Source organism: Vigna unguiculata, chromosome 3, assembly GCF_037176805.1.
Source record: "Vigna unguiculata cultivar grain cowpea cultivar isolate G323 ecotype 2 chromosome 3, ASM3717680v1, whole genome shotgun sequence".
Lineage (NCBI taxonomy): Eukaryota > Viridiplantae > Streptophyta > Magnoliopsida > Fabales > Fabaceae > Vigna > Vigna unguiculata.
In genome coordinates, this window is record NC_140794.1 from 60732610 (window position 1) to 60797867 (window position 65258).

General features: G+C 30.0%; 8 protein-coding genes across 14 annotated transcripts; 5 read left to right on the top strand and 3 right to left on the bottom strand.

The window, feature by feature from the left end:
• Positions 1-2575: 2575 nt before the first annotated feature.
• On the top strand, positions 2576-3488 carry LOC114177133 (early nodulin-93-like). The gene is made up of 4 exons (XM_028062384.2): positions 2576-2760; positions 2849-2910; positions 3016-3091; positions 3188-3488. The coding sequence occupies exons 1-4, from the start codon at positions 2664-2666 to the stop codon at positions 3274-3276; spliced, it is 324 nt and encodes a 107-aa protein (XP_027918185.2). The 5' UTR covers positions 2576-2663; the 3' UTR covers positions 3277-3488.
• Positions 3489-7966: 4478 nt separating this feature from the next.
• Positions 7967-8845, top strand: LOC114177132 (early nodulin-93-like). Its single transcript, XM_028062383.2, has 4 exons — positions 7967-8167; positions 8256-8317; positions 8420-8495; positions 8592-8845. Exons 1-4 carry the CDS (start codon positions 8071-8073, stop codon positions 8678-8680), a joined length of 324 nt encoding a protein of 107 aa, XP_027918184.2. The 5' UTR covers positions 7967-8070; the 3' UTR covers positions 8681-8845.
• Positions 8846-21857: 13012 nt separating this feature from the next.
• Positions 21858-24721, bottom strand: OTP82 (Tetratricopeptide repeat (TPR)-like superfamily protein). Its single transcript, XM_028061860.2, has 2 exons — positions 22411-24721; positions 21858-22294 (listed from the first exon to the last, which is right to left on the bottom strand). The coding sequence occupies exon 1, from the start codon at positions 24636-24638 to the stop codon at positions 22431-22433; it is 2208 nt and encodes a 735-aa protein (XP_027917661.2). The 5' UTR covers positions 24639-24721; the 3' UTR covers positions 21858-22294; positions 22411-22430.
• A 6651-nt stretch (positions 24722-31372) lies between these two features.
• On the bottom strand, positions 31373-34289 carry LOC114175187 (RNA-binding protein csdA-like). 4 transcript variants are annotated; one of them, XM_028059949.2, is made up of 3 exons: positions 32304-33070; positions 31862-31932; positions 31373-31743 (listed from the first exon to the last, which is right to left on the bottom strand). In XM_028059949.2, the coding sequence occupies exons 1-3, from the start codon at positions 32675-32677 to the stop codon at positions 31739-31741; spliced, it is 450 nt and encodes a 149-aa protein (XP_027915750.1). In that variant the 5' UTR covers positions 32678-33070; the 3' UTR covers positions 31373-31738. The 4 variants fall into 4 exon arrangements, with proteins under 4 accessions (XP_027915750.1, XP_085526501.1, XP_085526500.1 ...); XM_085670375.1 differs by lacking the exon at positions 31373-31743 and adding an exon at positions 34215-34289 and having other exon boundaries at positions 31848-31932; positions 32304-32635; XM_085670374.1 differs by lacking the exon at positions 31373-31743 and having other exon boundaries at positions 31848-31932; positions 32304-32649; positions 32982-33105.
• Positions 34290-45346: 11057 nt separating this feature from the next.
• LOC114177539 (RNA-binding protein csdA-like) lies at positions 45347-47184 on the top strand. Of its 3 annotated transcripts, none has more exons than XM_085670825.1 (3): positions 45347-45577; positions 45982-46302; positions 46738-47184. In XM_085670825.1, exons 2-3 carry the CDS (start codon positions 45986-45988, stop codon positions 46829-46831), a joined length of 411 nt encoding a protein of 136 aa, XP_085526951.1. In that variant the 5' UTR covers positions 45347-45577; positions 45982-45985; the 3' UTR covers positions 46832-47184. The 3 variants fall into 3 exon arrangements, with proteins under 3 accessions (XP_085526951.1, XP_085526949.1, XP_085526950.1); XM_085670824.1 differs by lacking the exon at positions 45347-45577 and having other exon boundaries at positions 45605-46302; positions 46738-46808; positions 46928-47184; XM_085670823.1 differs by lacking the exon at positions 45347-45577 and having other exon boundaries at positions 45601-46302.
• A 4893-nt stretch (positions 47185-52077) lies between these two features.
• On the top strand, positions 52078-54890 carry LOC114176642 (Zinc finger (CCCH-type) family protein). Its single transcript, XM_028061752.2, has 2 exons — positions 52078-53247; positions 54216-54890. The coding sequence occupies exons 1-2, from the start codon at positions 52485-52487 to the stop codon at positions 54491-54493; spliced, it is 1041 nt and encodes a 346-aa protein (XP_027917553.1). The 5' UTR covers positions 52078-52484; the 3' UTR covers positions 54494-54890.
• A 1918-nt stretch (positions 54891-56808) lies between these two features.
• On the top strand, positions 56809-62710 carry NUDX19 (nudix hydrolase homolog 19). Of its 2 annotated transcripts, none has more exons than XM_028060675.2 (6): positions 56809-57451; positions 57855-57995; positions 58086-58190; positions 58588-58687; positions 61723-61832; positions 62170-62710. In XM_028060675.2, exons 1-6 carry the CDS (start codon positions 56966-56968, stop codon positions 62197-62199), a joined length of 972 nt encoding a protein of 323 aa, XP_027916476.1. In that variant the 5' UTR covers positions 56809-56965; the 3' UTR covers positions 62200-62710. The 2 variants fall into 2 exon arrangements, with proteins under 2 accessions (XP_027916476.1, XP_027916475.1); XM_028060674.2 differs by having other exon boundaries at positions 56811-57451; positions 61723-61815.
• A 164-nt stretch (positions 62711-62874) lies between these two features.
• Positions 62875-64427, bottom strand: LOC114175846 (uncharacterized). The gene is made up of 2 exons (XM_028060676.2): positions 63568-64427; positions 62875-63428 (listed from the first exon to the last, which is right to left on the bottom strand). Exons 1-2 carry the CDS (start codon positions 64324-64326, stop codon positions 63138-63140), a joined length of 1050 nt encoding a protein of 349 aa, XP_027916477.1. The 5' UTR covers positions 64327-64427; the 3' UTR covers positions 62875-63137.
• Between the last annotated feature and the right edge of the window lie 831 nt (positions 64428-65258).

The following is a 65258-nucleotide window of genomic DNA, read 5'->3' on the forward strand; positions in this document are numbered from 1 at the left end:
AGATTGTGCAAGTTAGAAGAAAAAAAATATTATGGCAATGATTAATAATTTAAAAATAAATTTAATTTTTGCAAATAATTTATGTAAACAATGACCTTTAGTTTAATTTTCAAGATTTATACAACATGTGTAGATTAGATTCTTGTATTCTAAGCAAAGAAAATTACCATTGAACCCTCGCAAACAAACTGATTAAAACAATATCAAAATCAGAAAAAATAAAGAGAATACAAGATTAATTAATAAAATAAATAAATATTTGTTGAAGTTTTCATTTTTGAAGTACATGTAAAATATTATCTGCAGATAAAATATGTGATGGATAGTTGGTACTCGCAAGTATTTGTTACCTGCGGGTAGCGCGGGTAATGGGTATTTTAATACCTGCTTATAAACGGGTTAGGTGTGGATATTATACTATCTATACCCGTAGATACCCGTTATCCATAAAAAATTAAAATTAAAATTATATTTTATTAAGTTAAATTTAATAAAAATTAAATTTTAGTTTATATTTTATTAGATAAAATTAAATTTATATTTAATATAATTTACATTTTATTTTACATTTTTTCTAATTTTATTTAAATTCTATTTTATATATTTATGAAATATATTTGTTTAATATTTGCAGGTATCCACAGGTTTTAAAATATCCGCAGATATTTTTTAAACAGATACTCGTACGGGTAGCAGGACGGGTAGCAGATGAATTTTTTTGTCGTGGGTCGGGTTGTGGTTAGACACTATCCGTGTCCGACCCGACCCGTTGTCATCCATAATTATAATATTTAATTTTTAAATTATTATTCTTTTAATCATTAACATACTGTCTTTAATTGTTAAATTGATATTTTTTTAATTACTAAAGCAATTATAATCAGATAATAAAAAATATTAATAAATAACTTATTTAAGTTAAATCATTTATAACTTTTGAAATATAAATAATGAAATGTATCGGTTAAAAGAAAAATAAATAATACTGAAACACTTATTTAAAAAATAGAATTGTTTCTACAATAGATTATGAAAATGGATAAAATATCATTAGTTTTTGTTGTTAAATTCCTAAGAAAAGATTACTGTTTCATTGTATCGTTATATATGAAATAGATTACTCTTCTATCACTGTATACGAAATAGTGATTACTGTTTTATTTTATTTTTTTCCTGTATCGAGAAGATGGTGTGATTATTGTAAATCTGAATTGAATGACTGAGTTTATGTACTTTGAGTTATATAATAGAAAAAAAAAAAGATTGGAAAGTGAGGATGTGACAGAGAATCAAAGTTAGATGCAGAAATGGCAGAAAAGAATTACTTAAATGTTGACACTCAACTTTACAATTAGCCACCCACTTCATTCAAAACCATGACCTCCTTTCTTTGCAACAAAAACACGCCAAACACGTCCTATATTCCCCCTCTCTGCTGTGAGTGCGATTCTCTGCATTCAATTCAACACGTGTTGCAATCTAAAGCAACATAGCAGAACCACTCCCACTGATCCAACGGAGATAAGTGCTGACCCACCAACTTCAATCCATTGTTTTACAACAATACATGTCCTCATGCTATAACCAAATGCAAGACATTAATTAAATTAAAATATTTTTTGAAAACTATTATTAGATAAAATAAAATAATTAAGAAAAAAAAAATTTCTACCAGTGACAAGAGAAATTAATTCATCTGCTATTACATGTAGTGTTTGGTTTTTAAATATTTAGTTATTTATTTGGATCCATCAATAATGTATCGGAGATCAATGCCCATTGTTTTTGGGCCCATCTCTGATCTAAATTCTAAACCAGCAGTTTGTACCCTTGCAGTTGAAAAAACACAAAGTAAGATATAGTAATTTTACTTTTATCTTTTTCTTAAACGAAGCAAGTAAACAAAGACATGCAGATCACTAGTAAAAAGACGAAATATTTGTTTTATCAATTTATACGTCAGGCGTGAGGATAATGTAAGCACGTTGTTTCTTGCCTGCTTTAATAACAGGATAAGGAAACGTGTGCAGAACATATAATCAGATTCAAGAATATAGATGAGCAAAAGTTTCAACTTAAAATATGGTTTTAAAGTTTAATTTCACAGTCAAATGATCTACCATTAGACTGTTATTTTACCAGATTAATTGTAGATATTTGCAAATTTTGCATTCAATTTGTACTGTGAGGCACGGACCAGTAATATATGACTAAATTGAAATATAAATAAGAATAGACTTTATTTTTAAATTTAATTTTATATGCATGAAGTACTTCTAATCACAATCTCAGAGGATGGACCACAATCCACTATAAAAATTTGGATAAAACTAATTTAATTTGCAACCTTATGAAAATACAAAGCAGTAATGTAGGAGTATTTTGGGAACAGCAAAAACATGAAGTATCAACCGACCCAAACCGAAAACAAGTGTCCGAGACTCTGGTTTCATTTGAAACCATCAAACTGCACCTGCCAAAGTCCTCTCTTTCTCTTTTTTCGAAAATAGTTTTTTTAAGTAAATGATTTATTTCTTCACCAAAACTCAGTATAAATATGTCACCAACATCAGCAGCTACTCAACCAAACACACTTCACTTATTCATCTGTTTTTATCAACACTTGTTCCATTCTTAGCTTTTGTCCAACCAAATTTTGGAAGATGGCCAATAGAAACGTTGCTGCTAATTCTTCTTTTGAAAGAACTAGCTTGGCTTCCCTGGATCAAAAGTTGGCCTTGGCCAAGCGCTGTTCTCACGGTAATAATACATGCACAACTTTCTGCAAATTTCACCATTTCTGAATATTGTTTGGTTACATTTACACTTTTGTTTTGTGCGTAAACAGAGGGTGTGATGGCAGGAGCCAAGGCAGCTGTTGTTGCTACTATTGCCACTGCAATCCCAACTGTAACTATTACTTCCACCTTTTCAATTTCCTTTGTTTCATTCCATTATTTTTTAGACATAACGTTGTCATGAATCCTAATCTGTTTACATTTGTTTGATCTGCAGCTGGCTAGTGTGAAGATGCTACCTTGGGCAAAAGCGAATCTCAATCACACTGCTCAAGCTCTCATAATTTCCACAGGTAACCATTATCATCCTAGGATGCTCCAATTATCTCCTCGTAACAATTACTGTGGTTGTTGGAATTAGTGATCTAAGTAGCACATTGTGTAAACAGTGGCTGGAGCAGCATATTTCATAGTAGCAGACAAGACCGTTTTGGCAACTGCAAGAAAGAACTCCTTCAACCCACCCTCCAATCCATGAATTCCAAATCGACAACTTGGTTGTTGGATTCAGCTGCACTACTTTAATCGGGATATCGTAGCATTAACCCGATCATCCAAATCATCACATATGTATATGTATTTAGAAGTTACAATAAAAAAGGATTTGCATTACTTACAGTGAGAGAGCACTTATGTACCAAACATCACTTAATTATAAGACTGCAAATCAATGGCCTTTCTTCTATGCAAGTGCAATTATCTTGGTATTTAAAATCTTGGATATGGATTCACTTATAAATTGAACTTTCTTAAAATATATATGTATTCTCAATCGAGTTTATCACCTCATCCTTTAAAAATTATTTAGGAAGTAATATCCTAAAGGCTCTTTCAATAATTTTGTTCTTCTGCTATATTATTAATTAAGAGAGAATATTATTATTTAAAAAAAAATGTATTTTTTTTACACGATAAAATTAAGTTCCTTATTTCTTTAATTCATGTCAATATTGCATGCATTGATTAATCAACGTAAAATTGATAATAAATAATTAAGTAAAATGCTGAAAATAAATAATGATAAAATGTTTCAAAAACAAATAAGTGGTAAAGTTTATAAAATTAAAATGCTTAAATAATAAAATATGTAGTAAATTTTTTTATTCATTTATGTCAGATTAAAAAGTGATAAAGATAGATGAAAGATGGAGACAATAAGACAACATATATGAGGTCATAAGCATTGCTGATAAAATATGGCTTCTTCTGTTCTAACTGTCATCAGCACTGCAGATAAAGCCTGGATAAAGCATGGATTATAAGGAAGCATTAATCACGTGAAAGCATGATCATCTAAGAAAGTAAATGGAAACCAAACAACGGAATTAATCACGCAAAATTTAGGAGAAAGGAGGAACAGAATATAAAACTCAAAAACAAAATATTAACGTTATATAAGTCTCTTTTCTCTGGTTTATTTTAAATTTATAACTTAAAAGTTAAAGTTAAAAATAAAAAAGTAAAATTAAGCTCAAAATATTAATAAAAGGCTTGCAACCCAATTGTTGATTGAAACAAACGTATTTTTATCAAATACATTTCTCCGTGTATTTTAAATTCGTTTCCAGACCAACCTATTTATTATAAGTTGCTGTAATTTATAAAAATAAGTTATTTTTAACTTATTTATTAATAATTTATTTTTTCCTTACGTTAAAAGTTTGAATAAACATCTTGATAATATAACTTTTTATTAGAAAATTATTATTTCTTCTTAAAACAACTCATACAAACTCACATGAAGATTTGAATATGGATTATTGATTAATACATACACCCAAGAATGGTAATCACACTCCAATGGAATACTTACGGTGAACATTCTTACCATTTTAATTATTTTAACAACTAAGCAAGTGAATGGGACTCTCTAGCGGGTCTTTAGGCCTAAAAAATAAAAACGTATAATTTTATTTATTTATTTTAGTAATAATATTTTCTATTAAATTAATTATAAAATTATATTTTAAAAAAATATTTTAATTTTTTAGTATTAATATATTTTTATTAAATTAATTATACATTTTTTTAAGTTAAAATGACTTAAAAAATTTATGACTAATATATCTTTATTAAAATTACAATAAATATATTTTCTTTCGTAAAGTATTACATAAAATCGTAAAATTGAAAATGATATCTGATCAAAATTTTAATGTTATTTAATCCATGCTCTCTCAAAAATATTAATTTTAATACCTATTTTTTCAACAATATTAAAGTTTATTCAACTTCATAAACGAACTGCTGACATATAAGATGACATGTCTCTCTCATGTGATGTGTATAATCTTTATTTATTTAATAAAAAATTAATTTAAAAGAAATAAACCTAATTACAGTTGCACGGTGGACTCAACTTCTTCTCCTCCAACACAAAACACGTCCACCCATTTCCTTCCACTTCAATCACCTTCATCGATGTTTATAGTATTTTCTTTAATTTATTTATAATTTTTTTAATCTTTTATTTTTTATTTAAAAAATAAATAAAGAAAAATTATCAGGTGTCATGATGATTTATAATGTGACCGTGACAATGTGATATGACAATAACAATGATAATGTTAACAATGATAATGTTATGTGTAACTATCACACCATATATCATTATCTTAGTTTTAAGTTCATCACTATATTTTTATTTATTTTGATTTCGTTCCAAATTTTTTTAAATAAAATAATTACGTCTCTTTTCAAATTAAAATAAAACTTAATTTTAATATAAATGTTATATGATGTTTTTATTAAAATTAATATTTTTATTAAATATTTTTAATAAAATTAAGTTTATTTAAATATATATTTTATGTTAAATTTTATTTTAAATTATTTTAAAGTGGTTAATAGAAATGAATATTATTAAAAAAATAAAAATTAATTTCAACTATGTTAAACTTAATTATCAATTTCATTTTATAAAATAAAAGAAAATTATCAATTTTTTTACTCTGTAAATTTTAAAATGTGTAAATTTTAATAATTTTTATATAAATGTTTGAATTATTTAAAAATAGAAATTTTATTAAATTTATTTAAATTTATATTTATATTAAATTTTATTTTAATCTCTTTTAAAGTGGTTAATAAAAAGTAATGTTATTAAAACAATAAAAAATAATTTTAACTAACAAATGTTAAATTTGTTTATCAATTTCATTTCATAAAATAAAATGAATTTATCTATTTTTTTTAATCTTTTAAACAATTGTAAAAGAAATGAAAGAAAATATATTGAGAATAAATTAATACTTTATAAAAAATACCCACAAACAAACCCTTATTTTCTTCTCATTTCACATACTATTTTCTCAAACAACCCCGTGTAAATTATCTTTAATCAGCTATATATTTGATAGTGTAAGGTAAGATCTAAGACCAGAGAACAGAGAAATAAATGCTTAATAAATTAAAGTCATCAACACTGAACACTTCAGAAGAGAAAGGGTAATAGTTTAAGATTTAATTTGCTGTGTATTACGATTATATTTGAGGCTATGCATTTTCAGGCCACTATATTAAAATATAGGAAACTAGAAAGTAACTATGTCATGTGGTGTATTAATCAACATAGAATAGAATCACTTCAAATACGGAAAAGTTGAAATGATAGAACTCAGGTTGTTGGCTGTTTCAACTTTTACAATATTATATTTTAAGCAACTATTATACCTTTGGGTATATGTAAAATACGTTTCATTAATATTTTAATTTCATAAATAATTTTTAAATTAAGATAATAAAAAAAGTTCTAGAAAATAATTTCCTAAGTTTTTCTCTTTAAAATAAAAAACTTATCCCACTGTTTTCGAGAGTCCGACATCCAGAATTGTAGCACATGCGGGTCAACATGTGTGCAATCTAACTAAAGATGCCGATGTTTTCTTATTGCAACTTTAACAGAGATGAGTCCTAAGTTGAACCAACAAATTTTGCAGACGGTAATGTAAATAAAAGTATTCATGCGCCTTTTTAAAGAGAGGATTATAAAAAAGATAAAACATCAATCGAAATAAAAAAACCAAGTATAAGAGACTAATATTATTTCAAACTCAATTATGGATTTACGGATCTTCGTCACGGTGTTCAGTTTTTTTAATTTTTAATTAATGTAAGATTTAAATTTATATTTGAAATTATTTAACATCTAAAACAATTAGAATCCGTCACTAAAAATAATTCATATACAAATTAAAAAATAGATAAATTATATAAAAACAATACATTAATTTATGAATAAATTAAATTTAGTGTATAAAAATAAATAGATTAAACATGTTTTTAATCATTAAATTTTGACGTGAATTTAAAATTTGTTCTCCTAAAATTTGATACAATTTGACATTCAAATTTTAAAAACAAATAAATATAATTTTTTAACTCAATTGTATTAATTCTTTTTAACACATGTCAAACATAGTTTAACAAATTTAAATGTCAATTTTAAACTTTATTTAACAAACTAAAAAGAGCTAACACTATAACTTTAAAGATTCCACCTTTCATTTTAAAATTTGAAATATAAAATATGTCAAAATTAAAAAAAAAATCAAATTTAAAAAATAAAAATATATTTAACCTAAAATAATTTGAATTTATAAAGAAACTTTATCCCATCTTTTATCTGTTTACTTTGTTTAAGGAAAAGGACTCCAGATGCAACTACAATACTTTATTAGCCTACCCTGAACATGTATCATGATATTGATTCCAATATCTGAGTGTTTGTAAAATATTTAGTTATTGGGATTGATGTACGAGAAATGCCCATGGTTTTTGTCCATCTTCAATTTAAACCACCACCCTTAAAAAGGGGCGGAGTAACAAAGAGAAAGGATGTAGGTAAAAACTAAAAGGAGAGTGTAATTGTTTTTGGACTTTTCTGGCACCTGTGGATAAGAACACTACTTCACTCCTACTGCGCTGTATTAGAATAAGACACATGGTCATTCCCACAAAAACCCTCACATGCCCAAATTTGGATAAAGCATGAAAATAATTTAGGGACCAACAAAACATCAACAAACCGAAACCGAAGCTGTAGTGAAAAACCACTGTCTGAGACGATGGATTTCAATTGAAACCATCAAACTGCACACTACCCAATTCCTCTCCTTCACTTTTTTCGGAAATAGTTTTAAGTTTTCTTCACCAAAACTCAGTATAAATATGCTACCAACTTCAGCAGCTATTCAACCAAACATACTTCACTTATTCATCTGTTTTTACCAACACTTTCATTCTTAGCTTTTGTCCAACCAAATTTTGGAAGATGGCCAATAGAAATGTTGCTGCAAATTCTTCTTTTGAAAGGACAAGCTTGGCTTCCCTGGATCAAAAGTTGGCCTTGGCCAAGCGCTGTTCTCACGGTAATAATACATGCACAACTTTCTGCAAATTTCACCATTTCTGAATATTGTTTGGTTTTCATTTAATTTTTGTTTTGTGTGTAAACAGAGGGTGTGATGGCAGGAGCCAAGGCAGCTGTTGTTGCTACTATTGCCACTGGAATCCCAACTGTAACCATTACTTCCACCTTTTCAATTTCCTTTGTTTCATTCAATTTTTTAGACATAAAGTTGTGATTTATCATAATCTGTTTACATTTGTTTGATCTGCAGTTGGCTAGTGTGAAGATGCTACCCTGGGCAAAAGCAAATCTCAATCACTCTGCTCAAGCTCTCATAATTTCCACAGGTAACTATTATCATCCTAGGATGCTCCAATTGTCTCCTCGTAACAATTACTGTGGTTGTTGGAATTAGTGATCTAAGTAGCACATTGTGTAAACAGTGGCTGGAGCAGCATATTTCATCGTAGCTGACAAGACTGTTTTGGCAACTGCAAGAAAGAACTCCTTCAACCCACCCTCCAACCAATGAATCCTAAATCTGACAACTTGGATATGGAATTCAGCTGCATTATATTGAACTATCTGAGCTTCAACCTAATCACATGTATATGCATTTCAAATAAAGAAAGATTTGCATTTCAGATCAAATATGTATCGATTATGAATGCAAATAGTTGGTCTTTCTTCTACCCAAGTACGTGTGTTATCTACCATTCATCAGGTAGACAAAGTTTCTCACCATTCATTGCGTGAACAAAACCCGTCTGTGAAAAATGGTGAAGATAATTTTATTTTGCTAAAAAATTAGATTTAAAGTGGCACATTGAATTAAGATAACAAATTTAACAATACACAAACCAAACCAAGAAGAGGAGCCCCTAAAGGCAATAACATACAAGAGATAATCCGTTTAAAACAGGACCCAGCATACGATTAAGAGTAATTAATAAACATCAAATAATTAATTATATATTAAATAAATTTTTATTTTAATAATTATTAATATAATTTTATTTTATTTAGAGTAAAAAAAATGTTCATAAATATTACACACAGTTATAATTTATAATTTATTTGATGCACAACAAAAATAAAATAATAAAATAATTTTAATATTGTTATAATGTTTCTCTTTTTCTCTTTTAAATCGTTTGTCTATCATTCTAACGTTTTTAAAAATTAAAATATAACTAAACATAAAAGACAGAAAAAATAATTTTATCTTTAAATAACCTATTATATGATTTTATATTATTTTAATTGTTAGAATTCATTATTTCATATCTCAAACAAAATATAATGAGATAAATTATCATCATTAATTATATAGTAAATAGTGTCATTAGATTAACATTATCTTATCAGCAAAGTGGTTAAAATCGAAATGAGATTAAGATAAAAAAATATTCGTATAATTGTGATATCATAGATTTTATTTTTAATACAAACACATGTCTATAAAAATAAAATTAATTCATTATCAATACTTATTCAAATTTAATGGTGATGCATCACTGTTTTGATAAATAAATGTTTCAAGAAATTTTTTTTGATAGTAATTATATTAATTTTTAATTGAAAAATCAATTTTAATAATAATTATATTAATTTTTAATTGAGAGAATTGTGACGTAACAATGAAAGTTTCTAATTACATTAACTTTGATTTTGTAAGCTCATATTCTTGTCTCCAAATCTCCTATGGTACAATTATGCTTGAAATGTAAATCGTAAATACGATGTAAAATTGTGAATCTCTTATGATATAATTATGCTTGGAATGTAAATCGTAAATACGATGTAAAATTGTAAAATTTTATTATTTAAATCTCAATTTTAACTATTTTACTTAAAAAATTATTTACTTTATAAAAAAATTTAAAACCAACAGAATAAATAGTTTAAATGCAAAATTTAAAAGAATTAAAATTTAAGAATTTAGAAAAATAATTAAATTATTAAAAATAAATAAATTTTATCTAAAAATAATAACTTTAAATCTTTCATATTTTCATATTCATTTGTTTTTGTATTACTATTTTCTCCTTACCTTTATTTCTATTGGTATTTGGTGATAATTAGGAATGAGAAATTACTTTTTATTATTGATTTGTGATAAAAGTTAGTTTTATTTAAATTTTTAGGATTATTTTTCTTTTCAAATCCTATTTTTATTATTCTTGTTAGTAAAAATACATGTGTTACATTTTTATTAAACTTTTTTCTATGATAAAAAAATAATAAAAATATTATTATTATAATTATAAAAGTAAATATAAATAATTTTATAATTTTATTATGAATAACTATTTTAATTTTAAAAAAGTGTTTAAATTTTTTTTACTAAGTACAAGATATTTTTTTACATTTCTTTTATTGACGAATGATAAGAGTTTTTTTTAATAATATTATGATTATTTTTTGTAATTGTAGATCATATTATTGTTTCTTTTATTCTTTAAGTACTGTTTGGATTCATGAGTGGATTTGAGAGAAAGAAAGAGTGAATAAATTAATTTAATGAGGGTGGAGAGAAGATTGTGATGTGTTTTGGATTAAGGAATTTTAAATGATAGATGAAGGGATTTGAAGAAAAAGATTTTGAGAGTTTGTGAACGATGTAATAGGTATAATAAATTAAAAAAATGTTTTAATTGATAAAAGTAGGTAATTATCAAATTATCTTGTGAAAAAATGTGATATAAATTTAAATATATGTAGTGAAAATTATATTACAATAAAATCAAATTTGTTATCATTTTATTACATTCTTTTAAGTGTACAATTTTAAGTAGGTTAAATCTTAAAGTAAAATAATGGAGGTGTGTGTATGAAAATGAGAGGTGCATGATGTAAAGATGGGTGCTGAGAGTAAGGCTGGCATACATAGCCCAAACCCCATTTCATGCTTGCTTCGTCTCCAACAGTAATTCCCTTCGTATGTATGAATCCTTCCCTCCTTCAAACTCTCGCCTGCAAATCGTCACAGATCGCTTGAAACAAATGTGAGAGACACTTCAGCTTGAACAGTCCATACTCTGAAACAAACACACCTTGACCAAAATATCCTTTTTTATAATTGCATAGTGAAAAAAAATCTATTTCTTATATATATATATATATATATATATATATATATATATATATAAAATCAAAGTTTATTTTATTTTGTTTATATAAATAATATAATAAAATAAATAATAAATAATAAATATTAATATTAACAATAATAAATTATACTAATTATAAATAACAAATTCAATATTCCATTTTAATATAATTTCTACCATTTATATTTATATTTATATCACATTTATCTTTAAAAGTAAAATAGTAATCATATAATTTTATTCATTAAAATATTATTTTAATTTATCATATACATCACATCATAGACAAACTTTTATAGACTTTTCTTCATTCATTCTTTCAAATCCCTTAATCCAAATAATGTAATAATTTCCTTTTCATTATCTCAAATTCATTCACTCTCTCCCCCTCAAATTATTTCCGCAATCCAAAGACACCCTTAAGATTTTCTTTTTTATTAATGCCACAAAGCAATATATGGTGAACTATTTTTCTTATTGCTGTCTTTAATAATTATTTGTTGATGTTTGTACTCATTATTTTCTTATCATAAATATCAATATTTTTTTTGTCAAAAATTTGTTAGAAAATTTTTTCTAATATTGTTTGTTAAGTGATAAAATTTGTTAGGCAACATTGATCTAAAACTTGAGAAAAAAACAAAAACTAGTAATATGAAAAAATTATTTTGGTTAATGTTAATTTAAATATTTGTGCTTGATATCAATAAAAAAAATAATCTTAATCGATGATAATTGAAAAAAGGAACTTCATCGATACAGATAAGAAAATCTTGATAAACCTTCACCGAAAAATAACATCGTCTAAAATTCTTATCAACATATATGTTTTTTAATTATTAACTATTATTTGATAATTAAATATATATTTGATATTTTTATGATAATTAAATTATTTTATCCAAATAAGTTTGACTTGTTCATGTTTAGTTAAATTTAAATGATATCATAGAATATACATTCAAGGGAAATCAAATCAAATTAAACTTGTGTTGAGTCAAGTTGATTGAATCAAAATCAAATTAAGATCATCTCAAACTAAATAAAATTAATTTCATCATGTTTATTAAGTAGATTTAAGGTAAAATTAAATTTAGTTGACAAAGTTAATCTAATATATATTTAATTCAATTTAAATTAAATTAAAAAATTTAAGTCAAATCAAATAGATCTAATTAAAATCATTTGAATTATAAATTTAATTTATTTTATTGTATTTGGATTAGATCTAGATTTTGAAAAATCTAGTCATCCCTAAATTCATTGATTATTTTAAAAGAAATTTATTTATTAGATAGATATTATGAGTTCAGATAGTTTGGTTATAAAGAGGAATTGCATGGTATTTACCTTCCATTCATTCATTTAAAAATGTCCCAAAAGAATTATTATAGTTAAACAGCGAAATGTTTAGGAATATCAAAGCAGGTCAAGTTTGTCGGATCAGTCTGTCAGGCTGCCAAAAAAAGTAGATTATGTTAAAATTTTTAACCTGTCAATTCATTGTAGTCTAATCCGCCTAGTCTGTCAAACTGACAAGTCAAAGGCAGATGAGCTCGTCCTGGCTCATTGACCCTTTTTTATGTTTAAAAATTAAAAATAAATAACAATTTTATATTATATAAAAAAAATTGTATATATAAACAAATTTTATAAACAAAAAAAAACTAAAAAATTAAAAAAAAGTAATGGGCCAATCCGTCGGCCTGCCTACTCTAGTGCAGAATGAGTTAAGGGTCTTTCTTTCTACACCTCCAAAATTTCTTCTACACCTCCAAACTTTCTTTAAATTCCTAAAAAACCCTTTGACCATTTAACAAACTCCGCAAACACCACACCCCCAAAATTATGTAGACTTTTGGAAGTCAAAATATATGACTTCCGGAAGTCAAAATATATCACCGGAAGTCGACTTTCGGAAATCAAAAATCATCACCGGAAGTCAAAAATCATCACCGGAAGTCGACTTCCGGAAGTCAAAAAACATCACCGGAAGTCGACTTCCGGAAATCAAAAAACATTACGAAAGTCGACTTCCGTATATAAAAAAAATATATATTTTATTTTATTAAATTTTTTAAAATACGTATACAAAATTATAAAACACTTAAATTTAAAAAGATTACATTAAAAAATAAAAAAAATAAATAATAAAATTACTAAACAAAAAATTGAAAAACAAAATTAAAATATAATTTAAATTCAAATAATAAAACTTTAAATAATTTAAAAAGAATATATATATATATATATATATATATATATATATATATATATATAAATATATGTAAACCGGAAGTCGGACTTCTGTATATATATATAAACGGAAGTCGACTTCCGGTATTAAAAATGATACAACATATATATTTTATAAAGTTTTATTATTTTAATTTAAATTATTTTTTAATTTAAATTTTATTTTTACTTTTACTTATTTTATTGATATTATTATAATTATTTTATTTATATATTTCATGTATATTATTTTATATTTTATTTAAATTTTTTAATTTTGTTTAAAATATAAATATTTAATTTTAATCAAATTTATTTTTTTTAATTATATATTTTTTATATTTTTAAATTTATATTTATTTTTATACAATTTATTAAAAATGTAATAAAAAAACAAAAGAATTAAAAAAATGATATTTAAAATAACATATATAAATAATATATAAATAATCAAATTTTAAATAAGAAAAAGGAATATTCTTGAAAATCGAATTCTAATGATATATAATTTCTTTTAAATTTGATTATTAATATATGTTATTTCAAATATAATTTTTTAATTCTTTTTTATTTTTATTAAATTTTTAATAAATTATATAAAAATAAATTTAAATTTAAAAATATAAAAAAATATATAATTGAAAAAATTTTAAAAATTTGATTAAAATTTTAAACAAAATTAAAAAATTCAAATAAAATATAAAATAATATACATGAAATATATAAATAAAATAATTATAATAATATAATAAAATAAGTAAAAGTAAAAATAAAATTTAAAAATAATTTAAAATAAAATAATAAAACTTTATAAAATATATATGTTTTATAATTTTTAATGCCGGAAGTCGACTTCCGTTTGTATATATATATATGGAAGTCCGACTTCCGGTTTATATATATATATATATATATATATATATATATATATATATATATATATATATATATATTCACTTTTAAATTATTTAAATTTTTATTATTTGAATTTAAATTATTTTTCAATTTATTTTTTCAATTTTTTATTTAGTAATTTTATTATTTATTATTTTTTTATTTTTTAAAGTAATATTTTTTAAATTTAAATGTTTTATAATTTTGTATACGTATTTTAAAAAATACAATAAAATAAAATATATTTTTTTTTTATATACGGAAGTCGACTTTCGTAATGTTTTTGACTTCCGTAATGTTTTTTGACTTTCGGAAGTCGACTTCCGGTGATGATTTTTGACTTCCGGAAGTCAACTTCCGGTGATGATTTTTGATTTCCGGAAGTCGACTTCCGGTGATGATTTTTGACTTCCAGAAGTCGACTTTCGGTGATGATTTTTGACTTGTGGAAGTCATATATTTTGACTTCCGGAAGTTGACATCCGGAAGTATATTTGGGGGTGTGATGTCCGTGCGTTTCTTTAAATTGTCAAAGGGTATTTTGGGAATTTAAAGATTTTTTGGAGGTGCATAAGAAATGCTTGGAGGTGTAGGAAGAAAGACCCACGAGTTAATATGTTTAATCCATTTTTGGGGTTTTCTTCCTGCACCCCCAATATTTCTTCTGCACCTCCAAACTTTTCATAAATTCCAAAACTACCCTTTTAGTATTTTTAAATTTTAAATCAATTAATCTCTATTTCTCTCTCCTATTTAATGCTTCACTTGTTTTCACTCAACCCTAGCCGTCGCACACCCCCCCAATCTCTCATCTGCCCCCACTCACCTCTCTAACGTGCCTCACTGTCGTGCCCCACTCCTTCTTTTTTTTTTGTCCGCTCTTCCTCTTCCCTTCCCCATTCCTCTCCAACATGTAAGTAAAATTATCCTGTTGTATATTTTAATTTTATAATTTATTGATTGTTTCTGCCATGTTTGCTATGTTTGCTGTATGTAGTTATTATTTTTTATTTGAATATAGATATGTAAAAACACAAACCCGGAAGTCGTGGACTTCCATAGAACCAGGTTGGGAAGAAAGAAAAAATGACACTTACGGAAGTCAACATCAATACCGGAAGTCGACTTCCGTAGTTAAAACTGAGTTCCGTGAAAGTAAACATTATTGATTTTCGTAAGAGCATATGACTTCCGTAGAGTATGGCGTGACTTCCGTAGGCGAGTTCCACTTCCGTAGGCGTGTTCCACTTCCATAGGCGAGTTCCACTTCCGTAGGCAAGTTCCACTTCTGTAAGGCGAGTTCCACTTCCGTAAGGCGAGTTCCACTTCCGTAAGGCGAGTTCCACTTCCGTAAGACGAGTTCCACTTCCGTAATAACGTAATGACGTGTTCCGTAATTTTTTTTACTTAATTTTAATTTTAATGTAAATAATTTTGATATTAATTAATTTTAATTATTATTAATTATAATTAATTATAATTTTAAAAAAGTAAAATTTAGAATAATTAAAATTTTAGTTATTTACGATTTTGAATAATTTTAATTTTATTTAATTTTATTATTGAGTAAATATAATTTTAAAAAATTATAATTTAAAATAATTAGAATTTAAAATAATTAAAAGTATAGTTATTTACGATTTGGAATAATTTAAATTTTAATTAATTTAATTATTGAGTAAATATAATTTTAAATAATTATAATTTAGAATAATTAAAATTTTAGTTATTAACGATTTAGAATAATTTTAATTTTAATTAATTTTATTATTGAACAAATATAAATTTAAATAATTATAATTTTAAATAATTATAATTTAGATTAATTAAAATTTTATTTATTTATGATTTTGATAAATTTTAATTTTAATTAATTTTATTATTGAGTAAATATAAATTTAAATAATTATAATTTTGAATAATTATAAATTTAGTTATTTACGATATTGAATAATTTTAATTTTAAATAATTTTTTATTGAGTAAATATAATTTCAAATAATTATAATTTTGAATAATTAAAATTTTAGTTATTTACCATTTTGAATAATTTAAATTTTAATTAATTTTATTATTCAGTAAATATAAATTTAAATAATTATAATTTTAAATAATTAAAATTTTGGTTATTTATGATTTTTGAATAATTTAAATTTCAATTAATTTTATTATTGAGTAAATATATTTTTAAATAATTTTAATTTTGAATAATTTTAATTTTAATTAATTTAATTATTGAGTAAATATAAATTAAAATAATTATAATTTTGAATAATTAAAATTTTAGTTATTTACGATTTTGAATAATTTTAATTTTAATTAATTTTATTGTTGAGTAAATATAATTTTAAATAATTATAATTTTGAATAATAATAATATATTATAATTTTGAATATTAATAATTATAAATAATTATTATTTGTAAAAATTATAATTATTATTTATAATTTTGGATAATTTTAATTAATTATATTGTTCGAATAATTTTATTTTTAATTATAGACATGGCTAGGACAAGAGGAACTCATCGTGGTGGCTCAAGTTCTCCATATGCTGAGGCTTCTGAGCAAGAGCCTAGGCAGAGACCTACTGCATCTGTTCGTAGAAGAGGTAAGAGTCATCATACAGAGAGTGGTCCATCATCTCATGGGGTAGGTGGTTCATCAACTAGTCATGGAGAAGCTGGTCCATCATTACCAATTCCTACTGATATTCATGAGGAGCAAGAAAATATAATTCAGCATGAGGAGGTTGTTGCCGGGCAGGACCACGATGTTTTAGGAGGATTTCCTGGAGGACCCGAGGATACATCTTTGTTGACCGGATTTGCTGATCATGTTGCATGTGCTATTTGGGATGGCCAGGTTAGTATTGTACTTTAATAATTTATTTGTTGAAATTGGTGGATGAATTTATAATATTTGTATAATGGTTTTTATTAGGACCGAGTGGACATGAAGTTAGTGTCCCATGGCAAGAAATTGAAAAGATTCGAAGTTTGTCATGCAGCTATTCAGCCATTTGTTCAAAATTCAGGGTTGATGCCACCATGTGATATAATATATGAATATCCTAATAAGGGTCTGATACTAGCTTTTGTTGAGAGGTGGCATAGAGAGACCAGTAGCTTTCATCTTCCTTTTGGAGAGATGACTGTGACATTAGACAACGTCTTTGTCCTTCTTCATTTGCCTATAGTTGGAGAGCTTTTAAGCAATGAAGCATTAGACTTCGATGTTGCTCTTCAGTGTGTGATTGATCTTTTAGGCGTTGAACGGTTGAAGGCGTCATCTGAGTTGAATCACTGTTGTGGTCCTTATGAAAGACTCAGTTGGTTGAGAGACGTTTACACTGAGTGTTGTGACAATCAGCAGTGGGAGTTTGCGGCACGGGCGTATCTGCTGCATCATTGTACGATGGATCACGCTTAGTGGACTGTTCTGATCGATGACCTTTTTTTGTTGTGCACCTTTGGTTTTAACTTTTTGCGTTGGAGCCACCATTGATGTCATTGCAGGACACGCAATTTCATGTAACTTTTGTTTGATTGTTACTTTTCCTGCAATATCGACTTCACTGAAACGATTGACAACCATATCAATTTCTTTGTCTATGCATAACCTAGGAAGCGATTCATTTGATGAAATATTTGAGAAGTTTAATCTAGTCCACATTATATGAAGAACAGTCGGAGGAATCACCCCATAGACATATCGTGCTAATTCACAAGCACATGGTAAACCATATGTCGCTCTCAACACACATCCACAACTCCCGCTGTCAAATCCTATATGATTGACTCGTTCAACCTCATCAGCAATGAGTCCTAAAGCATGTCTTGATACAATTCCAACCAATCTTTTATACATGCCTCCCTTATACGCGTCACTGATTAGATTTATACTTTTTTTCAAAAGATGCCTTGATTTCATTATGTTGGAGGATAATAACGTTATGGATTGCATCCCAACACGAGCATAAGTCTCCCATACTGCTTCCTAGAACTTTCTTCAGGCTCCAGTGCGCTGATTCAACCCTATTATATTTAACAAACAATATTATAAGTGAATTAAGAACATAACTGATGATAATAACAATGAAACATACCTGTTTGATGTTGTGTTTCCTAAATGCATTACTCGATTTGTCCATGCCTTTACAAAGAATTTTTTATAAGGAATTATCCAACTTTCATTGACATACTCAAAGAATAAAGGCCATGAGATACAAACATGACGAAGGCGGTCAACACAATCATTAAAGGACGACTCATCTTCACAATACATAACATTTTCCCATGCTTCCATCACAACATCCCATGCGTCAACAGAATTTACTAACATTTTACACTTCGCTTGCACATTTTTCTGAATATGGAATCGGCAGAGGAGATGATAAAAATTAGGAAAAACACTACCAATAGCATTCATCAAAGCAAGGTCTCTGTCACTCACAATTACTTGTGGACCACCCTCAGAGGTCATGAATAATCCTCTAAATCTTTCTAGGGCCCAAGTGAAATTAGATTCTCGTTCACTAGATATGAATGCAAACGCAACAGAGAAAGTCAACCCTGTAGATGTCACCCTAACAATCTCAAGTAATGGCAATCGATATTTGTTGGTTTTGTAGGTGGTGTCCATCAAGAATACGATATTAAATGCATTCAACAATTTAATAGAATCAGGATGTGTCCAAAACAGATCACTAACCACTTCAGATTCTTCTAGACATCTACTCAAATGGATGTAATTATCACGATCTAACAACATCATCAAGTGTTGTAATTCAGTTCTTGAACCTCTCAACGATCGTTTATAAGTGTATCTTACATTATAAATTTACTTTATCGTTGTGACATTACACTCACTATTTTCTTTGAGAGTGAGTAGAATATTTGCTGGCTTGACTTGACTCTTAGACATGTCAACAAGCAAGGATTGTTCAGAAGATTTTAACCTCCCAGCAAATGGGTGACCAACTAGTGTATGAGACACATCATGGTTATGATATCCACACATTACCTTCAACATCCAACCATCTCCATTACTAATTGGTTTGCCTTTGAGTTTAAATGGACAATCACATTTTCTTGTGCCAGAGACACTAGGCTGAACATCAGATTTATACTTCCTATACTTACCACCCCTTTCACAGCCTAACAATACATACGTTTTTCTCCCAGGTTGACCAGTAGCTTTGTCAGATCTGATAGTGACAACAACAAAACCAAGATGAAATGCTATCCCTCAAACCCACTGAATCAGCTCATCTCGTGTTGAAAATATCTGATCAGTCGTAAAATTATTTGTATAGTCTCCATCACTCATCTCATTTATAAAAGAAGAGAAATCTGAGATGAAACTCGAATTTACTTGTGAATACATAAAATTTAAAGGAAGATCGTTCATCTTAGATAACTTTAACCACCTATAATCTAACATTAGTAATCAATACCACTTTTTACAAAATAAAATAAATATAAAAAAATTAAAATATTCCTCAAACAATTAAATAAATATAAAAAAAATCAAATATACATAAACACTCAACCATAAAAAAATAAAAAAAAAATAAAATTAAATCGATAAAAATTAAAAATATTCATTCAAAAATATAAAACAAACACACAATAAATAAATAGTAAACTTAAACAAATAATAATTAAAACATACAAAAATATAAAAAAAATAAATATTCATGTAAATAAAAGTTAAATAAATAATATAAATAAATAATAAATAAAGCATAAGTTATTATTCAAACCGTAACAAAATTATAAATTACAAAATAAAATAAATTAAAATATTACTAAGTCTAAAAGCATGGAAGTAGAAAAGTGAAAGAAAAAAGAAAAAAGGTAACTTAGTATAGCAAAGTGGAAAACTGAAAAAGAAAAAACAAAGAAAAAACAAAGCTTAGCCATCTACGGAAGTGGAGTGGAAAAGTGAAAATAAAATAAAAAAAAAGCATGGTAGAACATAGAAAGTATCGGAAGTGGAAAAAAAGAAAAACAAGATAAACCACTAACTACGAAAGTGGAAAAAATTTACTCATCACACTACTTACCAAACAAATACTCGACTTCCAGGCGAAATATTTACTTTAAAACTGGAAGTCCACTTCCGTAACACTATAAACATTTTACTTCAACGGAAGTCCACTTCCGATTTAATCATACACTTTCGGAAGTCGACTTCCGTTTCACACATACATTTTCGAAAGTCGACTTCCGTAGAAGGAAAAAAATTATTCGATTTTCGTAAAATTTCACTTGTCTCCGGAAGTCGACTTTCGTTTTACATATACACTTCCGGAAGTCGACTTCCGTATATGGAAAAAATAACTTGAGTTCTGCATGACACTTCCGTAAATAAAAATGACTTCATGAAATATTAAAAATGCACCAACATTTATCTCACACATAAACTTATCAAATATAAACTTCTATTCTAAATGCGCGTACCTCTTTTTCTGAGAAGAAATGAAGCAAATGAAATTTCACACCTCAACCACGAAATTTTTTGTAGTGAAAGTGAAAGTAAGTGTAAGTGAAACTGAAGAGGGGTGCAGAGTATATAAACGACTGACCGGTAATTAATTTAGGCAGCCAACTAACTCTGCCATTCATAATTGCGTCTACCTAATTAAACTTTTTTTATTTATTTAATTTTCCAAGGGCATAAATGGAAAAGCATGAATATTTGGAGGTGCAGAAAAAATATTGGGGTGCAGGAAGAAACCCCCTCCATTTTTTCAGTGATGGGGCCACCTGTTTTTGCGGGTCAAAGGCGGACCAAATTGGGTCATACTGACCCATTTTTGACATCCCTATAAATGATCAACCAACCCTAACACAACCCATGTGAAAACAAGTGTATGAGACGGTGGACTTCATTCGAAACCACTAAATTCCTACCTTGTCAAAGGCCCACCCACCCTTCTCGTTTTTGGAGAGTAATTTTAAATTAATGATTTATTATCTTCATAAAATCTCGGTATACATATGTCACCAACTTCATTAATCCTTACCTCAGTTATTCATCTGTTTACAAGGACAGCTTCCATTGTTATCTTTCTATCAATCAAAGTTTTGAGAGTAGTAACTAGCTTCACTGGATCAAAAGTTGATCATGACCAAGCGCTGTTCTAACTCTAGCGTATTATACTTCTCTGTTCTGCTTTCCCTTATCTCATGTCTTGACAAAAACTTTTGCCGCATATACAGTTTCAGAACTATTGTCATGGAAGAGATTTGCATTTCCAGACATCTGAATATTGTTAGGTTTTAATTTACATTTTTTTTTCATTTGTGTGTAAACAGGGTGTGATGGCAGGAGCGAAGGCAGCTGTTTGTTGCCACTCTCGCCACTGCCTCCCCCTATTCAATTTTCTTTGGTTCATTCAATTACTTTGGACATTAAGCTGTAATGAATCTCGATCATTAGTTTACATTTGACATAACCATTTCTTAATATTCAAATCAAGAATTTTATTTATAAATAACTAACTGGAAATTATGTTCGATATGCAGCTGGCTAGTGTATGTATGCTGCTACATTGGACAAGTGCCAATCTCAATCACACTGCTCAAGCTCTCATAATTTCCACAGGTAAATGACTCATCCTTAGTGCTGCCAACGATTTCCTCGTGATGACCATATTACTACTAATGTTTGAATTAGTCATCAAAATATCGTATTATGTAAAACAATGGAGGGAGCAGGGTATTTAATAGTTGCTGACAAGACCGTTTTGGCAACTGCAAGAAAGAACTCCTTCGATTCAACCCACCCTCCAATCCATGAATTCCAAGTGGATCACTTGGATGTTGGATTCCGCCGCAATACATTGGGCAATTTTAGCTTTAACCCAATCATCGAACTCACCACACTTGTATGCATCTATAAACAAAAGGGTTTACATTTCAATAGAGCGAGAACATATGTACCAATTATCAGTTAATTATATGAATGCAAATCATCCACCTTTCTTCTACACAAGAGCAAGTGTTATATACCATTGAAAAGAGATGAAGTTTCACCAGCAGTCATTGCATGAGCATAACCCGTCTTTGAAATGGTGAAAACGGTTTCTATCTCTCGCAATTATTTCCCTATTGAAGATCTTGGATATTAGCTTGGTAGCCGAATGGCAATTTCTACAGACACGAAGATTCTTGACGATCCTAATTGTAGTCCCAGGTTTTGTGCTTATCAAGCCGAAGGCAATAGCCAACTTCTCACTGTGTTGACTCAAAGCCCCTTCTTTCCATTCCTCATCCATATCATAGAGTACCTCAGAAGTATCAGGCACAAACCCAGACTCCTCCAAAAGCTTATCGACCTCGTCCAACATTCTATAAATATATTCACTCTGTGAGTGCAACTTATCACCAACGAGGAACTCATGCACAACACCATCAATCTCTATGGAGGTGCATCCGGGAACTTTCTTCATTCCTTTGTCGTTTAACCTGGTTCTTATCCTTGCAACATCGTCCCACCTGCCAGCTCCTGCATATATGTTTGACAAAAGCACGTATGCCCCAGAATTTTCTGGCTCTAATTGAAAGAGTTGTTCTGCTACATATTCACCGAATTCAACCTGTCCATGAATCCTACAAGCATTAAGCAGGGAACCCCAAATGGCTCCATCCGGTTCCATTTCCATATTTCCCATCATAACTTTAGCTTCTTCGAACTTCCCACTTCTAGCTAGGAGATCTATCATGCAACCATAGTGTTGCAATTTTGGTGAGATCCCGTAATCTTGGTTCATTGAACTAAAATATCGGTGTCCAACATCTACCAAACCAGCTTGTGTACAAGCAGACAATACTCCAACAAACGTGATATCATCGGGCTGGAACCCCTCTTTGATCATTTCTTCGAAAAGTGCAAGAGCCCTCTCTGCATGTCCATTCATAGCAAACCCTGATATCATGGCATTCCAAGAAGCCAAACTTCTAGACCCATTGCTTCTAAACACTTGTTCCGCCACCTCAACGCAGCCACACTTTGCATACATGTCAATGATACTAGTCCAAAGAGAAACATTATTCGTCCCTTTCAAGATTTTATCAACATATGCATGAACCCACTTACCAAGGTCAAGAGCACCTAGGCAAGCACAAGCCGGAAGAACGCCCAAGAACGTTACATCGTTAGGCGTCACTTTTTCTCTGAGCATGAGATCAAACAAAGCTAAGGCCTCCGCGTACAAATTCAAGTAGGAATAACCACCAATCATAGTATTCCACAAAATCAAATCTTTTTCCCTTATCCCATCAAACAGCTCACGAGCCGTATCAATTTCACCACACTTACAATACATATCAACGAGCGCGTTAACAAGCTGAATATTCGAACCAAGCCCCTGTTCTCTAACCCAAGAGCCAATCCATTTTCCCAACTCCAGCGATCCCAAATGCCCACAAGCAGAAAGAACACTCACCATTGTACTCTTATTCGGCGACACGTCAGCCTCCTGCATGCTACTAAAGCAAGCCAAGGCTTCTTCAAAGCGACCACCTTGAACATACCCAGCAATCATGGCATTCCACGAAACCACATCCTTGGCGGGAATTTCATCAAAAAGGCGTCGGGCATCGTCCACGTGGCCCTCGGAGACATACCCAGTAATAAGAGCGGTAAATGACACAGCATCTCTGAAAGCACTTTTATCAAACACCAACTGCGCATGCTGCAATTCACCCAATTGGGAGTACATGTGAATGATGGAAGTATGAACGTGGGGATGACAGTGGAGGGCGAGCTTGAGTACGTGAGCGTGGAGCTGTTTCCCCAGGTGGGTGGCTCTGGCTTTGGCACAGGACTTAAAGAGAAAGGGGAAGGTGTGGGAATTGGGGTGGAGACCAGAGTGTAACATGTGGTTGTAGAGGTGTAATGAGGAGGTGGGAGAGGGGGTGAGGGAGTGAGCGCGGATGAGGGTGTTGCAGATGAAGATGTTGGGGTGTTGGATGGAATGGAAGAGAGAGAGGGCGTAGGAGAGGTCCTGGGAAGGGGAAAGGGCGCAGAACTCGATGAGCTTGCTCTGAGCGAAGAGGGTATTGTGGAGACCCGTTTTGATGAGGAGGGAATGGATTTGTTTGAGGGTAGCGATGTTGGGGCAATTGGAGAGGAGAGTGAGATGAGGGTGGTTTTGGAGAATGCTGTAGGGAGGATCAGAGGCGGCGGGGAGAAAGTGAAGAATGGAAGAAGACACTGAGACACACGACAACGCCATGGTTTTCCCAATGTTCTTGATGATAACTTGTCTGCAACACAAGCCATTGGCAAGTGATAAGAGTTGGTTTCAGAGCATGTCAAAACACGTTAAAATATCACTTGTTATTTTTTGATTATTTTTTCGTAAATTGTATTTTCAAATAATATATCACATGAATGTTAGTTATCTTTTATATTTTAAGAAATGGACACTAGTTGTCAACCATAAGTATAGTAATTCAATTATATTATTTATTATGGACAAATTTTAAAATTTTTATAAATTTAGTTAAAGTTATTATGTTTTTACAACTTTTATTAGGACCATTTTCATTAAGTTACTTTTTCTCTTCTTTTTTTTTTTCAAGAAATTAATGTTTACAAATATAATTTCGTTTTTTAAGCTTTTCAAATTAGTCAAGTATTTCTTTTTTATTTTATTTTTTTAAAACTGTGTTTTTTTTTCCTGTCCCTTTTAATTTTTTTCTTAAAATCATGCTTTTAATTGAAGCAGTCACGTGTCAAAATATAAAAGGTGTCATGTGTCAAATAAGACGAGTTTCAAGATAAAATATAATTCAAAATTTGATGTGTAACACGTTCAAATAATATTAAAACATATTTGACTCAATTAAGTAAGAAAAAACTATAGTGCATAATGTTCCTAAATAAAGGGATAAAATTACTAATTCAGTCTTTGCATAATGTGGTTTGTTAGACTAGTAAACTCAATAAAAAAATATTAAAAGGACGAATAATTTAAATAAACAAAAATTGAAAATTAAAACTTTTTATTGTGTGCATGGATTATTTGGTTCCTGTTTTTGTTCAAAAAGTCAAGTTGATTCTCTAGTTTTTTTTAATCTCAATTTGGTCTTGATTTGTGAAAATTGCAATTTAGTATGAGTTTTTTAAAAATTGATACAATTTTCTTTTCGTTAAATTTCTTGATACAAATCAAAACTTTTTTCATCAAAATTGACACTTATGTTAATTACACTAACAAAATAAATCATTCTTATTAATAACTTCAATTTTGATGAAAAATCATTGGTTTGTTTTAAGAAATTTAACAAAAAGAATCAAATTGTATCAATTTTTCATAATTGATAACCAAATTGCATCAATTTCCCCCAATCGAGCCTAAAACAAAATTAAAGAATCAACTTGACACTTTGGACGAAAACAATGACCAAACGAGTAATTAAATCTATTCTTTTCATTTCAATAAGAAAAATATTTTTTGGCTTTTCATTTCAATAAGAAAAATATTTTTTGGCTAATTTTGAATTGATCCATCCATTTTGTTATAGATATAAGTAGAAGTTTATCTTCATAACATTATTGGACATGTGACAGTCAAACTGAAATATGATCTATATAACATGACCAATAATCCTTATTTCAAACAAGATAAAACTAAAGTCCATAAGGTTTGTAAATGTTTACTAAATTATAAATTAAGATAACACGTGTTAGTACTTGCAAATGGCAAAAGAAACAAGACAATGACATGAACAAAGTAGTCGAAGATCTTGAAACTCCACACAAATACATTACCTGTCTTTTAATTTAATTGTTATTAACATTGGTTGTCAACTAAGTTGGAAAGTTACTATCTCTTGAACATCAAAGTTATAATTTTCTCAATTATAACTTTAAACACGACTCATGCTTGATTTTTGTTTATATTTTATGAGTAAAGTGGTGATTGAAATATTTGCTTTTTCTGGATTTAAAACAAGCGTGACAATGTGGCTCAGTCCAAAATTTTAATAATCTTGAGCAATAATATTTGACAAACAAGTATGAGATGATTCAATTTTTTTATCTCTCATTAGAAATGGCAAAGCGAATTAAACCTAATTGGTTAACCTACTAGCCCACAACAATTAATGATTCTGGGTTGGTATTTTCAACTTGTCATCATGTTTGTCTCATTTGTCTAGGAATTCTTATCACCTTTGAGTTAAACAAATGATCGTGATTAGTTCACAAGATGTTAAGGAACTCCAAAACCTATAGATGAAGGACCATTAATGGCTTAAGCATGAAAACAATGGGTTTTGGTTACAAGTTGAAGGAAAAATAAAGGAAAAATAAAGAAACATGGACAAGTTGTAAAATGAAATAGAAAATAGATTGAAGGAAGCACATTTGGTAGAACACTCCACCTCCAAGAGAATTCCCAAAGGGCAAGTGTTACAAGGATTCATTACTTGAAAAAAAGAATTCAAGATAATAAAAAGTACGAGAAAATAACTCTCAAAGTTTACTTAAAAGGAGAAAATTTTTATTCGATCTTCAAAAAAATTTTCAAAAAAGACATAAACTTTTTTATATAGACAATGTCATATCTAGGAGAGGGAAAAACATCTCAGGAGACATTAGAAATATTAGAATACCAAATATAAAGATAAGATTATTTAAGTTAAAGTTAACTTAACTAATCATGCGATTAACAGTTAGCTAACTTCTAATTACGAAAACATACGAAATTCTTTAAAATTAGAAAAAAAGACACATTGTAGTTTTCATAATTAAGAAAAGAACTATGAAGAAGCACATGTGATTCACGGAGTGGTTAAAAAAATATGTAAAATAGGTATAATCATAGTTACACTTATGAAAGTGACATGTGTGATTAGAAACTCTTCATATTATTTCCAAACCCTACAAAACATTCTATGATTCAAAAGTTTTTCAAATTTGAGAATTTCTTTATTTTCTTTTTTTAATCTTTTGATAAATTCTTCTGTAAAAATTTTTAGAATCTTTCGTTAATTTTTTTGTTCTATTTTTTTGTCATGCGTTTTTTATTTATTTTTAAAGCTTATTTTATCTTTCTTTATTAAATCTCTCTCCAAACATACTTACATGAACAAACACTTAGATAAAATGAAAGAAAATATGTAAATATATCCGACAAGATAGAAGGATGAAAATGAAGATGTAATTGTTATTTTATTAAAAAATTAAGGGATGACAATGTTTTTTAACATAATCATATAAAGCTAAGTGTTATTTCTCTCAATATTAATATTATTATAATATTATATTTCATAAAAATTAAGCTAATGTAAAATAAGATTATCTTAAACAATCTTAGGAGTGACAATGTAAGTTTGGCTTGGTGGACTGATTCGTAGGTCTGCAAAAAAAGTACGGGACGAACCAATAGATTGAACTCGCTGGCCCACAAAAGTCCGGTTTGCATAACCTGTAGCACGAGCGGACTAGCCCGCAGTCCACATAAAAAAAAACTTGCACTTATGTATATTAATTACTTTCTTTATGAACTTCTCCATGAATCATGAATGAAAAACTTTTCTATTAATGAAAAAGATAAGTGTTATATATTTTTGAATACGCAAAAATTTGAAGAAAAGAACATGTATGTCAAAATGCAAATATAAATATAATAAAAATGTTAAATTATCAATTTATCATCAACTCCACAAAATTTTTGATTTTTAATTTTAATTTTATAAATTTGCTAAAGTTTCTTAAATTTATTGAACATTAAAAACTTTAACATCATGATTTTTCTTAAAAAAAAAAAAGGCGAACCCACAAACGTACCAAACTTTATTTTGAAAGTGGAACTAACTAACTGTACTTATATTTTGTGAGTTAATACAGGACGGACGGATCTAAGCACACCGGACCGACCCACTTTACCGATCGTAATGAGATTAATAAGAGAGAAGACAGAATTGAATGGGTATTAAAGTGGACCAGGTAACCTGATGCAGTGGTCGTTTTCATTATACCTGTGTTATATGGAATCTGGAATTATGTATCCATAGCATGGTTTAGCAGCACTTTTGTTAGTAGCAGATACTCAAAAACTTTGAAACAAGTGACAATTCCACTTCTTTTAACTTTTAAAATCAGCGCCATGACGCCACGCTCAAAAGCTTCACCCATCCCATTATTCTTATCCTTCCATTCATACGTTACATCCAATCGATTAAATGCATATAGTATGGGATTCCCATTTCACTTTAAGATTTTTTGTTTATTTAAAGGCATCAATAAATCACGAGATTAAAATATTATACATTTCTCTTCTGTTATAAAGTAGAACGTTATTTAGGTGTACTATTTTAAGATTTTGAAAGCTCGTTTATGTAAAAATTTCAACGAAATTTAAAATAGTTTGCGAGAAAGTAATACTTTATAAAGTATTTTGATAATTAAAATCTTAAAGAATTTATAAAATATAAAATGATAAGAATTGAAAGGATTATATATTTTTAAAAGTTCATCTTACTTATTATCCTATACAGATAAATCTTTATACAGATAAATTTTTCCTGTCTTTTTTAATTTTTAAACTCCCTCTCTACAGGACAACGGTCCAAGAGAATTTCATACTTCACTTCGAAAGTCCTCTATTCAAATTCGGGAACAATATTAATAATTATAATGTTTATTTGTCTAAAAATCATAAAGTAATTTTATTAATTTTTACTTTGTTTGTAACATGTAATAACTAATAATAGCACACAAAATACATAGATATAAAACAATATTTAAAATTGGAAGAAAGAGAACTACATATATTGTTGTTAATGTTGAGATTAAGTCTAAATGAAAGTTAAAAAAGTCATAATGAAAATAGAAAAAAAAAAGTTACATATTTAGATGAGATTATATTATATGAAATTACTCTTTATTCGTATAAATAGAAAGTCACAGAATATCCAATATAACAGTACAACAAATAACAAATATTGTTAAGAAAGATCTTAAAAAAATTTAATATCATCGTAAGAAATTGACTTTAAATCTAACTTAACCTTACAAATCGGTTTGTAAGGTAAAATTTGTACTCACTTATATAATGTACACTCGTCTTATTTATATTTGACGTAGAATCTCTAGTAATAACTAAAAACACTTAGGGTTTGTTCGCTTTCGAGGATTTTCTGTTTTAGTGGAAATCAAAGGATGGATCAGTAGAGAAATAAGGTGTTCGTTTTGGATGATATATGGGCGAGTGTTTACAATGATTTGGAGGATGAATGGTTTTTTTTTATCCCGCATGTGCAGGGTAGATTTGAAGGATTGCTTCAACAAATGACCATTTTTCCCATTGTTGGACATTGGAATGAAGTTGGATCCGTTCCCAATAAGGTTGAATCCAATCCAATGCAATGGGATTGATCCCAATGATATTGGATCCAATCCCATGATGCTTAGATCTGATTCCAAGTTTATATATATATATATATATATATATATATATATATATATATATATATATATATATAAAATAAATAATAATATTAAATAATAATGATAAAAATAATATTAATAATTATTGTTTTATTAATAATAATAATAATAATATATTAATTTTAACGTTAAAGGCAAAATTGTAATCTTCCATTTTAATACACTAAAACTTTATTTTTTATCTATCACATCATTCAAATCACTTACAAAATTTCATAAACTTTACTTCTAAATCTACTTACCTTCACCTTCAAATTCCTTAAAAAAAAACAACACACACTTTACCATTTAATCTACTCAAATTCATTCTCTCACTCTTCCTCAAATCCATCTTTTGAAGTGAACAGAGTCTTAGATTGTGTTCTTTTGGATGGATTCAGTATTCAAGAGGAATGAGAAGCGAGTATTAGAAGGTGATTGTCTTGTTCTTTCTGGGATGATGGAAAGGGATAGAGAGGGAGGATTAGCATGATTCTTAATAAATGTCATCCCTCTAGTCTTGGTGAGATTGGAGGGTTGGCTGATGCTAAATGACTAATTTATCCTCTTCATATTTATTTTTTCCACACTACCTTCGTAATATTTACTTATTTTTCACCTTACATATTAAATTTATTTTCATACAAAATATATTGTATTATTCATTTTTTTAATTTCAATCATTGAATAAAATTTATTAAAAATAATTTTAAATCATTTATATATAATTTTATATAATCTATAGCAATAGGGACATTTTGGTAATCTAACTTTTTATCTATTAATTTTTTTTAATATATCACATCAATAATTCAGTCGTAAACTTTTACAAACTTCACTCCATCCGGTATAAAATCACATATGAATCCCTTAAAAAAAACAACAACAACCTCACCCTCTAATTCATTCAATCTCTTCCTATCCTTCTTTATAAAATCATTTCTCCCAAAAGAACACAACCTTAATAGTCTTGGTTCAATCCAAATTTGTCATAAGTATTTTTCTTATAAAATAAAATCTTGATCGCAGACACCTCCTAATCAAAATAATGTATAAAAAAAACTAATACTTTTGTGTAAATTAATTTTCAGTTGGTATATATATAATGTATCCACTTGGTAAAAAAGCATTAAATTAATTTAATGCGAAATTATTTGTATATTTAAATTGATTTTATCTAGTCAGTCAATGTGAGACTTTTAACATATCCCTTTACATCAAAGTATATATAATATGTTCAAGAGACAATAAATTTCACTAATATAAGTTTGCATGACAAAATTGATTAATAAAGTGAGATTTAAACTCATATATATATATATATATATATATATATATATATATATATATATATATATATGAATTAATTTTGTTTCTCATGGATTTGTGTCTTCAAACATTCACAAATAAAAGATTTGATTGTACATGACAAGTGACTGGAACTACAACATTTTTAATGAATATAGAGATTAAAAATATATTTTGAAGGAAAAGCACATTAATTACTTTTCTATTACTTCTCTGCCATAACTTCTAAATGCAGAAATATCTGGGAAATAAAATAAAAGGATGACTGAAGGTCTGACTATGACTTGGTGTCTTGTTATGCAAAATTTTATTTGGAACAGCATGACATAAGGAACTCAATTAAATAGATGCTCCTACACAATTTTTTTATAAGTAGAATATGGAAAACAATATGGTTTTCATAAACTACCTTAAACTACAGCTAGTAATTAGAAGCAATATGACATAACATCTTATTTTATCCTAATGAAAAAGCAATTCTATGACTATTTCCAGAGAGCCTTGATCAATGATTTATCATAGAATGTCGTTTGAAGAAGAAAGTTGAGGGTAATCATCCATATTGCTGTTCATCTGAAATTTCTTCCTTTAGTCTGCAGTACCAGGAAGTAATGTGCAACTGAGGTTAAATAGCAGTTGAAAAATGAAAGATTATCCTTAGAATACTTTGAACAAAGAACAACTGAAAGGTTAAAATTTAGAGTACCCTACCAAAATCCCTAGGCATTTTGCATTTAAAGCATTCTTCCCTGCTAGCATAATTATGCCCTCCACAGCCAATTCTGTTACCCAAGAAGAAGGAAAAATGTTCAGTATGTTCACTGTTAGGTATATTCTTCGGTACATTGTGTTGAAATTGTGTTAAAATTTTAAGTGTAAGTCTAAGTATTATATTAAATAAATAAAAAATATCAATGAATCTTTCAAGATTATATGATGAAACATGAATTCGAACATAAAATATTCATTATCATCTTTTAATCCATAATCCAAAATCTTAAGACAATAAATTTATAATTTTTCTTTCTTTTTCAACTTTTTCATTTTTATTCATGTGATACTTGGATTTTCAACACAGTTATTAAAAGTGATGGTAATTGTAATGTAGGATAAGAAAGAGATACTATTTTGAGCAGTGAAAATGTGAATGGACCTTGTGCAAAGCCAGTCTCCATTCTTCCATCCTGGGGGGAAAGTGTGAGATCCATATTCTCCAGAGTTGCTGCCATATACTGAAGAGTAATGATCTTTGACTGCACCACATTTATAGCACCTTGATCTACCGGCATAGTTATGACCTCCACAGTTGCAGAACCAGTCCCCTGCCAAAGCTTCAGTCTTTTTGTATCTGTAGGTTGAAGGGTCAGGTCCCCCATACTTGGGGTATCCACAGCTCTGGCATGCTTCCCTCTTTTTGAAATTTATATGCTCACAAACACCACACATCCAATCTCCTCCAGACCAGCTCATTTTCCTGATCAATATCTTCAATTGTGGTCCTAAATTAATAAACTTGTGTTCCATCATTTCTCAATGCAACAGAAACGGGATATATATGCATGTAGCCTAGTCACAAAAATGGCAGATATTATCAATCCTTCTGTAATGCATTAAGAGTTATGATCCAAGCTTCTGTTAAAAGCATGCAGTATTTGGTTAATCTGCATAGGAACTGCAATTTCCATTTGTCCTTCTCTACTAAATCTATTCATAGGGGTTGAGCCTATATGAAGTTCCACAGCACTCCATTAACAAAGAAAGATCACGCATAACATCCACGTATAAGAAATTGTTTGAGATTCGAATGACGAGTATAGAAACAAAAATTTACCTTTCAAGGAGAATTATGAACACTATAAGTATTACGCATGTAATGACTTGTGAGCTACTGTAGTAGTAGTTTTAGAGTCGCACGAGTCAAGATGATGACTCTGTTGGTTGTGTTGCCAGACTTTATATACTAGTTGTAAAACACATTGTGGTGGGAGCATAAATACAATGTCTCTTCGTTCCACGTAATCTCTTAAAGTAGGAATTACTTGAAGGCCTAGATAAAAGACACTTTACATGCAATAGAAATAATCACACACAAGTTACTTTCTGCAGGTTCCTGTTTATAAAACAAACAATTATAATTTATAAAACTTGCTTATGAACAAACTAGTTATCAAATGGTCTAAGGTCCGGTAGATGCTAAGAAACTACGTGATTTAATGAGACCATGACTATTTAGAAACATTTGATTAAGATTTTATCTAGTCATTCTTCGTTTAAAGAATCTTCAAATTTAGGATTTTTCATATATATATAGTGAACTAATACGAATATTTTTTTGTTTATATACTAATTATCTTTTTCATTTATATTCGATGTAAAACTCGCAGTAATATTCATATTTAGAATCTTAATATTATTATATTACATATAAAAAAAAGTAATTAAAATGACTTGGCCACGTATTGAAAAGACAAATAGAGGCATCGAGGAGGAGTAAAATGTATGAATTTTAGCCATATGAAAAGAATAAGAAAGAAAAGGAGAGGAACAATTGTAAATTGTTAATAAATTCTGATAATAAATAATATTAATAGGAAACTGGCTGCTAAGTCGAATAACATTGTGACATCTACATAGGCTATCTTAATACAATTAGACTAATGGTGTTGTTAGTGGAAAGTGGAGAAAAAGGGTAAGAACAGTGCATGCATACACGTTTGTTTATCTAGTCTTTGCCCATCTTTACGTGATTCCTATGCATTATTGAGAGGAACATATCCAAGCTAGGTAAGGCTAAGAGGGACAGTTGCTATGTGATAGATATGTGTTCAATATTTTTTTATTCTATTCTACTTCTCCTTCTACTCCATTTTCTCACTTCTTCATTTTATTTATTTAAATGAGACAAAGAATCAGGTCATGAATTGCTGCTCCCTTGGTCAAAAATGGCTTCTTCTATGCTGAGTATAAGAGCAGGGGGCATGCAGGGGTAAGCATGAACTAATGTTACAAAAGCATTAATCATGTGAAAACAAGAACAACCAAGAAAATTAAATGAGAATCAAACAAAAAAATAGAGCTTCAAAAGATTTGCTGCGAAGGCGTGGAGAAAACATGAAACAGGCATGAAAAAGGGTGGTGGTTCTTATTGGGTACACATCAGATGAGAGTATAACAGGGAGAGAAAGAAGTGGTGGAACAAGTGAGAGTTGGGTTGATACTCTCTGAAAATCTTTCCCTCAAAGAGAAGGAAAGTGCAGAGATGTGAATGAGATTTTAGACAACACTCCTAAGTCTCTTTCCCTGTTTACTCTCCTTTCAATGTTGGGATATTTGTATGTAGTAATACACTTATTATTTAATTAATATATTCTATGGATGATCTGCCATTAATTCATTCATGCTAAATAATAACTATTAAGTTAACTTTTTTTCATAATATTATGGAGATAATGAAAATGTAGAGAAGGGAAAGAGGAAGAAGAGACTAGGAAAGATACGAAAATATTTTTTAACATAGTTTTTTTACAATGTTGACGTGATAGCATCTTATTGAATAAAAAAAAGATTTTGTGTAGTTTGGAAAGAGAAGAAAAATGTTCGGTGTAACTTAAAAATAAGAGTCGGTGTAACTTAAAAATAAGAGTTGGTCAAAGTTTGTTAAGAAAAACTTTGTCAAACTATCATTGTCTCGAAAAATAATAGAAAATGCTCATGTAGGATTTTCATCTCATATCTTCACGCCAAAACATATACATTTTAAGCGTGAGATCAAATATTATTGGATTGACTTTTTGATGGTTCTCATACTATCTTAAGAAATGTAAGTCTAACTCAACCTTATAAAATCAGTTTGTATAAGATGAGGTTTGCACTCACTTATATATAATTAATTTATTTTATCTCTAATTGATGTGAAATTTCAAACACATTGCATTATACATCACTTCACATTCTTTCCGTAATGTTATGGAATACTTAATATCATAACAAATCAACTATTCAAATTCAACTAATTTCATTATGAAAATTTAAAGGACTAAATATATTTGTATTTCATAAACTTGGACGCACAGTTAAAATTTATGTATATCTCAAATTTTAGTCCCAAACTTTAAAAATGAATTAATATAGTCCTCTTAACCCAAATTTTTCAATCTTATTCACTTTTAAGATAGTATTTGCAACTAATTATATATATATATATATATATATATATATATATATATATAAAATATAAATTGATCTTATATTTCGTTAATTGGAACTTCCAACACACCTCTTTCACACTAAGACATATATATATTACAAACATGAGACTGTAGGTAGTTCAATAAAAATTTGATAATGGATAAAACAATAAATCCAACAAACAATAAACTTTATTAGAATTAGTTCAACTTCATGACTCTCATCATCCTGTAAAAGAAATATACAACATAATAATATAATACATAGCAAATGCTAGTCATACATAATCCTATGATTATCACTACCATTATTACCCCACATACAAGAATATGTATCCAAAATATATATTCCTGTCACCGTCCTTATACTTAAATTAAAATAGATATTATTTATATTCGTACTTCTATCCGATCAATATAAAATTTCTCCATCAAAATCATCATATGAATACTTTCCCAATCACTAACTAATGAATACTCACGAAAAAAAAAATCTTAATCCAAGCAAGCATTAGATACAATAAATGTTAACCTATAAACATAACTTCCTCGGCGCCTAAGATTTTCAAATTAGAAACCAAAATGAAACAGAATTTGCTACAAATCTCATTAACGATAACGTGGAATTCGATGTGTGAAACAGCACTCAAAACTCATGAGATACCCTAGTCGGTGACGCAACCTTGATTTTTGTTCTGGAAAATCCTCTAGCATTGCACATGTAACACAAGGAAAAACCATGAAAATTGATGGATCTGATAATTCATGTGCCTTCAAAACAAAACTTTTTTTGTAGTACCTATTGAAGAGAAAACATGTAACAAAAACTTCAAATTATATCATTATTTTGATGGTGAAGGCATTGGCTTATTGGTACAACATGAGCAACAAAAAAGGGTTGGAAGCAAATACGAGAAGAAGGAAAAAAAAATTAGTGTGAAGAGTTTGCACCATTGCATTGCATCTCTTACAAATGTGATATACAACTTCTCATTAAAAAATTGACAATCTTTCTTACTTTTTCTATCTCGCATGTGGAAATTGTGTCGTAATGTTTACAAATAGATACATCTTAAATGCTAATTGCGTGCGTCACTTCACAATGTTTTAAATTTGATAGACTGAAATACTTTTTCAATTTTTAATTAACTTTAGTTATTCTATGTATTGATTAAATAAATTAACGCATGGTATTCCATATAAAGATAGGGTCGTTGATTCAATTCGGAATGGGTCTAAAAAGTGATATAAACAATACTTTTTTGAAAGCATAAACAAAAGTATACTATATATTTACATGTGACTTTATCATATTTTGAATTTTATATAAGATGATCCATTTGATATAATGCATTACATGTACGAACGGATGAAATCGATTGGGTGAGTTTATCTTCTGTTTTAATTCTTTCTTCTCTTTCAAAACCATGGAGAATTAATTAATTACTTTGGAATAACTCAAATCAAAGGATTAAATAAGTAACACTTGATTTTGTTCATGCATTTTTATGATTTGTTTAATCTTATATATGTATTTTAAGAAAAATTATTTTTTCCCCATCTATCTCCATCCACCTCATTTTTACTTTATCATTTGTAGGGTTGGTAGTCAGTCTGTCCCGTTTAGACCCGTCTTGCGTTGAAAAATATAAATTGAAAAGTCTGGTCCACGCTATCTAAGTTCTGGCCCGTGGGCCTGCAGGTTGGTTTGTTTTTTTTTTGTAATTTTTTATGATAAATTTTTCAATGTTCAACAAATTAAAAAATTTTAACAAATTCACAAAAAGTAAGCAAAGACTTTATGGAATTGAATGATAAATTGATAATTCAACATTTTGATCATATTCATACTTTAACATACATGTTCAACATTTCAAATTTTAACACATTTAAAAATACATAATTTTTCATTCATATAAGATTTTGAAACATTCATGAGGAGTCAAGAAGAAATATAATCAATATATACAAATGTAATTTTTTTTATGTAGACTGCGAACTCAGACTTTTTAGACTTATAAACTCAATATTTCAATTTATCTCACTTTTTTTAACGTATCAACCGTCGGACCAAACACATGTTGCGGCCACTATATCATTTGTATGATTTGGTATATATATTTGCCTCTGATTGCAATATATGTTGTGGATTTTCAGAAAACGATATACTTATACGGTGGTGTGACACATAACATTTTATAGATATATATTTTTTTATGTAAACTTGATGTGACTTTGCAAAATTCTTTGAGATGCCAAGTAGCTTATTCTGTGGTAAACATAGAGATGACTATTTTTGGGTTTAGATTGGCGTAAGGAGCTTGATTATGCTAATTTGTGATATGGTTAAAATTCGAAAAGCAACGGCTATATTTTAGAGGTAGTGTGATTGGGTTGTGGATTCTCCAAGTATTATTGAATAGAATAGAGAGAAAAGGTTGATAGTGGGGGTATGAACTGTGTGAGTCTAAGGTTTTATTTGATGTCAATACATGCAGAATATTCATCTTGTCTGCAGAAAATTAGTGATTACGATTCCTCCTTATCGAACCTGGGCCAACAACCCAGTATTCAGCCCACGCTGGATTCCACCCATTTCAGCCATGTCAGCCATGTCAGCAAACCCACACCATCAACTTAAAATATAACTGCTTCTTTACAATATAAAATAATTAAGAGCCACCACAAAACTAAAACACCATCCTGCTTAATTTTACCTCTATTTTTCTTTTTCTATCAAAATCTCTCCCCTTTAGGCTGAAGGATTTGGTAAAAAAAGTTTAAACTCACATTTATATACATCTTAATGTCATTAAAAATGCATTATGTATACTAAACTGTCTTATGGAAAGGTTATGTTAAATATTATTTCGGGAAAAATACTCTTTAAACAAAGAATTGAGACAGTGAAAAAAAGAGTGATGAAAATAAGAAACTAATAGAATCTTTGCGATACAAGTCTTACATATGACTTTGATAAGTATTCATTTATGCTTTTTGAATTTTTTTTTTCTCAGATATTTTGGAGGAATAAATATAGGGATAGAGTGAAGTAACCAAGAGATATGTGGGCGGAAAGGGACCTTAGATCGAGGCATTTTAGTTTTCATTTATGATGCATAAAGAAATGATATTAAATTATTTATAAGGTTAAATCTTGAAATTAGTTCATTCAAAATTTTGAATTAATTTAGTCTTTCATCTTTTAAAATATGTAAATTTAATTATTTTAATCAAATTTTGTTAGATTTATTTGATATTTTGTATGCATTTCAGAATTATATTTGAGTTATTTATATTGTTTGACACATTTTTTCTTTAATGTTAAGCCAAATACTATTATGAAACGAGTTTGAAATGTTAAATAAATTTAACAAAATTTGATTAAAAATACTAAATATACATATTTCAAAAGTTAAAGAATTAAATTGGTCCAAAGTTTCAAAATAAATTAATTCTAAAATTTTATGGTTGTTTTTTTTTTCATATATCTAATAATAATTTTAATAGAATCAGGAAAGCATTTGTCCACACTCAATTATGTGTGGAAGAAAATGTCCACTATATATTAGCGAAAGTATACCTCTTAAGATACACTATTAGCGTCATGAAAATGAAGTAACATATATTTGGTTTTCTAAACCTTATAAGTTTAATTATATTATACTTTAAACTTCATTTTTATTTTTACTCCTGTAAATAAAGAAATACTTTTAATAAGATTAAAATAACTTTTATAAATATGTTTTATTTATCTTTATAAAAGGCTATTCTGGACATCACTGTAGAATTTTGGTGTTTCTATCATGTTCATCATGTTCATTCTCTAAGTTCATTAATTATGTGCTCTTAAAGAAAATGGTATTAAGGAAATTAAAGAAGAAAAAATATAAACAAGTATTAAATACAGGAGCCAACCAAAACTAACTCGTGATATAATCATGAAAATCTATATTCTGATAGTTCAAACCGATTTCGAATAAATCTTGGGTGATACAGGTGGACAAGTTTTCAAACTAAACAAAATTTTCTTATAATATTTTCTAAATTTGCCACTTTATTATTACTTGTTTATGTACATGATTAGAGACGGTAATCGGCGGGGCAGGGACATGTTTCGCTATCTTATACTCGTCCTTACATAAAAGAATCATCTATCTCTCCATATTCAAATTTAAAAGATATCAAACTTTTGTCTTATCCTCGTCTCATCGATTAACGGGTATAATCTCATACACATGCTCGTACCTATTTTCTTACTTTTTCAATATTAATTTTACTTGATTTTTATAAAATAATAAAACATTACGGTAAAGGAAACATAATATTATCAGATATTGAATATTAAGATGATGGTTGTTTATTCGATATCAAATATTTGAAATAAATTATAATTGTTTACATTTTATATTAGAATAACAAATAAAATTTCATAAGAACCAAAACATTTATTAAATTTGCAAACATTAATGAAACCTAGTTGATAAAATTTAAAAATATAAAAGAAAAACAAATATTCAAATTAAAATATATTTTAAATATTTGTTTACTTCAATTTTTTAAATTCTAATGAATTTCTTTTTTATACACTAATAAAAGTTATAACACACCGCTTAATCAAAATGACGCAGAGAACAAATAATAAACATAATAATAAAATTTTAACATAGATCTTATATCTTTTGATCTCAATATATGTTGGATTGTGATAAAAAAAATTCATGGCAATAATATTAATTTTTTATATTATAATAAATAAAAGTTATTTATACAATTATAGTGAAAAAATTACAGTATGATTGATAATGAGTTAGAAAATAACAAATAATCAGATAAAATATATCAAAATATTATTCTACATGATGAAAATAAACAACAAATAAAAATATTAAAAAAATAACAAATGTGTGTCTTATAAACAATTTCAGGGATTATCAAAAGAAATCGCAAAAAGGAAAACAAATGTATAATTAAGGATATGATAAGATGAAAAATACCTTAAGATCTAAGAAAACTTTTCAAATATCAACATATATACCCAATGGTTGAGAAATAACAAAAAATTGTTTTAGAAAAACAAAAAGAGTTCTTCAAATGAAACAAAAATTAATAATAATAAGTAAATATTTTTTTTTATATTACCTAGTAGATGAAGTGTTTATGTTATCAAACACTTAAATTGAGAGTATTAAATATTTTCATGTGAAAGGAAAATATACAATAAATAAAAATATTAAAAAATAATAGAAATGTTGAAATGTGTGACATTAAATTTTTTTAATTAACATACGTCATTTTAACATAATTACACAAAGGTTATAAAAAGATGAAAAATAGATTGGAAATGCGAATGAGTTTCATGACAAACCAAATAATTAGGAGAAGTAAAAAATATAATATAGAAATATAGAAATATATATATATATATATATATATATATATATATATATATATATATAGATGAAAAATAGATTGGAGATGCGAATGAGTTTCATGACAAACCAAATAATTAAGAGAAGTAAAAAATAGAAATATATATATATATATATATATATATATATATATATATATATATATATATATATATATACATATACATATATACATATATACACATATATAAGGTTACTTAATTAATTGTGAATATTTTAATAAGGCTTAAATATCTTTTTGGTCCTCATTTTCGTAGTGTTTGTTGCGAATGATCCTCATTTTCACAGAATGTTTAAAATGGTCATCATTGTTACCAAATGTTTAGAATGATCCTCATTTTCGCAATTCGTGTTTTATTTGGTCCTTTTCTGTAACGCCGTTTAAATCATTAACGGAGCATTATACATTTGGCACGATTTGTATTAGGGTGTATTACGTGTACTGTACAGGTGGCTTAATTAGATATTTGGGGATAAATAAGTGAGCTAGGGTTTTGGTAGGGAATGTTTGGGCAGTTGGTGAGTTTTGGCAATCTTGTTCCTCCATTCCCAATTGGTATTGCTGCAATCTTCTTCTTCCTGCAATCCCATTATATAGGTATGTTATGGTCCCAATCTTTTTCCTTTACCTCTGATTGTAATCGTTGGAGGCAACCGTGTTGTATCACTTCATGCACTATTGGTGGTTCAACAAGAAACGAATTAACCTCGATTTGTAGTTGCAGAGATGGCTGTTTTGAGGATGGCAAGAACTCCAAAGAATATATTGGTAGAAAATTTTGGGTACAATCTATTTTTATTTTTGTGTTAATAATAAATTGGTTTTAATTTTTGGTTTATTGATTTACAGAGTGGTGGTTCCAATAATGTGGGCTGCAACTTTTTCAAATGATGGTGTTGATGAAAAGGATGTCATCATCATGACACAAATGAGGCAGATTAATGAATTGGAGAAGTCATTGAAGGTTGTTGAGAAGAGGCTGCAATTAGTAATAGGGTTCACTTGAGTTGTTATTGTATTATTCGTACTGTTATTGTGTGTAATCTTTTAAAGTCCAATCTATTTTGTACTATTGTTAAATGAAGAAATGAATTAGTTTGATTATGTTGATATTAGTCCCAACATGTTCAAAATGACATCTTAATCTGAGCATTGAAGTAAGTGAAATTGATTTAAGTTTGGGAAAAATTAAATTGATATAAGTCTGGAAGAAGTTAAATTCATAACATTAATTCATCCTCATCAAAATGCACTACATCAATGTTTGACAAAAGTGAAACTGAACGAAGTTTAAGGAAAGTCAAAATGCAGTACATCAATAATGAATTCTACATCAGAAATTCTAAAAAATAACTAAGACGTTTGTAGCTGCTATCATGGCCTTCTCCTAATCTGTAATTTCATCCTAAACTGCTGAGATGGTTCTTCTGGTGTTGGTAGTGGTGTTGCTTGACTCTCCACTTCATTCCTTGGTGGTTGAGTTGTTTGAGTTTCAGCAGTTTGTGCATTCTCAGCAGTTTGGGCATCTGGTGCATTCTCAGCAGTTTGGGCATCCACAGGCTTATCTGGGCAATTGTTCTTGTTATGTCCAATCTGACGGCATATGCTACATTTTTTTCTATGACCTCCTTTGCTGATTTGTGTGTTATCCTTTCTCAACTCCCACTCTTCCAACCTTCTTTTTTGCTTGGGTCTTCCTGGTAAGATTCTCTTATGAGGTGGATGGACGCCAGGGTAGGGAGTTCCCCTAAATTTCCCTAATTGCAAAATTTCCCCTAAATTGAAAAAATTAACGTTAATTAGCCACTTGTACAGTACACGTAACACACCCTAATACAAACCATGCCACCTGTACAATGTTCCGTTAATGATTTAAACGACGTTATAGAAAAGGACCAAATAAAACACGAATTGCGAAAATGAGGACCATTCTAAACATTTGGTAAAAATGAGGACCATTTTAAACATTATGTGAAAATGAGGACCATCCGCAACAAACACTACGAAAATGAGGACCAAAAAGGTATTTAAGCCTTTTAATAATTTAAACGGGAATGGAGATATGGCGGGAACGAGTATGATGGCGAAGATATATACATCATCATACCCATCCCCATACCCAATTGAAAAAGTCGGAAATTCTCCATATTCATACTCAGTCAATGCAGGAATTCTCCGTCAAAATGAAAACAAGTTCTGATAATACCCACGAAGGCAGGTTTATTTGTCATCTCTACTTGAGATATAAAAGATTTTAAAATACTACAATTAGTTAAAAGAACAATTTCATCTTCCTCAAAGTTTAGGGAACCATTGTTGCTTCATCTGAAAATATCAGGATTACAAGGAGCAACCTTATTAATATTGTTTTAACAATATCTATCCTTGGATTATTCTACTATAGCACGAGTACTTTAAAAATCTTTCTATAATGGCATGTAATGTTAAAGTACTTAAAAATAATGATATTTTCAATATAGTTATTCGTCACTCCTTTAAACATTAATTATGAGTTACTGAAAATACGTAATATGATAATCTTAAAATCATCGTGGAAGAAGAAGAGGTTAATTTTGTATTTAAATAAATCCTACATCCAAAACCAAAAAATAATCATAAACTTTACCATTAAAAACTAGCTAGTAGTATAGATTCAATGTGTAACAAAAGTAAAAAATAAAAAATAAAAAGACAGAGATCCTATTTTTATACAAATGATCATTTAGAAATAATATATTATAAAACACTTTCCAGTCAACCAACTATCTATCTACAAGGAAAAATATGCAACTTTAATGATTAAAAAATGGTATTTTTAATACATTTAATATATATATATATATATATATATATATATATATATATAACACTTTTTGCAACTTATTCAGCATGTCACATCAGTAATATATACCACATCAACGATCACGTGACAGTCACATGGCAACATATGTCATTCTAGGAATGGCACTTAAATAGATATATCATTACTAAGCAAAACAATGTCAAGTATACTATAGAGAATGAGGTAATTGAGATATAATATTTTGTTGATTCTGACGTAATATTTTGTGAAACAAATAAACGTTTTATGACAAATACTAAAAAGGATATTTATTTTATGATGATGTTTCAGCCCATCTTTTAGGTGAATTGGAACAGCGTAGAGAAAAAGAGAAAAAAAGAAAAAAACAGTGATAATTAGTGTATGATCCACTTCTACCACTCGTGTGTATGTATATTAGTTTGGAGGTCCAAAGACTTTGATTCCGCTGTAGCACTTTTTTGAAACCTACACAAGTAGGTTCACCTGTCGAATTTTCCCGGCGTCGACCCGCTGCATACTTTTCCGCAAAATATTTCTTACCACTTTCCTTTACACTTAAAAACAATAAGAAAACAGTGGTTGTCTCTGATTGGAGAATTTATTTTTTGACTCCAATATCTTGTGGAATATTTAAATGTATTAAGAGATTGAGTTTTTGTGTGTGGATTTTATGGATGAAAAGAAGAAAGACGAGGAGGTTTAAAGTGTATAAAAATGGAGAATTTTACGGTGAGATGAATAGATGTGTTTAGAAGAGTGGTATGTAAAGAATGAAAAGAAAGTGTTGGCAATGAATGGATGTGAATCTTGGAATGGCATTTCAATTATTGTCCTAAAGGAATTGAGAGAAAGGAAAGAAGATGGAAATGGATGTGCATGAGGTTGGAATCAATTCCCCATAATAATAATAATCTCACCATCACTACTCCCCCTTTAACTGCACAGCATAAGCCTACCCACTGAAGGCTTACTCAGAATGCATTGGGTGGGATGAGTTCATCTGCTTGTTAAGCCGTAGGTGGGGTTAAAGAGATATGGGATTCTGTAGTAGATTTGCAGCCTACCACATAACAACTACCCCTCATATAGCCTTACATCCCCTGGATATGTTCCTCTCAATAATGCATAGGAATCACGTAAAGATGGGCCAAAAAGACTAATACAGAAAATAAACGTGTATGCAAATGCAAATGCATCAACTCCTATTCTTATTAGGATTAAATATATTTTAGGACGTGAAATTGTAATCTTTTTTTCAAATTTTGATATATTTCGATCTTTAAACTTTAAATTCAACAATATGTTAAAGGATAACGATACTATGACTCCCATTTATTTATTCTGATCCCTTACTTTCTGACATAGTTCAGTGTGGATCATTGATTAATGTACCACTATCTTTTCCTTTGAAAGAATCAATGACTCAAACTAAGTCACGTCAATAAATAAAAAATGGAAGTCAAAAAATGAGAGTCAAAATATAATTTCCTATGTTAAATGTTCGAATTGATATTTAAGTTATTTATATCATCTTAGATGTTTCAACTCAAATGTTAACATGAGATTAGAACAATTATATCAATTTATTTCTAAAATTTAGAAAACAAAATGTATCAAAGTTTGAAACAAAAACAAATTTCAATTTCGTGTTCAAGTTTTTAAACTAAAAATAGATTTAACACTTATTATTATTATTATTGGGTATTACTTCTCTTTCCCACCATTTCTAAGAATAACAAGCCAAGGCTGTACACATTTTATCACAACTTCCAGTAAATTCTTTCTTTCAGAATCCCTTGTCAAGAAATCCATTACCATGGAACCAGAACTGGCATTTATGTCCCACTCAATAGCTCTTACAACCAGTATATAAAGCTTCACAACACAACCAACACATTCACCATCTTTACTCTCAACCTATCCTAAAACATCTACTCATTTCTCGCCTGAGACTTCAATTATTCACATAATTCTTCTTCAAGGGTAAATTTCTTGCTTCTATGCCTGTCATTTGCATTTTAAATCATTTCTTACACGCCGACGTTATGTGTTAGTTTCTTTGTTAATGCAGTGGTAGTGGTAGTGGTGTGGAACCTTATGGTTCAACTCCTATGAATAGATTGAGTAGAGCATAAAAATTGACAAGATTGCTATGCTATGCTATGCTATGCTATGCTATCACTAACACAGTAGTTTCTAATGCAAATAACCTATATGTGGATAAAAAATTGCATGCCTTTTATAGAAATTAGGGTGATATTCATAATGCATAAAACAAGGATTCTGACTAGGCTGCATGCACATATAGCCCTTATTATCTGGTTACACTGAATGATCGAACAACAAACTTTGGTTGATAAAGTATGTGTATTGATGATATTGATCAGGAAAATGAGCTGGTCTGGAGGAGATTGGATGTGTGGTGTTTGCCAGCACATAAATTTCAAGAAGAGGGAAGCATGCCAGAGTTGTGGATACCCCAAGTATGGGGGACCTGACCCTTCGACCTACAGATACAACAGGACTGAAGCTTTGGCAGGGGACTGGTTCTGCAACTGTGGAGGTCACAACTATGCCAGTCGATTAAACTGCTACAGATGTGGTGCAATGAAAGATGATTATTCTTCAGGATATGCCAACAACTCTGGAGGTTATGGATCTGACACTTTCCCCCCAGGATGGAAGACTGGAGACTGGCTTTGCCCAAGGTCTTTTACTACTCAAAATACTCAAAATACTCTCTCTATTTTCTTCCACATTGTCATCACATTTTCACCTGTTTCACTTCTGTAAAGACCCTGCATTTATTTGTATCTACAAACACTAACTACATCTCCAACTAGTCCAAGTAAAAATGGGGTTAACCCTACAACACCAATAGAGTTTTCAACTTCATTTTACTTGGGTTGAGTTGGAAGATCCATCCAACTATCATAAAATCTGAACAATGTAATTTAATAACATGTGACTGGTGTACACACCAGCTGCATTGTATCCAAGGTACAATCTCTTTTTCTTCCTCCCATAGGCATGTAGAGTGACACGATAATTACAGCACGGATGGTGGCCAGTGTTATTTTATTGCATTCATCAAACAAAATATGAAATATGATACAAATATTTTTCTTTTTCTGATATAACAGACTTGGATGTGGAGTGCACAATTATGCCAGCAGGACAGAATGTTATAAATGCAAAATGCAAAGGGATTTTGGTGAGAAAAGTTTAGTTTTCTGACGTTTCATCTGTTCTTTTTGAAACATATAAGTCAAGATGTTTCTAAAACGTACCATTTAACCTAAATTCCAATGACATTTGTTACTCTTCTTTCAGGTGGTGCAGATTGAAAGAAGAAACTTCACAAGACCTGCAATATCATTGACTTTTCCCTTGGCGTCTTTCTTATCCTAACAATACCCTATCTTGTTTTCCCTATGTCAAGTTCTAGATAAATCATGGATGAAAGCCTCTGTTAGAATCATAGCAATGTTTTTTCATTAGGAAGGAATATGGTATCCGGCTGTCATTGTTTCTTGCTAGATTATGTACTGACAAGAAGGTTATGAAATCCATACACTTTATTTTCTGCATTCGATACTCATGTTAACTTTCCTCCCCAAACTTTCCCTTCTTAGCTTCACCAATTCAAATGCAAGTGTTCATAATACTTGCTTCAGTACTTTTCACAAACGGTGTGTGTGAAAGAGAGTGGAAAGAAGAGACTGAGACATTGTGTGCTGGTGGGGAACATCTGTTTTATTCAGTTGCTGGGGTGGTCCAAAGACTGCTTTTCATAATTCATACATCAGACTGAGAAATCAGACCCAAGTCATGAATCACTATGAGCACCAGATTCAACAACACTAAGGGAAACCAATGAGTTTACCACCTAAATGAAGAGCTTAAGATACAGCTCTTAGACCTTCCAAACATGCAAGAATCCAATGCAACATACATGTTTCAACTGAACTTCAAACAAATCAAACATAATTATTTATACTAATTAAGTTGTTGCTGGGGCATGAGTACTGTCTTGATTGCTAATTGAGCACTAAAACTGGGAAGGAATTCTAAATTTCAAATCATGATAGTGCTGGATTATCTTTTTGTAGGCTTCACTGACTTAATAGCAACTTTAGAAAGTGGAGGTTGACTAAAAAGCATATATATATATGTTCTTTGTTTGTCACTGTGCTCTGTTGTAAAATATTCTGCGCTTTCATTAAGCAAGCTTTTGGTTTATATGCTTTGAAGATGTTAAGATAGGACCCCACTTTTAATGAACTAGTTCCCCCAGCATATTGCAAGGATCCAAAGTGTTGGACAATCTATCTGAATGTAGTGGCTGCTCTTCCTTTCTGGTATCCTCATCTAGGAAAAAGACGCACCAGATTAAGGAAGTAATACTATTTGTGGCACAGGATTTATAAACAATGACTTTCTCAAGGTTCCTTTATCTTGTTGGGAGCACATTAGATGATGCAAAATAATGAAGGGATTAAAGGATTTTCTTAATTCAAAAAAAAAAGAAAAAACTAAAGAATCACTTTCAAGAGGCATCTAAAATCTATTGCAATGTTACATTCCTTAACTATGCTTTGTACATTGGCAAAAAAAAAAAATCAAACATTAAATTTTAAAATTATCATACCTCAAAAGTGTTCCATCCCATGAAATTTTCCAGACATACTAAGAGACTTAAATTTCTTATAACAATTGGGTAATGCATACTCTTTTGTTTCTTCCTCCAGTACCTTCGTTGACTTTTATTTTCTACTTTGGTCCATAAGTGATTTTTCATCCACCATCAATCTCTCCCAAATGATCATTAAAGAATTTACACACGAAACAGCTCAACAAGCTAAGTGAAAAGGACGGTATTTAACATTAAGAGACTAGTTTCTCTGATTTTTGTAGTTGCAATGAAGAATCACCCAAAAAGGTATCCTCTTCAGACAATTCCTGTCATAAAAATGTAAGAAGAACATAATTACCTTATGGCTCATGCAACATCACATGCAAGCATGAATCTCCCATGAATCCAAATATCCATTCTCTTTTCTCCACCTTTTCTGTAAACAACAGCTTTAAACACTCTGACTCCTTTAGCTTCGAGCCTTGTTGGTAGTGATACTAATAAATAACACTGAAATGTGGCTCTTGGAAATTGGAAAGGGAAGAAAGGCAAATAAGAGTATCTCATCTAACAATAATTTAAACATAAGTTTTGGAGTGAAGTTATTGGATGCTTTTATACATGTATAATTATTGATTTATTTCCCTGATCGTTTCGTTTGGTTCAATTTGATTTCTTTATTATTGGTTGGTTCTATTTAGGGTTCAATTTGGTCATTTCTGTTAGATTAGAATTAACGTGTTCGTCCAATAAACGTGTGTCAGACCGTGAAATTTTTTATTTTTTTTATTTTTTTTTTTCTAAAAATTTATAAATTGTCACCTGTCAAGTTACCGTCGTGTCACGTGACATTTACAGTTGTGACAATTTAGTTATCTATTTAAATTTTTTGTTCAATTTAATATTTTTATTCTTTTAAAACAATCCAATTTTGTCATTTTCAATTTGAGACTAAATTAGTAAATAAGTTTAGTTATATCTTATATATAATTATTTATTCATTTTGTAGAGAATAAAAGTTATTTTTTTAGGTTTTCTATAAAGTTATTCTAATATTTTATATTTTTTTATTTCACTTTATTTTTAATAAATTTAAATTTATTTTATATATTAATTTAATAATATTATAATAATGTTTGTATTTATGCTAATTATACTAATAATAATTATAATAATAATAATTTTATTATTTTTATTATCATAAATAAAATGAGTTATAACCTTTTTCACGTCTATAATAAAATTTGTTTTTAAAGTAACAGTAGATTCAATATTTTTATATCTTAAATTTACTAATAAAGTTATAAATTGAATATCCTTTGACCTTAAATAATTTTAATTTTAAGAAAATACTATAATTAATTTCTAAGAGGTATTTTAGAAATTTATTTAACATCTAAAATATTTATTTTATATCTGTGAATGTGTACTAAACTAATTTTCAGTAAATTTATTATGTAATTTGTTTTTCATATTCAAATCGTGTATATAGTCGTATATTTTGCTTTTAATATAATAAAAAATAATTTAAACATACAAATTTTAATTTTGTTAATTTAATTTAAATTTTACTAATAGTTAAGATAATTAAATACTTATTTGATTTTTATATTAAAAAAATAATAATTTATACTTAGCATTTTAATAATCATAACTCTATTCACATGTATTCTAATTCTCCAATTTAAATACCGGATAATTATAAAGTTAATTATATATTAATATTAACTTTTTCTTTATCTTCTTTTACCAAATACCAACGATCATGATTAAAGATAAACATATGATTATTTATTTTAACTATTCAAGAAAATGAATAAAATTAAATTTTTTATATTATAACTATTAGTTTTTATTATACTAAAAAAGATAATACGTGAATATTTATTATATTGAATTGTTTTAAAGTCATTATGTGCATCAATTTATTTATGTTATCACTAATTTTGAATATTTATTAATTACTTTATTCTATTGTGTTTTTTAGCTTTTATTTTTTTTTCTTGAATCTCATAAATCTCGAATATCATCTTTTCATATACAAAATTATATCATGAACTAAAATATTTAAAATTTCTTATTACCATATCATTATCCCACTTCAACATAATATTAACAATCTATCATTATGATGTCATTGTCTCACTTCAACATAATATTAACAAAATAACAATATGAAAAATAATTACAAATTCTTCTTATTTGTAGATTATAAATAGGGAAAATAATTACAAATTCTTCTTATTTATAGATTATAAGTAGGGATGACAATATGGACCTAGTTCGTCAGGCCAGCCCGCAGGCTTGTGAAAAAAAGGTGGGACGGGCCAGGGTAGTAAACCCGCAAACCTGTAGTAACTTGCAGTCCGTGCGGGCCTGTCCGCAAGCCCACATAAAAAAAACTTGCACTTGTGTACATTAGTTATTTTTTTATGGACTCTTGCATTAATTCCAAATTTTTGTATAATTGCAAATGACAAGTATTATGCTTTTTTGAATGTGCTAAAATTTAAAGAATACATTGTGTATGTGATAGTATGAATATGAATATGATGAAAATGTTAAATTATCAAATTATCATCCAACTCCCCAAAGTCTTTACTTAATCTTGTGAACTTCTTAAAGTTTTCCAATTTTTAAACATTAAAAGTTTTATCATAAGAATTAAAAAAAAAATGGTTAAGTAATGTGCAGGACGGGCCAATGATTACAGGCCGCACAAATTATGCAAGACGAAACGGATCAGCCTACGATGTGCGATCCTTATGTGAACCGAGCTTAAACGGTCGGACCGACACGCATTACCATCTCTAATTATAAGAAAGGTATAGTCATCGGGACCATAACTTGAACTCTATTTGCATAAAAGAGATTACTAATTGTATTAATAAATAAATAAATTACAATATAAAAATATATAGTTTATTTTTTACACATAATAATTGTTTTGTACAGCCTATAAATCCAAAAATAAGGATGAAATATAGTGTATTTATTTCAAGGATAAGGATACACTCCTTACACGAATCTAGGTATTTAAATTACCATCTCAAAGTTTTTAAATTTTCTTTTAAGTATAAATGTTGATGAAAAAGTTATCATTTTTATTGTTACCATATTTTGCTATATTTTTCTTTCACCAAGATTTAAGGAGAATATGACATCTTTATCAGAATATAAAGAGCTTGATACATATGAAACGTTCAATTTTATTGAAATTATTTTATTTTAAAAATAATAAATCGTAATCAATTACTCCTTTTAAATATAGATAAAAACAATATTTCTATTTTCAAAAAAATATTATTATTTTTTGAAGTATAATTTAATTTTGTAAAACAAGCATTCCTCTGAATCCTGTTGTTACCAAAATTAGATGAAGGACATGTTTGATTTTTTAGATGACTTTATATATATATATATATATATATATATATATATATATTATTTTTTGGATGTTTGATTTAATTAAAAAAAAACAGAAATAGTTGAAAATTCATTTCAATATTTCACAAATGTTTAATAAAAATAAGTTTTTTATAATTTTAAATAAACCTAAACAATTTTTACTTATTTATTTGAAGATAAGTATAAATACTTGTAAATAAACATATCATTTACCTTTATTTTTTAAGTTTAAATAAACTTATGCAAAATCCAATTGAATAAAATGATATGAGATATTTTTCTCATCAAGATCACCGTAAAAATCGAACAAATATTTTCATATACAAACAATTTGAGATGTTCTTTTTTTTTTTTCCTGTTCTCTTTATATAATTTAATTTTGATTTGTTGTTTTTCTTGTTAATCAGTCAATCAGGGTTAGATAGGCGGCTAGGGTTTTGACTTTCTTATGCCACCAAAAGGCCTAAACCTCGCATTTGCCTCCCAACATTCCCTTCCTTTCTCTTCTTCGCCCTTTTATTAAATACCGGTGATCATCAATCCCTTAAAAGATCAAAACTTTGATCAACCCATTAGTTTCTTTCCAACATTCTCATCTGGGTCTTCCCAATCTTTTGATTTCATCTTTCTCCCTCTCAGAAGCTAGCCACAGTTTAGACTCTCACAGTTTCTTTATTGTCTGTTCAGTATTGATCATTCGATTGAATATCAGTGTTTTCAATCTGATAAAGTTATTGATTCAGTTTATTTTGGGCTTGAAACACACTACTGGTTCTTTAAGTCCATTAGCCAAGAATCAAATCAAAATAGAATCAAAATTTGATTGAATTTGATCAAAATTTCGCCATGAGTTTCTCTGACCACATTCCATCCTTTATGATGTCACCGCCGTCATTTTCGACAGACACAGATGCCATTGAAGTGAGGCTTCAATTTCCAATGAACAACGATTTATTGGAGCCACATTCACCACAGGATCAACCCCCTTCTTTCAAGAGGGCAAGAATCGGTGATAACAACCACTCCTATCCAATGGCATGCCCTCCAAGGATGATTCAAAACCCCAATTTTAATAAGGGAACCAGCCACATTTTCTTCAAGACTCGCATGTGTGCAAAATTCAGAGTTGGGGCTTGTAGGAACGGTGAGAATTGCAACTTTGCACATGGAGTTGAGGACATGAGGCAGCCACCCCCGAACTGGCAAGAGCTTGTTGGATTGCGCAATGAGGAGCGGCTGCCCTCCGGAAATTGGGATGATGACCAGAAAATTATACAGAAGATGAAGCTGTGCAAGAAGTATTATAATGGGGAGGAATGCCCCTATGGTGATAAGTGTAGTTTTCTTCATGAAGACCCTGCCAAGTTTAGGGATGATTCGGGGAGGTACAGAGAGAGCACAGCAATAAACATCGGAACTAATGGATCTCCCAAGGCACATGGTGATCCTTCAAATTGTTTAGAGAGTAATAAGGTTGTCAACACTGGCTTAAATGTTTGCCGGTCGAATGCTAAGTCCACTTATTGGAAGACTAAACTGTGCATCAAATTTGAGACAACAGGCCACTGCCCCTTTGGGGATGACTGTCACTATGCTCATGGGCAAGCAGGTACTTCGAATTTCCCTTTTTGATTGATTCATTGTTGGTTTTGGCTCTTCATTGTTTTGATTTATTCTGTTAGATCATTTGAAATCAGTTCTTGATTTAGACCAGATTTGGTTAAAATTATCCTTAATCACTTGTACCAGAAAAAAGTAAGTTGAATTTCTTGTGTATGTTAAATTCAATTTGTGCAGTTTATCTTCTATGAATATTGTAGAAAAAAACTATACAAACATAGCTCCTTCTAGGTTATATTTAGAACCAGAAGGTCATTTTCTATGATGCTGTTGCACTTTTTAGTGATCTAACCTCCAAAGAGATTGCTTCCTAAACAATCAAGATACGAAGACAGCGTACTTGATTGCGTGTCATTTGGTTGTTGTGTATGAGCATTGAGTATTTTTTGGTGCAACAGATGTTGCTTCTGTTAAAAATTAATTAAACACTTATATAGTGTTTATTTAAAATCTTTGGCTAAGGCACATATCACATATTCATGGAAATATACATTTACCATAAACCGTCGTTAGGAATTTTCTGTGATAGAAATGTCCTAGATTTTCTCTATAATTAAGTAGTTGACCATCTCTTTTGTAATGCATTAAAATGCAAAGAGTGTACTTGACTGAAGTTTATAGTAGTTTGGTTTGGCATACTTTGTGAAAAAAAAAAATCCCGAGTGTTACCAGCAATCCCCATGCTGAAGAATTAAACATGGTGTCATGGCTCACTTGATTATTTCTGTCTTTGAAATATATCACAAGATCAGGATATTGCCTCTGCATAATTCTGAACGATCATCGCTTGATTTCTGCTAATGGCTTACATATTTGATCCCTGCCTCGTAAAAAAATTTGGATGTACCTTCATTAGCATGTGTTAATAACATTATATTCTTAGTATGAGCAAAATGTGCATACACTCTACTCTAGAAGTACCATGTTTTCCTTAGCGTTTTTGTGTTGCAAACCCAGAACTACAATTTCCTGGTGGACGCAATGAGGCAGAAACAGCAGGTGCCGCTCCTATTTCAGCTAAAGCTACCATTCCAACCTTACCAAGAGCTGCACCAGTTCCTTTTAATGATGCTCCTCCAAGCCAGAGAGCAAGTGTACCTCCTGCAAATGAAGAGGAGCAGGGCAAGAAGCATTTACTGAAGTGGAAGGGACCCAAGAAAATCAACCGAATTTATGGTGATTGGCTTGACGATTTACCGCTCGCTCACAACTTGCCAGGTAGAGTTGGAATCTGAATTGAAGTCTGTCTTGAAAAGTCTCATCAATTGGATTAGGAGATTGAATTCTTCATTGCAGACAGAATTTTGAAGTGTGATCACTGGTTGATGGTGATCAATTCATAGATTTATTTGTTCTTACTTATTTTTTCTATTAATTGTTTTAGTTTTCTTTCTCTAATTAGAGATGTGCAATTCTCATTGTACATTGAGGTTTTGATGGATTTAGGAATTTAGCCAAATTGGTGAGAGAAAAAAAAAAAACAAATTCTGAGTTGTGTGCGATCCTGATTCGGGTTCATCAATTGTCAAAATTTCTGGACTGAGCCCGGGTCTTAAATAGTTAAACTATAGTATTCTATTTTTACTCATACATTGAATATGATCATGTGGCCCTTGGTATGTTTTCTTCTTCCACAGTTCCATCGCACCATAAGTTGTTCTCTTAGGTTTCAACGTTGGATAAAGCTTATTGCAAATGATCCACATAATTGCATAGAAAGAAATGTTAGGAAAACACTTATTGTGTGAATTTTTTGCAAGTTTACTTAAAATAGAAGGGTTGTGTACTTTCATAAGATATTTATCTGCATCGAAATAAAGCTGTGTGAGATTCAGGTTTGGCAGTAATTCTCTGTGATTTGTTATCTCTTTGCTATAATTGGTTATGTAACCAACCTTTCTAAAATGAAAATTAATTAGCAAACTAAAACTAGTTATTAATGATTGGTTATAATTTAATTATATATATCTTTTATATGTAATATAGTTATTAAATAGTTATAGGTATAGTTAGAGTATTTAAATAACCCATGAACACCCCTGCTTCCCTTGGTAACAATGGATATTCCATCTTATTGTATTAAATTTTTTTAAGTAAACATTTTTTTATACATGTGCAGTAAGATTTGAATGCAAATGTGTAGAAAACAAGAACAAATTAGAGCAGGGTAAGGTAGCATATATTTACTTTAATGAGATCACAATTTAACTTCAAAGTTTTAGGTAATCACACAAATGTAATGCCTGTAAGAGTTTACATAATTGAAGTGTTAAAAGAAACTTAAACATTACAATATAGCAATAGTCAAGATTATTTACACATCATGTATAAACACTAAAAAAATGACAGAAATCTTTTAAGCCTTGTTAATTCTAATAAGAAATATTTTTCAAAATATTTGTGTTATTCTTGTCACACGACATTTTAATGAGAAAGAATATCCCTTTTAATAATAATTTCATGTACTTAATATTACACATTACATATTCGTTAACACGTAATTCCATTGACATATTTCAACTAATTAAAGCATCACCCAAATCAATCAAACTATTTTTATTGCTAATTCAATTCATTTATCATTTCCCATATCCAAACATAATAATCAAAAAAAAATTCAACATACACAGCTCCAATAATCAATATTTCTATTCTAATCATACAAAACTTAATCATTATTCCATTCATTCAAAATTAAAGTTTCTATAGCAAAATTTCCCCCCAAAAAACTATGCAGCTTTTATATGCTTGCAAAATTAAAATCCAATTCTTAATCAATTTTTCATTCAAATTTAAATATTTTAGTTTTCAATTTAATATTGGTTTATATTACTCCAATTTTAGTATTCTTTAAGAAATTGTTCCAAAGAGTAAGAAAAACTATGAAACTTGAAACTTGTTCTTAAAAAAAGGTATAATTCAATCCAAATATATCAATATGGACCTATATTCAAATTATTCAATTCAAATCGCCTAAGCAAGCACAAAAATTATACATACATGTATAATTGTTAAATTAAACTTAACCTAACGCACATAATTAAAAATATGTAAAACGAGTTAGACCAGAAATATGACCTAATTTAAATCAGATCCTGTTTTACTTTTATCCTATTTGACCTGGTCTAAATGGATTCAGATCAATTCATTTATAAGAGAATAGTTATAATTAAAAAGTTAAAATAATATTATTTTTTTAAACTTGAATACATATGTTTTAATTTATATTTATTTATATATCAACTTTTCATACCTAAAATTTAAATTTAAATTCAATAATGACTTAAATTTAAAAATTTATATTTGTGTTTTTTTTTTTTTAATTTCTACCAATATTCATTCAAAACTTGGTTTTCAAAAACATGCATTATAAATTCATTTTATTAAATCAAAAATTGTATACAAAGATTCACGTAAAATATTTTAATGTTTTTGTATGGTTTTTAGTGTAGCCAAGTCATGAGTGGGACCGGAAACTGAAAAAGTGACACGTGTCGTCACTATTGATATTTTGCACCACCATTATCACCACCAACCACTGCGAGTCTCCCTTTTGACCTTTCACCTATCAAAAATGGAAGCAAAACTTGGACTTGTGAAGTTTCTTCAATGCTTTGCAAAATTCTTCTTCCATAACAGACTCTCCCAGCAAACTCCGGTATCTCTAACAAGATCTTTCTCGCAAAAGCAAGGCTTCTCCCGCCACCATGTCCATAAACGTTCACTCCCATGCCTTCGCCGGCAACCCTCTTCTCTCCAAATTCTCATTTTCAGGCCACCCCCTTCCACCCTCTGCAGCTCTTGAAGCCCTCAACGCGAGAATTGGGCTACCAAATACTCATTCGTATCCCTCCCTGAGCTTCAAGGTACTACCTTTCAGAAATGGGAGGCCCTTGGCTTCGTCCGAGGCCAGCTCCGGCGACTCGCCGCCGATTTGGCATCTGGGTTGGCTTGGCTTGGACGATCTCAGGGTTATTTTCGACAATTCCGGTGCCCAGTTGAGTGTGGACTCGTTGGTGTATCTGAATTCAAGTGCCGAGGACGACGCCGTTTACTGGGCAATCGATGTTTCTGCTGAGGTAATTGAATTGGGTAGCAAAACGGGTTTGCGTTTTGTGGAGCTTCGAACGCTCATGGTGGCTACCGACTGGTCGGATTTGCAAGCTATGGGAAACTTGGCTATTGCTGGTCATGTAAGTTCATTTTTTGCAACATGATCAAACCACTTAGTTTTCTTGTTACATAATATACACTATCACTAAAATAGTTACAAATTCTAATTATTATATCAAGCATATAAAATAAAACGTCTTATTACTATCTGATATAAAAATTATAAATATAGTCTATTAAGTTATATTTGGGTTATCAAAGTTATCACTTTAATTGGTGAGTGCCACTCTGCATTTTAATCAAACATTTTATACCGTAAAATGCGTAATTGTCTTAGAGACGCCAAATCATAGATATCTATTTATCTTATTTTAGTTGGCCTTTTATCAAATTATTATTATTTTTATAGTGAATTAGTGTATGTATGATACTGTCGGAACAATGTCAGTGCAACTTCTTTATAACTGGGTTTGGCCTGGCCAGGCTAAGGCACTGCTAGAATGGCATAATGTTTCACGATTTTGTGGACATTGTGGTGAGAAAACAGTTCCAATGGAAGCTGGGAGACGGAAGCAATGTCCAAATGGTTCATGCAAAAAGAGGATATACCCGCGTGTTGATCCGGTTTGTTGTCTTCTGTTTCTAAGTGTTGATTTGATAAAAGGATGATCAAGTGTTTGATCAAATATTTGTTGCTTACATCATCTTATGTAGGTGGTCATTATGCTTGTAATTGATAGAGAGAATGACCGTGCTCTTTTGGCTAAACGACCAATGCGTCTACATCGATTGTATACTTGCTTATCAGGTTTCACAGAGGTACATTTCGACAATTTTTAGAGCTTTCATTTTGTAGGGACTCAAAAAGGTTTTCTATTGTTATAGCATGAAGTAGCATAGCTTGGTAAATTGCAATTTTTCTGTTTGTGTTCCTTGAAGCCTCCCATTTATGTGGTCTGGAATTCTTGAACTTCCTTTGGTTCTGCAAATTGGTCACTGTTATAGGTGCTGACAGACCAAAACTCTGTACTTTTTTTATCTGTGACTAGTTCAACTTTCTTAACAGGAAAAATGATGCCTGTAAGGCCAGGTTTCATGAGCTTAAGAGTTCATTTTTGTCTGGGATCGTTTCATAGTTGTTTTCAGTTTGATCCTTTTTTTTTTTTTTCCTTCTATACAAAAATATAATTAGTTTCTATCCCCTTGTTCCATTTAGCCAGGAGAAAGCTTGGAGGAAGCTGTGAGAAGAGAAACATGGGAAGAGACTCGTGTTGAAGTGGGAGAAGTTGTATATCACAGTTCTCAGCCGTGGCCTGGTTATAACTTATGCATCTTCACCTAATGTTAATTAAACTCTAGTCTTTGATAATTTTATCATTTCTCTTTTGTTTGCATGTGAAACATTTAGGTTTGAAAGATTAAAAGAGACTCACAAACATATCCTTTGAAATTAGGAGTGTAACCAAAAAATAAACATAAAGAAGATCTTAAAGCAAGTTTGTTTGAATTATATGGTTGAAGCATTGGGTTACATGCACAACCAGAAGTTTTAGAAAATGATAGTCTGGTGATTTATTAAACAAAAGGTGATATGGAAACACATTATTCAACACAGGTGTGGGCAGCATATCAATAATAGATATAGAAAGAAGTAAAAGCTTCCCCCGTAACTCATAGGTAAAGACGATCCAGCCAATAACGATTTTGATAGAACCATTTTGTTCATGTGTATATGTACAAGTTAGGCGATGACATATTCCATACTCACGTAAAACAGTAGAAAAGCATAGAAATTCTTAAGTTTATCTGTTTGATTGCGCTTTAGTTTGCAGCTAGTTTGAGTTTCTGGAAAAACTTTGAACAGTTTGAAAACAGATAGCACTTGAGATTTGGAGTGTATCAAGTATAGCCAACTATAACTGAGAAAGCATCAAGAAACGGAACCCTCATATATCAATAAACACTAATTATAAAGGAGCAGTGTAAACAGTGTTTGATCTAGAAACGGAAGCTGATGTGACTTAGCAAGAACACACGATTCACAAATAGTATTCAGTTTATTACAAGATATATTGCAGTACGTGATCACACTTTGAACAACATTAGATGATGCATGGCCAAGTCTTGAGTGCCAAAGAGTAAACGTAGATTTCACAGGTTTATACGTAGCAGAGTGGACATAGTATTTGTTTGCATTCATAAAAGAAGGGAAAACATATAGGGCATCTTAAGATTTCCATGTACAATTATCTCCTGAATTGTCCTGAGTTGCCTGGTTTTCAACATAGCATGTGTTAGAGTGAAATTCAAAAGAGACATTATTGTATTTAGCAAATTTAGATACACTCAAGGTTCTTCGTAATTTCCGGAACATGAAAAGGATTATTAAGCAAGATTGGTGATTGTGTGAGTGGAAACTTAAATCGTGCAGTACCTACATACATCATTGGTAATGTGATGTGGGCTCCACTACCAGGATACCACTACGGATCATTAAGTGTGGAGGGTGTGCCAAGAATTGATGAATCATTGTCACATGAGGGAAAAAGTTGAGAGGAGTTAGCTGTTATAGAAGTAGAATTGTCTTGTTCATACTGGTGCCAACAGTTCAGAGCGCTATGACCATTTTTTCCACATATTTGACATTGGGGTCGATTCATGTGGTTAGTATTATTTGTTGTTGAGTTTCTGGTATTGTTTCTGAAGGAAGACCTTGAGTTTCTGTTGTTAAATCTGAACCTGCCTCCTCTATTTTGACTAGACGGAGATCTGGAAAAATTTCTTGAAGTATTATTCGAGGTGAAAGCGACATTTGCTTGCACTATCTGTTGTTCTTGGAGGCTGTGTCTGTCAAATCTTTCTTCTTGGGCTAATAGAAGGGCTTCGATATCTTGAACACTGTAAGGATAGATTTTGGACGTAACAGACTTGACAAAACCGTCATAGTCTTCAGATAAACCATCTAGGATAGCTGCAATATGGTCATCGGGAATAGTAGGAGACCCAACAGCAGCAAGAGTGTCAACTATTTTCTTGATATCAAGAAATAGGTGGTAACAGATCTGTCTTTTTTGGCTTGACGGATTTGGAGAAGCGTGGAGGCGCACAAGAACCATCCAAGAAGTGCGTAAGATTGAGGCCACAAACGGTGGCAAGGACTTGTTGCTGCCAAATCAAGTAGTTGTCCTCATCCAATTTGAGATTGATAGGGGTATTGAAGGTGTGGGGAATAAAGGAAGAATGATCAATTGTTAGAAGTGGAGTGCTAGTAGTGGAGGAGGAGGAAGTCATTGTGACAAAAAAAAAACGGCTCTAGATACCATGAAAGATGAGAGAAAGGAGGTGAAAGAATAGGGTTTTGCATTATCAGAAAATGATTGAAAAGTACTTCTGAACCGTGCACCAAAGACGTCTATATATACTAGTTTTTAAGATAACCCATGCATGTGCCTATGCATATACAAAGTTGCGTAATAAGGTTTTTTTAGTAAAAGCATATTCAAATATATTTGAATATGCTTTTACTTGTATGGTATTAACTAGGGCTGAAACAAATTGAGTCAAGCTAAGCATTTGAAGCTCAAGTTTCGCTGTATAAAAAACAAGCTACTCGAGTTTGGTTGATTTCAAATTAAGTTCATATTTGTGATTGAAAAGGAAGAAGAAATTGAAATAATTTTTTTTCTTTTCTTTTCATAATTCATTTTAAGGTAACTTTAATGATCTTATATAGTTTTTATTTGCATATTGAGTGTGATAATTATAATGCCTCTTTCTTCACAAGTCAAACTAAAATTACTTGGTCAATGTATTACTTCTATGTACGCACTCATGCATGCTGATAAAAAAAGTGTACACACTCAAGCACGTGTAGAAGGGCTATTCGTTAGCTATTGACATCGAACTTTGAATTAGAAATCTTAGCTTCAGGCACAAACTTACAAATGAAATTGGTCTAGCTTGAAAAAGCTCAAATAATTTGCACTTAATTCATTTAGATACCCGTCGGAATAACAATAATTGACCCTGTCCATTTTTTTACACCTTACTTTAATTTGCGTAGTTGCATGTGGCTAATGGAGAACATGAGTGAATTCTTGAAATTAATTGCTGGTAGTTCTGCTGTGGTTTGAACATGTTCAAACTAAATAAGAACTTGGTGAGACCTTAATATGTTTGAAACTCTTAATTCTTCTCACACGTGGGCAGCTTTCACAGGTGAACATAATCTCATGTAATGATGAGTTAACATAATTCTGTGTATTTTACCATTTTCCTTATCAGTTTTGTAATTATATTCCTCCCCATATTGTCTATTAATATCACAATTTGTATTGTTTTTTGTTTCTAGTTGGACCAAGTGGCATTCCATGCCAGTTGATGGTTGGGTTCTTTGCATATGCAAAATCGCTTGAAATAACTGTGGACAAGAAAGAGTTAGAAGGTGCATTGACCTCGCTTGTATATACTAGAACTTAGCCCTCATACTGCTTTCTCTTTTTCCTATTTCCCATTTATTTATATGCATGACTTGAAATGGTGAGTTAGTCTGTAAAACCGTATTTGTGAGACAGATTTAGGTACAACGTTTATATGTTTGTGGAGTGGCTGATTTCTCAGTTGTACACGTGTCACTTTTGTTTGAAACTTCAGCTGCACCATATCCGTATATTTGGTGTATGCAATGCAAGTATTTTCCTTGAGTTATAAACTTATGCAGATAATTTCTGTTTATCTCAATTTCTTTTGTTTGGTTTATTTAATTGGCAACAACTGATTCCGCAACATGCTTTTCTAGATGCTCAGTGGTACAGTAGAGAAGAAGTAAGAAAAGCATTGACGTCTGCTAAATACAAGGAAACCCAAAGAACTGCAGCAGAAAAGGTCGAGCAAATATGTAAGGGACTAGAAGAGAACAGAAGCTTCGCTTCAGATTTCAACGTGGAAAGTGCTGGTGAAAATGCTCCAATAGTTTTCCCTGGACCCTTTGCAATAGCCCATCACCTTATTTCTTCTTGGGCGTTCTCAGATAAAGATGTGGTTCATCATTCAAAATAACGCATCAGTTCTTTGATAAATTCGTAGGAATTTCAGAAACTCTTTTTCAAGGAGCCTCTGGAAATAAAATTTGTGTTATTATTGTTAAATGTCTTTTTATCCCCAATAATGTAGGGGGTTCTGCTGCTGGTGATGATATTTTCTCGTCAAATTGTTTTTAGATTCTGCAGTCCTGGAATTGAAGAGCTCAACTTTTGATTTTGCATTATTCTTTCACGTACTATTCATATTGTCTATTATCAACGATCTTATTAATATTATACATGACCATTTGCTTGTTATGGTTTCATGATGTTTCTTTGATTAACTTGCAGTTCATCTTAAATTTTGTTTTACTAGAGTTTTTGAGGTTTGTATTTAGTAATGCACTTATGTTGTGCGTAACTTACTAGGCTTATTGTATGCCATGTGATTGCTTTGCATGGAGTGATTTCACGACATATCATGACTTAAGTGGTTTCTGCGGAGATACCAAGAGAATTTTATTGCATACAAAGGCACGCCAAAATCTGCAATATGAAGTGCAGATGAGCTACAACTATCAAGTTATCAAATGCTATTCTAACTGCAGTTCCTCATTTTATTCCTCTATCTATCAAAGAAAGATGCAGTGGCAAAGGAGAAATTCTATCTACACGAAGCCACGGTTCTTTTTCTTTTCACAGAGATAATGCAATCACTATGGCAAGCTTTCGGAAGAAGGGAATATTACAATTTCTTGTGCACCTTTGCCGTTGTTTCTGCCCAATGTATAATTGACCTGGCCAAAGCATCCATGGGGTCAATACATTTCCTGAGAAGAGGATCATTGTGAGGGAGAACCCCCAGCAAATCATCAGATGCCAGAAGCACCAGGTTCACTGCCCTAACCAACAGAACATGGATTGCAATTCTCAATAGATTCCTTGCCCCTTCGATGTCCTTTCGGTACAATGCCTCCATTGCAGGAACCAATACATGCTCCTCGGTTGCCTTATCTAGCAACACTACTTCAAATCCCTGCAGATAAATTCTACCATCATTTACACAAAAATAAAATTCAATCTGGTACACCAACAAAAGTACCGATAGTATTGAACTCGCGAAGTGTTTGGATTGTTTGTTAGTTTCTGTTATTAACACGAGTCACTATGAATACCTGGCTTTGAAGCTTCTCCTGGTAATAACTAGCTACAAAAGCGGAATCCGTAGTCAGCAGTCCAATCCTCACAGTATAAGCAGCATGGATTGGTTTCAACTTGGCGTTCTTGAGTTCCAGGGCCACACAATCACCAACATGAAGAAAGGGTAGGGAACTATCCTCAGAAATTTCACTGTGCCACGCATGTGAGAGATGGCAAGGCATGGCCAATCCCTGAGCTCCAGACTGCTGAAGAAAATTCCTTTTGCACCTCAAATTCTCAATCACAAAGTCCTGATTCAATTTGATTCGATCGACTCTGCTTCTTGCAGAAGGGAGGGGACCACGAAACGAAAGCACTTTGCTTAGCACATCATCACTGGAAACAACGAAAGGTGGGCATTCCCTACCATTTCTTGAACCCCAACAAGCAAGCTTCTCCAAGAAAATCAGAGTTGATAGAACTGACACTCCTCCTATAACACCAACAGTGTTTGGTTGGCTTAGCAGAGAACCAGCAGAGCTTTCACATCTCATAAGGGAACTACCTGCCTCTGCATATTTTCCATTCTCTTCAGAAGATAACTGTAAACCTGTGCTTAAATTTGATTTCGCTCTGCACCGAGTCTGTGTCCTCTTTCTAAAGGCATCACCCGTAAGAAATGGAGGGTGATTTAGCGTCTGCAGAGACATCAATATGCCCCTCTCTAACATCTCTAGCATCCCGGTTTCTATGAAAATATTTTCTCCTCTAAATGGCAAGAGTCTATTTACCATCACCAGTGAAAAGTCGACAAGTGCTCAAGAAAGTTGTCACAGTCACGTCACTAAATACCAGGACCCTGTTGCTTGGGTTTTCATGGTTTCGGTGTTTGGCCTTTGGCAAACCTATAGCAGATTTTAAAGCCAAATCAGAAAGAGCACAAGCTGACATCACTTTCTATACCAGATTCCCCAGAACAGAATCTAGGACAAAAGGACAATAATTCAAATAACCACAATGGATCTTATATATATAAGGTGTTATTTTTATATACTCCAGTAACCAATAATTGATGACATGTAAAATGCAAAAGAGTAGGTAACTAAGTAAGAAGTAACAACTGGCTTATAAAAAAGTAACAAGTAACAGCACCACCCTCCCACATTTCCTTGTTTAGGTCTGTGGTTGTAAGAAATTTAAGGTACTACTCTGAGAGTGTTTTGGCTAAACCAACATAGTTATCATTTGTGTGAGACTAAATCCTTTAGGATGTGATTGGTATGGTTGAGAAAGATGGAGAGGAAATTAATTGATTTTGTGTGTTTGGTAGAGGGGAGAAAAGAATAAATAATCTGTGGGACTAAGCATATTACTTTCACACATTTTTTTTTATTTAATCAATCAAATTACATCATGTTTAAAATATTTTCTCTTTATTATCATGCGATAATACATTTAATTTTATTTTCTTAATTTTGTTATTTTCCTTCTCTTGTTACTTTCTTAAAAAATCCAAATTAACATAGATTTTTATATTTATTATTAGTATTTATTTTTCCAAGTCTCTGGGCTAGTACATTGTACACCGTTGAGAAGATCAATGAATGCGATAGATGGTGGAACCAATAAAACTACTCTAAGTTGTAATCTTTGAATCGAAGACATGTGATCCGTCATGTCACAACTTATTTGTTTCACTGAATTATTAGATATTATTTGTTTCTTT

What these genes read in the sequence shown, in the direction of transcription:
- LOC114177133 (XM_028062384.2), top strand. Translation starts at nt 2,664, where the DNA reads ATGGCCAATAGAAACGTTGCTGCTAATTCTTCTTTTGAAAGAACTAGC. An exon ending in GGCCAAGCGCTGTTCTCACG is followed by an intron (nt 2,761 to 2,848) that starts GTAATAATACAT and finishes GTGCGTAAACAG; the next exon opens with AGGGTGTGATGGCAGGAGCC. An exon ending in AGCTCTCATAATTTCCACAG is followed by an intron (nt 3,092 to 3,187) that starts GTAACCATTATC and finishes TTGTGTAAACAG; the next exon opens with TGGCTGGAGCAGCATATTTC.
- LOC114177132 (XM_028062383.2), top strand. Translation starts at nt 8,071, where the DNA reads ATGGCCAATAGAAATGTTGCTGCAAATTCTTCTTTTGAAAGGACAAGC. An exon ending in TTGCCACTGGAATCCCAACT is followed by an intron (nt 8,318 to 8,419) that starts GTAACCATTACT and finishes TTTGATCTGCAG; the next exon opens with TTGGCTAGTGTGAAGATGCT. An exon ending in AGCTCTCATAATTTCCACAG is followed by an intron (nt 8,496 to 8,591) that starts GTAACTATTATC and finishes TTGTGTAAACAG; the next exon opens with TGGCTGGAGCAGCATATTTC.
- OTP82 (XM_028061860.2), bottom strand. Translation starts at nt 24,638, where the DNA reads ATGGCGTTGTCGTGTGTCTCAGTGTCTTCTTCCATTCTTCACTTTCTC.
- LOC114175187 (XM_085670375.1), bottom strand. Translation starts at nt 34,274, where the DNA reads ATGCCTGTTTCATGTTTTCTCCACGCCTTCGCAGCAAATCTTTTGAAG. An exon ending in TTTTGAAGCTCTATTTTTTT is followed by an intron (nt 32,636 to 34,214) that starts GTTTGATTCTCA and finishes CCACAATTGAAG; the next exon opens with ATATTGATCAGGAAAATGAG. An exon ending in GGAGACTGGCTTTGCACAAG is followed by an intron (nt 31,933 to 32,303) that starts GTCCATTCACAT and finishes CTTGGGTAACAG; the next exon opens with AATTGGCTGTGGAGGGCATA.
- LOC114177539 (XM_085670823.1), top strand. Translation starts at nt 45,926, where the DNA reads ATGATCGAACAACAAACTTTGGTTGATAAAGTATGTGTATTGATGATA. An exon ending in GGAGACTGGCTTTGCCCAAG is followed by an intron (nt 46,303 to 46,737) that starts GTCTTTTACTAC and finishes CTGATATAACAG; the next exon opens with ACTTGGATGTGGAGTGCACA.
- LOC114176642 (XM_028061752.2), top strand. Translation starts at nt 52,485, where the DNA reads ATGAGTTTCTCTGACCACATTCCATCCTTTATGATGTCACCGCCGTCA. An exon ending in CTATGCTCATGGGCAAGCAG is followed by an intron (nt 53,248 to 54,215) that starts GTACTTCGAATT and finishes TTGCAAACCCAG; the next exon opens with AACTACAATTTCCTGGTGGA.
- NUDX19 (XM_028060674.2), top strand. Translation starts at nt 56,966, where the DNA reads ATGTCCATAAACGTTCACTCCCATGCCTTCGCCGGCAACCCTCTTCTC. An exon ending in GCTTATCAGGTTTCACAGAG is followed by an intron (nt 58,191 to 58,587) that starts GTACATTTCGAC and finishes TGTTCCATTTAG; the next exon opens with CCAGGAGAAAGCTTGGAGGA. An exon ending in GGACAAGAAAGAGTTAGAAG is followed by an intron (nt 61,816 to 62,169) that starts GTGCATTGACCT and finishes ATGCTTTTCTAG; the next exon opens with ATGCTCAGTGGTACAGTAGA.
- LOC114175846 (XM_028060676.2), bottom strand. Translation starts at nt 64,326, where the DNA reads ATGGTAAATAGACTCTTGCCATTTAGAGGAGAAAATATTTTCATAGAA. An exon ending in AGGAGAAGCTTCAAAGCCAG is followed by an intron (nt 63,429 to 63,567) that starts GTATTCATAGTG and finishes ATTTATCTGCAG; the next exon opens with GGATTTGAAGTAGTGTTGCT.